The 72089-nt window shown below is 45.6% G+C and overlaps 1 protein-coding gene across 1 annotated transcript; it reads right to left on the bottom strand.

The window, feature by feature from the left end:
* Positions 1–21671: 21671 nt before the first annotated feature.
* EPHA8 (EPH receptor A8) lies at positions 21672–71702 on the bottom strand. Its single transcript, XM_072609233.1, has 17 exons — positions 71590–71702; positions 51235–51299; positions 47576–48239; positions 39759–39914; positions 38803–39138; positions 37929–38053; positions 37659–37821; positions 35605–35701; positions 33585–33652; positions 32476–32640; positions 31048–31233; positions 30545–30606; positions 29293–29502; positions 28650–28799; positions 27672–27862; positions 27132–27296; positions 21672–26088 (listed from the first exon to the last, which is right to left on the bottom strand). Exons 1-17 carry the CDS (start codon positions 71675–71677, stop codon positions 25974–25976), a joined length of 3006 nt encoding a protein of 1001 aa, XP_072465334.1. The 5' UTR covers positions 71678–71702; the 3' UTR covers positions 21672–25973.
* Positions 71703–72089: the final 387 nt, after the last annotated feature.

Genomic DNA, 72089 nt, shown 5'->3' with positions numbered 1-72089 from the left:
GTGTCAGAGATGGGACTTGAACACAGGTCTTCCTGACTCTGCACCTACTTTTCTATCTATTAGTCAATCAGTCAAAAAATATTTATTAAGTGCCCACTCTGTGCCAGGCACTGTACTAAGTGCTAAGGATGCAAAGAAAGGCAAAAGACAAGTCCCTGCTGTCAAGGAGCTCATGGTCTAATGAGGGAAAGAACATGCAAACACTTATGCAGAATCAGGCTATGGATACGATAAATTGGAGCTGATCATGGAGGGAAGGCCAGTGAACAGAGATTGGGAAGGGTTTCCTCTCCATCGGTAGATACTGGTGCATCATTATCCCCATTTTATAGATGAGGAAAATGAGATTCAGAGGTGTTAAGACACTTGCCCATGGTCACACAGTGACTCCGTATGTGTCTGGGGCTGGATCTGAGCCTGAACCATCTTCCTTCTCTACCACGCTGTCATGACATGCTGCCTCTCAGTGATAGCATGCGTTAATAACCATTTGCTCCTCACAACAGCTCTGTGATAGCTGAGAATGTAAGCGTGGTTACCCTCATCTTACAGGTGTGAAGATTAAAGCCCAGGCAGGGCAAGTGACCTGCTCACGTCCCTCACAACAACCCAGAGTGTGGTAGATGCCATAACGATCATTTATTCCCATTTAACAGATGAGGAAACTGACTCGTTAGAGTGCCCAAAGTGGCAGAGTTTGTATGTGCTGTAGCCAGAAGCCAATGTCATCTGACTCCAAAGTCAGTGCTCTTATGACACATGACCGATGTGGATTAATATAAACCTTGAGTGGATAAATTAAAAGATGGAATGACCATGATTGCTGGGTTAGATTCCTGGTTCTGATACTTACTCCCTGTGTTATCATAAGACATTAGCCTCTCTAGACCTCAGTTTTCTCATTTGTAAAATGAGGGGGTTGAATTATCTCACCTTTGAGGTACCTGTGTATCCAGAATGACCTATTGAATAATAGGGAGAAGTTTAGAAACTCGAAGAAAAATCTCAGAAGTTATTCCTTCAGAAACCAGTCTGATTCCCATCTCTTTTGGAAGGCAATCCCCCCTTCTGAACTTTTATTATTACACGGTAACCAGGAGGGAGAGGAGAGGCAAAGAGACAGTCTGTTTTCAGATCTTCCAACTCCTGGATCCTTGATTTGCAATTTACTACTTCTGGGTCCTTGGACAAAAATCATTTTCCCTCTCTTTGCCTCATTTTCCTTATCTATTAAATGAGGGGGCTGGACTAAAAGATTTGTAAAAATTCCCTTCAAGCTCTGACATTCTGCGTTCCAAGGGCCCTCTTAGGTCTAAGTCCTATGCTTCAATTCCAGATCTCTTTCTAGTCAGCTGAACTCTCAGAAGATAACACAAGATCACAGATCTAGACTTGGAAAGAACCTAAGAGTCCACTTAGTCCAATCTCCTTATTTTACAGATGAGAAAACTGAGGTCCAGGGAGGCTAACCTATTTGTCCAGGATAACACAGGTGGTAAGTGGCAGAGTCAGTATTCAAACTCATGTCCTCTGACTTCAGGTTAGACTAAACAGAAGAAGTGAGAGGCAAAGAGAAGAGACCTGGGAGACAGATACTCTGACAGCAATGGGCAGAGGTGGGGATATCAAGACCAGCAGCCCTTGGGCCACCCCCCGCCTTGCCAGCCCTGGCCCATGCTCCCTGAGTCTTCAGAGGGGCTGGCTGAGGCTTCCCTAAGAGCTGGGATGTCAGGGGCTGGGAGGAGCCTCGGGCCATTGTCTCTTCAGCGTGCCAACAATCGCCCAGAGAACACCCTCCGTGAGAAAAGGATAGCGTGTCAGGAGGTCCCCTGGGCTCCAGGATCATCTCCCGACACTCCCCCTCCCTCGCCTGCCCTCTGTGGCCTCACCGCAGGCCCAGTGAAACATATGCCAACAGCTGCTGGGCTTCTCTGGCACGCAGGGCTGGGGGCGGGGAGAAGGCTCAGGCTGACTCGGCTTTCGTGTCAGAGCAGGCTTGGGAAAGCTCTGGCCTTTGTGGCTGGTCCACTCGAGCGAACAGAGGAAGGGACATACATAATATGACATCAAGGCGGACCTGAAGTTCCCTCCTGGCCCCCACACTAGTCTGTATCTCCAGCTGCTGCAACCAAACCGGGCAGAACTCAGCTCTCTTCTCTCTGCCTCTGTTGGGGTGGTCTCTGTTCCCAGGGATGCCATGCTCTTTTAGGCCCCCATCATCTCTCACATGTACTTTTGTCAACTGTAACCTGGTTGGGGGGCCAAGAATTGTGCTATTTTTATTGCTGTATCCTACCAGGCTTTTCTTGTATACAGTAGGTATTTAACTGATGTTTTAAAATGAATTTTAACAGGCTCCTAATGGAACTTCTATCTTATGGTCTTTTTCCTCTGTAACATACCCTGTCCGTGTCACGTGGGCAATTTCCTACTGAATTCCTATAATTGTGTGACTTCCCTGGTCAAAGGCCTTCTGTGGTTTGCTTTGCACAAGGTAAAGTATAAATTTGAGAAGGCGGTTTAGTGTAGTGAGTGAAGCAAGTCTTCGATTTGGAGTCAGAGGATACCGTTATATGACCTTGGACAAAATCACTTCTCTTTGCTGGACCTTGGCCAGTTCATCTGTAAAAAAGAAGTGGTTGGACCCGGTAACTTCTCAAGTCCCTCTCAGATATAAATCCTAGGATTCTATCATGCTGGCATTCAAGGCCCTCTGTGGTCTGCACCTGACAAGCCACATGTCGATGAACTTCACCAACTCCCATCATCCTCCCTTTCTCCCAGTTCCACTCTGACCTGAATATTTTACCAGCCACCTTCTGAAGATGGGTTTTTTATCAGGGTATTTCCTTGCTCAAACCTCTTCCATGATTCCCCCCTTCCCACAGGAAAAAGTTGATAGGATCATGGGGACATAGAACTAACTCCCTTATCTCACAGAGAGGAAATTTGAGGTCCAAGATCACATTGGTAGTGAGTGGCAAAATCAGGACTTACACTTATGCCCCCCAACTCTCAATCAAGGTCTCTCTCTATTGCATGAAGTTCAAAATCTTCAATCTGATCTAAGGCATTCCATAGTTTGGCCTGGATCTATATCTCTCACCCCGTGTGCCATTGTTTCTCAGCACAAACTCCCTGCTCTATGCAGATTGATTTCCTCACTAGCTTAAGCACACCAGGATTATTCATGCCCTCAGACTGTCACTGACATTATCCCATGTCTCCCTCCACTCTAAGAAAAGTCCCTCACTGTGTGTATCTGGGTTGTGGGCAGGAGTGGGGAGTACCCTGGACTGGGAGCCAAGAAAGTTGAGTTTGAGCATCAGCTTGACCGCTTGCTAGCTGTATGATCCAGGACAAGACACATCCTTCTGGTGAGGCTTTGTTGATTCACCTGGAAAATGGGTGTAGTCATTTTTACATTGTTAACTTTCTCAGGGAAGTTATAAGGAAAATGCTTTGGAAGTAATAGCATGCCGTCATAAATGGGCTATTGTTGCTGCTCTTATCATAATCCCACTTTGAAACAATTTTCCAGGTTAAAATGACCAGAACTTACATCTGTAGTAGAGAGACAGTCAGGGTCTTTGGCACTCAGAAGACCAAGAAGGAACCTGGATCCTGAACTTATGACATCAGGAGAGCAGGGACAGCTGGAAAGGGAGAGGGATAACAGAGATAAAAGAGGATACTGTGATGCTGCACTGTGAATCAAGACTGAAATTATAGTTCTGGCTTTGCAATTGTTGGTGAAAAGAAATACAAGGGATCAACAACCACCCCAAACATGCCTTTTCTAATCATCAGAGCCATCCACAAGTAGAGTGAATAACTCCCAGAGGTGGTGGGTTCTCCTTAACTTTTCTTGTTGCTCAGTCATTTCCAACTCTTTGGGACCCTACTGGAGGTTTTCTTGGCAGAGATACTGGAGTGGTTTGCCATTTCCTTCTCCAGCTCATTTTACAGATAAGGAAACTGAGACCCAGGGTCACACAGCTAGGAAGTGTTTAAGGCTGGATTTGAACTCAGGAAGATGAGTCTTCCTGACTTCAGGCCTGGGAATCTATCCACTGCGCCCCCTAGTTGAGATCTTCAAGCTAAGGCAGGATTGCCAGTCCTTGGAGGTTAAAGTGAATGACATCTGAGGTTCATTCCACCTCTGGTTTTGAGCTAAAGTCATTTCCCCTCCTTGAGCCTTAGTTTCTTGACCTCTAAAATAAGGGCACTGAACTAGAGATCTCTATGGTTCTTTCCAGCTCTGTCATTCTATGTTCTAAAGTTCCTCTCCAGCTCCACTATTCTATGTTGCAAGGCCACTTTCAACTCTGACATTCTGTTTTCTAAGGTCACTTACAGCTCTAACATTCAACCGTGTATGATCTAAAAGTGCAAAGCTGAGGTTCTTGTTCCATTCCTCCAGAAGCTGGCCTTAGGGAATCCCAGGACATGAAACTATTGGGAGGAAGAAGAAAGAAGAGGGGCATCATCTGGGAAAAGTAGAGCTGGGAAGGAGTACAAAACAGCAAGGCCTTCTTGAGCTGAGATGGAAATGGGGGGTGGGGGGATGAGAAGGGATGTGAACAGCAGAGGCAATTCATCCAACAGCTTCCGTGACTGAACTCAGCTTCTGCAGGTGAGAGCCCTGAGGAGAGATCCCATCTCTCATGAAAGAAACATCAGCACTAATCGAATCAGAATCCATGCACTGGGCTGGGGCACCTCATCCATTTTTCATGTCTCCCTTAAACAAAATAAAACAAAAAAATGAGCAGAGGAGGAGGGGTAAGAGAAAAGGCAAAGAAAAGACAGGAGATGTAAGGGCAGGGCAGAGTAGAGAGAAAGGGGGAGATGAGAAAGGGAGACTGAACTGACAGAGCTCAAAGGCTGGGAGAGGACATCTGAGGAATTTCATGGTGGCAGATTGGATTTCAAGTCCAAACAGAGTTATAGGATCATAGAATGTTTGAGCTAGAAAGTCTTTAGAACACAAAATGTCAGATCTAGAAGGGACCTTAGAATATAAGTTGTTAGAATGGGAAGGAATGTTAGGACATAGAATATCAGAGCCAAGAGGGATCTTAGAATGTAGCATCAAAGGCATTTGAAAAAGAATCTAATTCATCTCCTTCATTTAAGAGATTATGAAACTGAGACCTACAGTGGGGGAAATGATTTGACCAAGGTCACACATTGTGTTCATGGTAAAGCCAGAAATAGAACCTGGGACTCCTGACTCTCCATTTGATGCTTACCTAGAACCACTTTGTCTCCCTCTCTTTTTTCCATAATTGACCTCATCCAATGAATCACAGAATTAGAAAACTGGAAGGTGTCTCAGCAACCATCATCTAATCCAAGCCATCCACAAAATGGATCACCTGATGTGTGATCATCCATCCTCTGCTTGAAGACCTTTGAAGCCAGTGTTAGGAAGTGTCTCCTTATAGCAAATCTAAACTGCTCTCTGCAACTTCTATCCGTTATTCCCAGTTCTTCCCCTTGGGACTACACTAAAGAAGTTTACTCCTTCTTCTCCTAGGCAACCCTTTCAAATACTTAAAGCAGCTATCAAATCCTAACCACCCACTTTTTCTAGGTTAAACATACTCTCTTTTTTCAACTGATCATCACATGATGTGAATTCCAGGATCTTCTTAAACTGTGATACCTAGAACTGAACATAATATTTCTCTGTATGCAGTCCAGCCAGAGCAGAAGTCAAAGGACTGATCACTTCACCTCCTTCTTTCTGGAATCTATGCCCCTCTGAGTACTGACCAAGATCACATTAGGGTTTGTTCTGTTTGGCTGCTACATCACACTACTGACTCATTTATACTTCCTTTCTGGTAACTTCACTGCCAACCAAGTTTCCCTATCCCTGACTTAAAATCATTTCTCAATCTCCCTCACCTTGCACATGCACCCTTTTTCTGCTCTGCCCTGCCTTGCCCCATCCCCATTTTATTTTACCATTCAGTGTTTGACTGGATCCTATCATCCACTACATTGGGTCAGGTCCCAGTCATTCTTCCTAATCCAGAGTAGCTGCTTGATGTTGTTGTCATTTATTCATTTCAGTTGTGTCTGACTCTTCATGACCCCATCTGAGGTTCTCTTGTCAAAGATACTGCAGTGGTTTGCCATTTTCTTTTCCAGCTCATTTTACATATAAGGAAAGTGTATAAGGAAAGGTAAACAGGGTTAAGTGACTTGCCTAGGGTTGCATAGCTAATAAGTGTCTGAGGCTGGATTTGAACTCAGGTCATCCTGACTCTAGGTCTGGCTCTCTATCCACTGAGTCACCTAGCTGCCCCAGTCAGCTGCTGAAGCACCATTAAATCAATCTTTCCTAAGGCCACAGTGACATTACTATATTAAACAGTAAGATCCTTTCTGGCTCTGATTTCTCATGAGTCCCAGGAGCTATGGCTCAGGGGACTTAAAGGAGGTCATGCTAAAAGTCTGAAGTCAGTTTAGTTATGGACAGGAGAAGGTCCACAGCATAAAAATAATAATTGAAATTTGCATGGCACTTTGAAGTTCTAAATTCTTTTACATACATAATCGCATTTGAACCTAATCATAACCCTGTGAGATAAATGATAATGCCATTATTAATGCCAATTTATGAATGAAGAAACTGAAGCTTGTAGCGTGTGATTTGCCCATGATCTCACTAGTAAATGGCAGGATTTGAATCCTTCTCTGACTCCAATTCTATTGTTCTATCCACTACACCAAATTTCTTCTTTCAGGCTCAAAGGAGTAGCAGGAGTCTCAGGTGGAGTTTTTTTTTTAAATTGTGGTCATTCATTCATTTTACTTTTAAATCACCTTCATTTTTCAATATATGTCTTCTTTTTGATCATCTAGCTAGCCGAGAGAGAGAGAGAGAGAGAGAGAGAGAGAGAGAGAGAGAGAGAGAGAGAGAGAGAGAGAGAAGCATTTCATTGAAACTAAGCAGCATATCAATCAAGTGTGATCATATGTGTAGTAGTCCCCTACCTTTGCAAAGAGAGGAGGGAGGTGAGCTGTTTTATTAAAGGTAGAATTTTGCAGGATAGTCTTCAAAGATTTCAATGGGCTTGGGCAGTGACACTTCAGTACCAAGGATAGCTCCTTCCATGCTCAGTCTCTGGTAGTCCAGGACAATTCCCTTGGAAACCCCTCATGGTTCCTTAGAGTTGAACTCTTGAATTCTGAGAAAGGATCTTGGTTGGTTAAAGGAATCTCAAATTTCTTTGAGATGGATGATTGTTTTCATAAGTAAATGAAACCTTAGTTGATAATCTCATGTCATATTCTCTGGCCTGTGCGGTGAAGTGAAAAGAACTGACTTTATAGTCAGGAGACAAGGGTTCAGGTTCTTGCTCTACCACTAATACACTTTGCATTTTTGGGGAAAGTTTCTTCTGCCTTTCTGTGACCAATTTCTTCTTCTGAAAAATTAGTGATGAACTAGATCATCTCCAAGGACTCCAGCTCTAATATTTTATGTTCTAAGGTCTCTCCCAGCTCTGAAATTCTGTTCTCATTTCCTTCCAGATATAACATTTTATTTTCTATGATTCCTCTCAGTTCTGACACCTTAGACTCTAAGAGTCCCTTTCAGTTCTAAAATTCTGTACTCTAAGGTCCTTCCCAGCTCTGACATTCTATGTCTTAGGTCACTTCCAGATAGAATATTTTATATTCTAAGGTCCCTTTCAGTTTTGACATGTTAAGCTCTAATTCTAAATCTAATGTTTCGAGTTCTAAAATTCCATTTCTTAAGGGCCCTTTTGGCTCTCATATTCTGTCTTCTAAGTTCCTTCCCAGCTCTAACATTCTATGTTCTAATGTTCTTTCCAGCTCTGGCTTTCTATGTACTTAGGTCCTTTTGAGCATTGACATTCTATGCTAGCTAACATCGCAAAACCACAACTCCATGGTATCAATCTATGGTTATTGTAGAAAGGATGAGAAACAAATGTGAAGAGCCTTTTATGAGGTGCTCCTGGCAATAGTTTCCCCCCCAACATGCACAGAATCACAGGGTTTTGTCAGGAGGGGCCTCAGTGTCTTCTAGTCCAATCCACATTCCTCCCAAAACTTACTCCCACATGGGTCATTAACCTTCTGTTTAAAGACCTCCAGTTAGGGGAGACACAACTTCTCAAGTCACTCCATTCCACTTATGGACCACTCCAATTGTTAGGCAGCTTTCACTGACATCAAACCTAAATCACCTTCTTTGAAGTTTCTAGGTATTGCTCTCAGCTCTGCCTGTGGGGCCAAATGGCAAAAGTATAGTCCCTCTCCCTCATGCCAGCCTTTCAGATATGTAGAGACAATTATCCTATCTTCCCAGAATATTCTGTTGTGGCCCAGCGTAACCACTCCCAGGTATCCTCCCTCATAGTTTTGGTTCTGGTGATTCTCATATGACATGGCCTCATTTTGGTGACTTTCCTCTGGATTCTCTTGAGTTTATCAATGTCCCTTCTAAGCAGTGGGACTGTGACACCAAGAACAGAGTACAATATTGAAGATGTGATCTCACTGGTATAGAGTACAGTTGAACTCTGACCCCCTTTTCTCTGATAACATCATCTTTCTTAGTGCATTAGATGCTTTGACTATCAGATCACACTGATGACTTATATTGAGCATGCATCTCCCTAAAATCTCCAGAGCTGGGAGGGGCCTCTGAATAGAAATCTGCAGAGATGGGATGGCAACTAGAATAAAGATTATCAGAGACAGAAGGGAAATTAGAATATAAAGTGTTAGAGCGAGAAAGGACATAGAACATAGACTGTGAGAGCTGAAAGGGAGGGGCCATAGAACACAGAACAACACTATTAGGAGGGAACTTAGAACAATGCATATTATACTCGGAAGGGATCTTAGAATAGAGAATATCAGAACTGGAAAGGCACTTAGACTATCAGAGATGAGAGGGAACTTAAAACATAGAATGTGACCTTGGTAGTGATCAGGTCCACGTCTTTCATTTTACTGGTAAGAAACTGTGGTAGGTGGTGTAGCGGTTAGTGCTGGACTTGGAATCAGGAAGACCTGAGTTCAAAACCTGCCTTGGATACTAGCTATGTTACCCTGGGGCAAGTCACTTAACCTCTGTTTCCCTCAGTTTCCTCTTCTGTAAAATGGGGATAATAATAGTACTTCTTTCACAGGGTTGTTGTGACGATCGAATGAGATAATATTTGTAAAATGCTTTGCACAGTTCCTGGCACATTTGTGCCATATAAACATTGTTATTATTATTATTTTCTCAAGGTCATGGTGAGTTTCCTGACCATCCCCTCACTCTCCCATTGGCCTCCTACCCCAAGTCCAGCCCTTTCATCTCCCCCTCTGGGTTCTGGCTGATTCAAAGCCAGAGGAGAGCCATTTTGTTTATTCTCTGTTTGAAGTTTGATGGGGCTTTTTTGGGGGTATTCAGAGAGGAATGTTTGTCTCTAATCTTCCCGCTCTAAATGCTCAGCACATTTCTCTGGACGCCAGAGGAGCTCCCCAATTTTCATCTTTTATTCATCATTTTCTGATGGCTCCAACACAGGAAAAAACATGGAAATTTAAACCCTTCGAGGTCTGAGAATTTCATGAGTGCAGCTGACCCTTTCCCCAGCCGCCTGGGATGGTAGAGAGAGAAAGTCATTCTAATGAGGAGCCAGGCCTTTTGATAATGAAGTTAGAGAAGCCGTCAGCTAAATGAGGCCCGTGTGGTTGGTCTTTGTAGCAGAAATGCAGGGGTGAGGGGGGCTCAAATTATAGAAGGGAATGATGTAGGTTAACAGGGAGGTGGGCTGCTCCTGATGCTGGGTGGGTCTCCACTGTGCCCTGGGGCACTCACTCATCTCCCCCTTCTTTCTAGCCCCCTGTAGTAACTGTCTAAATCCATCAGATTCTCATATTCAGGAACAGAATCAAAACACCCTTATAGTCATAGAATTAGAGGATGTTAGAGCCAGAAACAGAGAGTGTCAGGGCTGGGAGGACCTTAGAACACAGAACGTCAGACCTGGGAGAGCCTTAGAACCCAGAATGTCAGGGCTGTAAGAACCTTAGAACACAGAACGTCAGAGCTAGGAAGGCCCTTAGAACACAGAATGTCAGAGCTGGGAGGGTCCTCAGGACACAGAAAGTCAGAGCTAGGAGGGACCTTAGAACAGAGAATGTTAAAATTTAGAACGTGAGAAGATTTAGAATGGAAAAAACTTTATTGTCTGTTAAAGATGGACCTAATGTCAGCATTCTGTTCGTTCTGGGACAAAATGAGGCATTTGAAAATCATTGAGCAGTTGACAAAATGAGGTTTGCTTTACCCTAACAAAGCAAGAATATGCAACAAGAATATGATGGTACTGAGTTTCTCCGGGCAGGGCCCCACATGGAGTCTCTTTTAGTCAGCAGGGCAGAGCATGGTGATTTGTGTACTCTTCAGACAAACACCACATCTAAGGGTGTCCACGTGGGTGACTAGCAATCTGCATGAAGGGAGGCAGGGGTCAAGCAGGTCCTGGGGGTAGTGTTGCTGCCTTCTAAGAAAAACTAATTTCTGTTGTGGGAGAGCAAGGAGAGCCCTATTTCAATCAGAAAGTCGTTCTAGTCCCGGCCTATCATTTTACAGATGAAAAAACTGAGACCAAGGGAAGTGATTGGTCACAGGTTACACACCAAATTAATGGTAGAGGCCAGGCTAGAGCTGGATTTCTGACTCAAAGGTCAATCAAAGACCAGCCACATGAATCAGGCAGACTTCAACTTATAAATACCAAGTATAGAAAGGAGTCATTCACAAATATGATTGCCTCTAGATTCCCTTGATCCCCCACTCTACTACTGGGGATTTTGGGGAGAGTTTGAAAATGGAGACAGGGGAAGTAACTATAAAATGTAGGGTCAAGCTGGAGGACCTGCTCCCAAGGAGCATATTTATCGGTGGGAAGGTGTCTATCAGCTTAGCTACTAATCTCCCATAAATAATAACAATGCTAATAAGGAAACTTCTTGATTCCTATAATGTTTTAGGGTTTACAAAGCTCTTTCCTTTGGTGGTAGTGGTGTTCAGTTGTTTCAGTCATGTCTGACTCTTCATGACCCCATTTGGGGTTTCCTTGGCGAAGATACTTGGAGTAGTTTGCCATTTCCTTCTCTAACTCATTTTACAGATGAGGAAACTGAAGCAAACAGGGTTCAATGACTTGCCCAGGGTCACACAGCTAATAAGTGTATGAGGCCAGGCTTTTCTGACTCCAGGCCTGGGGCTCTATCCATTGCACCACCTAGCTGTCCCTTTTCTTTGATAGGATTTTAATAAAAAGAGTTTTCTGATCATCTGGATGTGCTTACAGGAAAGTTAGACTTTGTTTGGGACCTTTCCTATGGAAAGTTATGGCCATGCTCTTTGGTCCTTCTCAGAGGAAGGGTCTCAGTGGTTGGGGATATACTTGTTGAGTTGGATTCCTATGGGATAGACACCATAGGATGAGCCATCCCTTCATGCTGGGCTATAAAAGAGAGTTACCATTTTATTATTCTTTCCACCCTCTCCCCTTTTCTTTACTTTTTTTGGGGGGAGAATCATCTAGTCCAACACTTCATTTTATAATTCAAAAAACTGACATCCAGAGAGATTAAATAGATTGCCCAGGAATACACCTCTAGTAAGTAATTGACTAGAATTCAAACTCCCTTCTTCCTGACTCTATCTATACACCTCCCGGGAGCTGTTGATGGCAGCCTTGGGACAAAGCACATGCTCATTCATGATTCAGAAGGGAATCTCCTCAGACCAAGTGCCTAGGAGATGGCTGAAGCAAGCTGTAACAATGATGAAATGCCATGATGGGAGCATCTGTTCCCAGTCCAGAGGAGGCAGTGGTGAGATATCCATGCTATCCACCTGGGGGTAGCTATGGAAATGCAAACACAGACCAGGGTAGGGGGTAGTTCTTGATCCCTACCTTCTGAAGGATGTTGAGAGCTTCTTCTAAGGGTGCTTCAGCACCAGGAGTTCCAAAATTCAGCCTTCTATGAAAGAAGGAGGTCCCAAGAGGTCTTGGGCATCTCTTGGTCCCAGAATCCAACCTTCTAGGAAGAGAAGGTGGTAGTGGGATGTTCTGGGCCTTGGGGAGTTATCACTAGCAAAGTCCAAGTTTGAGTCCCTAGATCCAGCTTTTTATGGAGACAAGGGAAGTTCCTGGATAGAGCTTACCTCTTGGAGAGAGAAGAGAATGTAGCACATGAGATTCCAGAAAGTAGAAAGAGACAAGGAGCTAAAAGCCATGATCTAAAGGAGCAAAAGAGTTTTGACTCCGATGTGGGTCCAGTTACAAGAAGGCTATTGATCTAACAGATTCAGGTGTATTTTACTGCCTGGGGGAGGAGGGAGTCCATGACCTCAGGGGAGTACCATAGGGTTAGATCCTTTCCAAAGAATTAAAGCAGGACTCACCAGAATGTCAGAGATGCTGCCTGACCATCAACCTCAGATTTGCTTTCCTTCTGGGAGTGTCCACATTTCAGAGTGGAACCATAATCTGTGATGCTTCTAGGGACATTGTGGAGTAAAGGGAAGGATTCCCTGGAATTTCCAGGTATTCCCTCTCTAGCCACTTAGAGTATATTTCTCAACCAAAGGAAATGCCTTATACTTACAGCAGCCTGGTGATGTTCTAAGAATAACAATAGGGATAGGACTTGGACCTGTGATTTCACTGGCCCAGAGAACTTCCATGTGAGCAAACTTCCTCTCCCGATGCAAGTTGGCACCTTGTTGTCTTAGAGAGTTGCCAAGATCACTGAGAGGTTAGATGATTTTTCCAGAGTTACACAGCCAGTATTGGCTTCCTGGATCAGAGGTTGGCCCTCTATCCACTATGCCATATTTTTTCTCAGGAACGATAATAATAATAAGGGCATAAAATACTATATTAATGTGGATTATTGTTGACCCTAGGAGTACTACCCATATTTTACATGCAAGAGGCTCAGAGGAGTGAAGAATTTGCTTGTATTTATACAGTCAGTAAGTGTTGGAACCAGGATTTGAACCCAGATCTTCTGACTCGAAGCCATGTCTATATGAGTCACTATGTGAGTCACTCTATCTCTCCCCCTTGTGTGCCCTCCAATAGCATAAATATTTTCATTTAAGAATGTCAGCAGCCCAGAAATCCTAACCAGTAGGGAATCATTTGGGCCAATAGGCTCTGAAAGGGTTAAAAATAACCAATCACTCATTAGTATGAATTAGCTCGTTGCTTTCTTACTTATAGAATTTGGAGCTTAGAGGTCATCTAGTCCAGCTTTCCCCTTTAATGGATAAGGAAACTGAAGCTCTAAAGATGAATTCATTTGCCCAAAGTCCTACTAATATATAGCTGTTTTACTGTAAGTGCCAAATATGATAATAATGGGTAAAAATGCTCCAGAGGCTGAAAACATGTGAGATGCTCTTCCTCTTCCTCCTCCTTCTGCTCCTCCTCTTTTCCATGATCTCTGTAGCCTTTATGTCTAGAGATCAGCCATCCTTACTATTTTTCCCTTCTCATTCCTCAGACTGAACTTCCTGAGGCAGGAATTAAAATCTCCTTCTTGCCCCATAGGTTAGGATACTGAGCAGTAAATGACTATCTGAATTGGGCCCATCCTTCAAGGTCCATTTCATCTGGGAAGCATTTTCTAAATCGCTCACTGGTTACTTAGCACGCATAATAACAGGGCGATTTTCTTTTCATGTAAGTGGGTCTCCACAACTAAATTGTGAAGTCCCAGGATCATAGAAGGGCTTTTAGAATGGCCCAGAAGGGGAAAGTATAAAATAACAGGACTGAAAGGGACCTTGGAACACAGGGCCAGAACTAGGAGCTACCTTGGAATATAGAACGTCGAAACTGGGAAGGTTCTTAAAGATCATCCAGTCCGATTTTTTTGCTTCACATCTTCTATATCCAGGGGTATGCTGGTAAATGTTTAACAACTGGTTTTCCAAAAGGCACAATACACTTTTAAGTTTAATTTGTACTTCTTACATTTTCTCTACCACTTTCTTAAGTCTAGACAATCAACAAAATGCTAAATCAAACCTCAATTTGAAGCATTTGGTGATTTACAAGTTATTAATGCTCATTCTGAAAATTTTGCAATTGGTTCGAGAGCTGGTATAAGCTGGCTCCTGCATATCCCTATATATGCAGGTCTCAGAAGCGTCATCTGTTACTGGTAGGACTAGATGGTTTCTAAAATACCTTCCAACTACATCACTCTTTTCTTGATTATTCTATAGATTTGGAAATGTATGACTATGTTCTTAGAGTAACATTTTTGTATTATAAGGGTCCTCCCAGCTCCGACATTCTGTGCTCTAAATTCCCTCCCAGCTCTAACATTCTGTGTTCTAAGGGCCCTCCCAGCTCTTACATCCTGTGTTCTAAGGGCCATCTGAGCTCAAATATCCTATATAATGTATGAGTTGTAGCATGGCATTGAACTTAGAGTTAGGAGATCTGAGTTCAAATCCAAGCTCTGTTACTAGCTGTTTCACCCTAGGTAAATCACTTAAAATCTTTCTGCCTTAGTTTCCTCATCTGTAAAATGGTAATGGTAATATGTGGATTATCTCCTTCACAGGGTTTGCTATGAAAGCTTTTCAGACATTAAAGTACAATAGAAGTGTGAGTTGCTTTCTTATCTCCCAATGTCCTGGGTGGCCAGTGATTTAGTTGACCTCTGTGACTGACCTCATGGTTTGAGCTGCTACTGATGAGTGAGTCTGAGTTACTTAATTTATGTTTGCCTCAGTTTCTTTAATTGTAAAATAATGATAATAACCCCTACTTTACAGGGTTATTGTAAGGATCAAATGAAATAATTGTAAGGTGTTTAGAGTGTGGTCTAGTAGATACTATATAAATACTGGCTATTATTATTTCTATGTTTAGAATTGAAGCACAGTGAGGGATTAAGCTTGTGCATGGGAGTGGATCCATATAGAATTTTATTTTTTACAGAAATTGCAAATAAGCCACCTATTTTGGGTAGAGAAACATTTATATTAAGCAGAGTTTATAATAAACCCTTTTGGTAAGATATTAAGAATTAATAGTTTTCTTCCAAGTGTAGTCCCTTGTAACTTCATAATTTGCATACTGAAGGTTCAACAGATTTTTTTTCTCCTCTGTAATTTTTTAAATTTATTTTTGTCCTCAATTACACATAAACAAAAATTTTAAAGTTCATTTAAAAATTTTTGGGTTCAAAATTCTTTCCCTCCCTTCCTCTGTCCTTGAGAAAGCAAGCAAGTTGATATAGATTATACATGTGCAGTCATGCAAAACCTTTCCATATTAGCCATGTTCCAAAAGAAAATGCAGATTAACCAAAAGAATAATGAAGAAAGTTTTTTTTAAAAGTATACTTCAATCTGCCTTCAGACTTCATCAGTTAGTTTTTTCTCCGGAGATGGGTAGCATTTTCATTATACATCCTTCAGCATTGTATAGGATCATTGCATTGCTGAGAATAGCTAAGCCATTCACAATTGATGACACTGCTATTACTGTGTACCATGTTCTCTTGGTTCTTCTCACTTCACTCAGCATCAGTTCATGTAAGTCTTTCCAGGTTTTTCTGAAGCCTGCCTGCTCCTCGTTTCTCATAGAACAATAGTATCCCATTACATTCATATACCACAACTTGTTCAGTCATTCCCCAATTGATGGACATCCCCTCAATTTCCAATTCTTTGCTGACACAAAAGAGCTGCTATAATTATTTTTGAAGGTGTAGGTCTTTTTCCTTTTCCTTTGATCTCTTTTGTATTCAGTTCCAGTAATGGTATTGCTGGGTCAAAGGGTTTGCACAGTTTTATAGTCCTTTGACTAGTTCCAAATTGTTTTCCAGAATGGTTGGACCAGTTCACAACTCTACCAACAAGGCATTAGTGTCTCAGTTTTCCCACAACCCCTATAACATTGATCGTTTTCTTTTTCTGACATATGAGCCAATCTGATGGGTGTGAGGTGGTACCTCAGAGTTGTTGCCTTTTGCATTTCTCTAAACAACAGTGACTTAGAGCATTTTTTCATATGTCTATAGAAAAATTGGATTTCTTCTTCTGAAAATGTCTGTTCATATCCTTTGACCACTTATTAATTGGAGAATGACTCATATTTTTATAAATTTTATCCAGTTCTCTATATACCCTTCACAATTTTTAAACACAGCCTTACTGAGCAGATTTTCCTTATCCTCTTCAACATTCCTTCCTCCTCGTTCCCCTCCAAAATATGTCTAAAATATATAATAGATACACATATGTATATATTTTTCATCTATACAATATATACACACATGTGTATATATTATATGAGGTTTGTCAAGGTCATTCTCAGGCTAATTATTAATACCTCAACTGAGAAGGATCCCTAACCTGAGATACATTTCCTCCCAAGCTCACTGAATATATGGTTATCCTTAGGATAATTATGAGAAACTGCTCATTATAGACCTTATTTCCAGATCTCTTCATCCGAGGATGCTGAGAATTTTAATCTGGACCAGGGTTGTGTTGCTTGAAAGATCAGTCATGAATTCAGGAAAGACTCTTCATGAACTCAGTCACTCATACCTTGGTCACCTAGCACCCCCGATATTTTTTGAAAAGGTAAGCTTTCTTGATTTCAGAGGCAAAGTGTTTTCTTTATATAAGCAAGAAGAACCCAGCCTCAGCTTATATTACTACTAAAGATTTGCCCGTATCTCTCAAATGGATGCTGATACCTGTACTGATGTGTCTATGGTTAACATAGAACCAAATTCTATAAGCTTAAAGAAGTATAGCCCTCACCTGGAAATACCTGGGGTGACCTTTGAGAAAATATTTGTAAAAGTGCTTAGCATAGTGCCTGACACATAGTAGGTTCATAATAACTACTTATTCTCTCTCCCTCCTTTATCTCTTCCCTCTGTGTGTTATCTCTCTAGAACCTGGCCACCTGTACCATATCCTCCAGCTTAATAGCTACTCAGTAATTGATTATTGGAATCATTCTCATCTTTCAAGGTTCAGTTACACTGGAAAGTCTTCCTTGATGACTTACATTCTCAATCTCTAATCTTCCACAGACTCATTATCTGTAATGCTGTATTTGATAGAAAGAAGTTATCTTTTCATGTGGGTGGGGTCTTTCCCAACTAGATTTCAGTCTCTCTGAGTCATAGTATGTCACAGATAGAAGGGCATTTTGGACGGTATAAACATTTACATAGCACTTACTACATGCCAAACAAATACAAATATTATCTCATTTGATCCTTACAACAACCCTGGAAGGGAGGCGCTATTATTATCCCTATTATACAGATGAGGTAAGGGACTTGAAAAAATCGGACGCCTAGTAAGTGTCTGAGATCAGATTTGAACTCAGGTCTTCCTGACTCCAGACTCAGAGCTCTATCCCCTGAGCCACTAGCTGCCTTTGTGGGAGATAGAATGTTAGAACATAGAATATCAAGCCCCACCAAAACGTATATGATTTGTTTGTTGAATTTTGCCTTTTAGTGATGTAACATGTATCATATAATGTGCATTTAGAGGGGCATTTGCTGCTAAATATTGGGATATGAACAGGAGAGACTGATCACCTCTATAATTCTAGGAATTAGATCTTTGAACATAGATATCTAGAATAGCCATATTAGCCCAGAGCTGGGCAAATATCATAGTAAAGATTTGGTAATTGATTCAAAGCAATAGCCCTATTTTCTAGAGTGCTTTACAATTAACTAAATGCATTCATCACAACAGCTCTGTGAAGTACGTGGTACAAGTATCATGTGTCCCACTTTATAGAGGAGGAAACTGAAACTCAGGGAGCTCATTGAAACACAGAATTAAGAGTTGGATGTGGCTTGCCCAAGTTTGTACAACTGATTAATGACAGTCAAGACTCCAAGCCAGGTCCTTGGAACTACAAGGTTACAGAACTTGTATATAATAGCACTTGCATATAATATGACACTGATTATAGTATACACTCAAGTTTAATGGAAGCCACATTTGGGAAAAAAAAAGTCCGGTCAATATTCTGACATGTCTATCATGGTCTAGAAGAACGAATGTTGAACTTGGAATAGAAAGCCTGCATTCTAATCCTACCTCTGATATATGCTAGCTAGGTAACTATTTCCAGATTCTCAAGCCTTAGTTTCCCTTGCTTTAGGAGGCAGGATGGAAAGGTAGAAAGAGCCCTGACTCTAGAGTAAGGTTTCAATTCTGTCTCTGATGCAGTATGATCTAATCTCTAAGACCTTCCTACAGTCCCATTAGGAGCTAAATCCCATTTGGCTCTATCACTCCTGGTACTGAGAGCTACGGATTGCCATATTATTGTCATAAACTGACCAACTATAATTCTTGGTTGGTCAATATTTGAGGAATGAATGAATGGATATATGCTCAGGCCTCTCTAGCTTTGGTCCTAGTCTCTTGTTCAGAGGTGCAACTAGGCTAGATAAATCAGAGCTCTTATCCAAGTCAGAGAAATTTATGGCTCACCATCAGTTCAGGCCATGTGGTGAAATGGAAAGAGAGGTAACCAAAGGTCAGAACTTGACTCTGGTCCCAACCTTGCCAATTAGCAATCTTGGACAAGTCCCTTATTCTTTCTGGGCCTCAGTTTCCTTATCTGTAAAATGTAGATGATGATCCTTGAGCTACTTACCTCACCGAAGTGTTGTGAGAAATGTGCTGTATTGTACAAATGTGCCTCTCCAATGGTGGAATTTCTGGCAGTGTGATATGGTGAGTGAGATAGAAGAGGGACTTCATGAAGCCTCCCAGGAGGTTATCTATGCCACCAAGAGGAAAGGTAGATCTTAGGCACAAGGTCCCAAGATTATAAAGAAATGAACTTTCACCGATTAAGGAGGGATTGATTGTGTGATCCTAAATGTGGATTATAATGTGGCATAACGGAAAAAGTATTGGTCTCAAAGTTAAAAGACCTGTATGTACTGAATCTCAGTTTTCTCATCTGTAAAATGGGTATAATAACACCTGCATTACCTATTTCGCAGGGCTATTGTGAGGAAATTGCTTTGTAAAGCTTAGAATACTATAAGAAATGTTCTCCCTCTCTGTTTCCTTCTTCTCTCTCTCTGTCTCTCTGTCTCTTTGCCTCTCTCTCTCCCTCTCTGTCTCTCCTCCCCCTTCTCTCTCCTACACCCTTTTTTAAAGAGAATTTTTGGAGAACTCTTACTGTAGAAACAAACCCTTTGCACAGACTGGACAACTTAAATTATTTGTCCAGTGTACCATAACCAGGATATGGAGAAAGCAGGATTGTAACTCAGGTCTTCCTGGCCCCCAGCACAGCCTTTTGTTCCCTCTGCCAGACAGCTTCCCAGGGCTGGTGCTCTGTGGATATTAGTTGGCATTTTCTTCTAGCTGTTGGAGCTTGCTAATGGATAGAGCCAGGACCCCTCAGCCTCTCGCAGAAGAATGATGGGGTGGGCTGAAGAAAAGAGAGGGGTAATGAACCCCTCCCAGGCCAGAGAGAGGCCAGCCAATGCCAGCTGTACTTGATGCAATCAGGGGGCTCATTTCTCACAGAGGGAGAGGTTTGAGGTTCGTAAGTGGGTACCTCTCGTGTCCAAGCTAGTGTAGTGGTCCTGGTTAGGATCCATAACTCTGGGCTTGGTTGTTAGGCATTCCCTAATGCTTGGTAGTGCTTGGCACATAGTAGGAACTTAATAAAGATATGTTGACTGGCCAATTATTATTCTGCATACCCTAAGATTATCAGACTATTTTCCCTTCCTGTTAGCATGAAGGGACAGCAAGGAACAGTGGAAAGACTGATCTCAGGTCAGCCAATTCTGTTCTCTCTGGGACTTAATTCTCTCCCCTATGAAACTGGGATAAAAATGCTTTCTCTGCCTACCTCACAAGACCGTTGTGGGGGAAATACTAATAATTTCTCTGCATCCAAAGTTTTAAAAATGACCTCTCCTTTCTGTTAGTAGAAGGAGGCAGCCTGATGGAGTGACTGAATGGGGAGCCATTTTCCCTGGGATCCAGCCTGCCCTGAGCCCTGACTCTGCCTGTCACTGACTCTGAGATTTGGTGATTTGGGATGTCCCTTCTCTTCCCAGGCTCTCAGCTGCCTAGTCTGCTGAAGGTGGGGGCTGCCTTAGATGATGTCTGAGGCTCTTTCCAACCACAGAAGTCCTTTTCTCTATTATTCTATATACTTATAAATGTAAGACTATTTCTTCGTTTAACATCCTATGTTCTAAACGCACTCTCAGCTCTGATATTCTGTGTTCTAAGGACTCTCCCAGTTCTGACATTCTGTGTCCTAAAGCCCCTCTCAACTCTGACACCCTGTGTTCTAAGGGCCCTTCCAGTCCTGACATTCTGTGTTCTAAGAACTCACCCAGCCCTGACAAGTCTCTGTTTAAAAGTCTTTCCAACTCAAATATCCTATATTCTAATGTTCCTTCTGACTCTGATTTTACACACATTTCCTCTGTGTCTGACCTTGGACATACTCCCATCATCCTTCTGGATCTTGGTTTCCTCATCTATAAAACGAGGGGTCTGACCTCTAATAGGAATCCACAAGACATACAACTGTGATCTTATAAGATAGTTCAGTTACAGCAAAAACCCTTTCTGAGGAGTCTAAGGGGAAAAAACCAGGGCTGGGGCTTCCTCTGGTAGTCTGTAAGTATTACCTAGCCCCAAGAGCTGGACTGTGATCTCTCTAGGATCAGAGACAGGATGGAGCAGTGGGCAGAACACCAGATTTTGAGTTGAAGGAATCTTGGCTTTGCCACTTACTGCTAGTGTGACGGTGGGCAGGTCACTTCCACTCTCTGGGCCTCAGTCTCCCCAGCTGCAACCCCTGCAGAACCTTCCTCACAAGATTGTTTGTTTAGAATTAACTAGAATGATGGCTCTACAAATAGAGCCTTTGTAAACTTCAAAACACCATATAGATATCAGCTCTCCAAGGCCAAACGGCCAGAGTAGGGCAGTGGGAAGAACCACCAGATCTGGTGTCTGAGGACACCTACCTGTGGTATTTATTTAACAGGGGTTTGAAAACTGACTGGTATCCTGGGAGTTGTAATTCAGAGGCAAAAGAATGCTTTCTCAGTGTTGGACTTACTACCTGTGTGACCTTGGACAAGTAAATCCCCTTCCCTTCCCTGGTCCTCAGTTTCCTTATCTGTAAGAGCTAGGACCCATTTAACACTTTAAAGTTTCCAAAGCACTTTACAAATATTATTGGATTTGATCCTCACAATAATCCTAGGAGGGAGGTTATGTTACTATCACGATTCGACAATGAAGGAAACTGAGAGAGATAGGTTAAGTGACTTGTCCAGGGGTCACACTGCTCATGTCTGAGGCTCAATTTGAACTCAAGTTTTTTTCTGGTTCCATACTTAGTGCTCTATCCACTTTACCACCTGGATGCCTCTAAAATCCATGAAATCACAGTCAGACTAAATGACCCCCCAGCCCACCAACTATATGAGTCAGCCTGGGAGGGCTTAGCAGTGTTCTCACAGGAATGATGGGCTGGCTACATCCTCGGCTCCCACCAAGCTGTTCCCTTACAGAGGCCACAAAGAGAGAGGAATATGAGCACAAGATGAAGAATTTATTACTCTCCTGGGCAAGTTGTCGACTCAGAGTGAAGAACACAGTGAGGGCTTTGGTGCCCATGGGTATCCTCCTGTCTCCAGGATGGAAGTGGGAGCCACACTTGATCCAAATCAGTCCTTCTGACCAAGTGTCTTGAGGGATCCCTGTGCCCTGGGTGGACTGAGAAGCCCGGGAATATGTGTGTGTAAGTGTGTGTGTGTATGTGTGTGTGAGCAGGCCAGGGCCCAGCCTGATGTTGTGCTGTGTCCAGCCCCAGTCCCCAACTTCCATAGGAAGGAAGGACAAATTGGCTGAGAGAGAGAGAGAGAGAGAGAGAGAGAGAGAGAGAGAGAGAGAGAGAGAGAGAGAGAGAGAGAGAGAGAGAGAGAGAGAAGAGAACTTGGTGGCCTCAGGGGTACATTGGGCCAGAATTATTGCAGGAACAGAAGGGGCTCAGGGCTTTGGAGGTGCCCCGTGCTGGTGTGTCCTTGGGACAACTGTGCAGATTGGGGGGTGATGGGGAAGGAACTAGAGGGGGATGGAGGCCTGGCCCTGCCCCTCATCCCATTCTCCATTGCAGGCTGAGGTGGGGCAGGGGCTGAGGGGAGCCTGCCCCTGACAGCTCCCCCAGCTGCCCAAGACAGGGGCCCCAGCTGGGTCTGGCCTTCTTTTGGAAGATCCATACTCACACGTGGTGACTTTTTCTGTGCTTTGAAGACCATGTTTGCATTGTAAGGAAGTCAGGAAAAATTCTCAAACACAAGTAGAAAAAAATATTTACATGCCCTGGGGTTGGAAGGAGTGAGAGGTTAAAGGGGGTACAGGGCAAGATTCTGAGAAAGGAGGGGGTCTTTACCGGCCTCCTCATTGCTCCCCTAGAGTCAGAAGCTTTCAGTGCGAGATGGTGGTTGGGACAAAGAGCATCGGAGTGGAAGACAGCAAATTCAAGCCTAGTCCCCTTCTGCTACTTGATGACCCCTTGAAAAATGAAGGGTTTGGTCTAGGGGGTTTTCAAAGGTCCGTTCAGCTCTGACATTATGTTTTAAAGTCTTTTCCATTTCCAACATTCTACACTGCAAGAACCCTTCCAGCTTTGACATTCTATGTTCTAAGGACTCTCTCTCAGATGACATTCTGTGTTCTAATCCCAGCTCTGACATCCTGTGTCCTCAGGGCCCTCCCAGCTCTGACATCCTGGGTTCTAAGAGCCCTCCCAGCTCTGACATCCTGGGTTCTAAGAGCCCTCCCAGCTCTGACATCCTGGGTTCTAAGAGCCCTCCCAGCTCTGACATCCTGGGTTCTAAGAGCGCTCCCAGCTCTGACATCCTGGGTTCTAAGGGTCCTTCCAGCTCTGACATCCGGGGTTCTAGAGACCCTTTGGGTTCTGACAGTCTAAATAATTTCAACTCTTCCTAAGTTCTTCTCTCTTTAAAGATCCTTCCCCTCCTCATTTTATGCTTCTGTGGCCCTTGACCCAAAAGAAGGGCCAGCTGATGTGAAGAGTCTGTGGCCAGAGGAGTGTCTGGAGGTCTAAGGCTCCTCAACAGAGGCTGGGTAGGAATTGTTGTCTTCCATGACCAAAGCTTGGCCTAACTCTGCTCAGTGTGTGTTGGGGGTGGGGAGGGAGGTGGGCAGAGGGGAGTGGTTGGGCATTGGGGGCCCCATGGGGGCAGTAGGGGCCTGGCAGCCAAAGGTTACATTGCACCCCCCTCCCTGGCCAGTAGGGCAGTGGAGGATATTTAGGATTGGGGGAGCCCCTAGGCAGCTGTAGTAAATATTTTCATGAAAAAGAATTTGTGATATTGATAACCCTGTTATCCCATTGGAGCAGCAAAAGGACTGAAAACGTCCCCAGGACTGGGGTGAAGATTGGGTAGATGGGGAGGGAGGAGAAGGGGAGAAGGGGCTCCAGACTTTGGAGATGGAAGACGTGCAGACACTTTGGCTGATAGGGGAGAGTCGGCCATGAGGACAGAAGAAGAGCACAGACCCCCAAACCTGAGGTTGGATCTGTGGTGGTCCTCACTCGTCCCTGGAGGGGTGATGGGGTCTTGGTGCTGGTGAATTTGAAAACAAGACAAGTTTCTCCTGGAGTGCCCGAGTGTGTGTGTGTGTGTGTGTGTGTGTGTGTGCCTGTGTGTGTGTGTGTGTGTGTGTTGGGGGGGCAGGACATTGATCACAGAACTGAGGTACCCATTGGGTGCTCTAGGACCTATGAACCCCAAGTAAATGTGTGGAAGTGAGTAAATGTGGGGAGAAAGGGGATAAGGGGAAGGCTCCAAACCCTGTCACCTCACCACAGCCTCATAAGAGGGTACCTTCACATCAACACACACACACACACACAGACACGCACATACAGCTTCACATAGGCAGGACATCAAGATACACTCATGGAAACACACAAATCCACCGTCTTGGGGTCATGTACCTTCCCATGAAATGGGGATATGTGCATTCACAAACACCCTCTCAGGCACACACACACATCTTCACAGAAATGTGTTGTTATCAGGCATATAAGCACGCACCTATGTACACATTCATACCAGGAACACAGGCAAGCAACTTCAACACAGGACACGTGGGAGTGCGAACACACACATATACACACACACGCACGCCTGGCAATGAATCTGGATATGAACATCTATCAAATCATAAGGTGGACCTCAGAGGTCATCCAGCACAACCTCTGCCTTGACAGAGGTCCCCATTTCAGCCCACTGGAGCTGTTATCCAAATTCTGATTCAAGACCTCTGTGGAGTGGCATTGAGACAGCCACACTCTCTCAGTTGGTTCTAATAATCCATTATTATGACATGATGTCCCAAGGCAGGCCCCTGTGCTTTGAGATCATTTTAATCATAGAATTATAAAATAAATCTCAGCTTTGCACCTAACCCATTCCCTTCACAGGAGGACCTTACGGACCCCCTAGTCCAACCCTACTCATTTTAAATAAGGGGAAACTGAGGTCCAGTGAAGGTGAGTGACTTGTCTAAAGTTGGGCCCTCACAAGCAGCCCAAGAAAGGTTCACTGTTGTGCTACTCAGATAAGAGGTCAGAGAGTTAGAAGAAGCCTGGAAACTTGGAAGTCAGTTAGTCCAACACCTTTTTTCTTTCATTTTTGGGGGTAGGTGAGGCAATCAGGGTTAAGTGACTTGCCCAAGGTCACACAGCTAGCGTCAAGTATCTGAGGCCAGATTTGGACTCAGGTCTTTCTGACCCCAAGGTCAGTGTTCTATTCACTTCACCATGTATCTCCTTTTTTTCAATGAGGAAACTGATGTCCAGGGAGGGCAGTGACTTATCCAAGGTCATACAGGCAGTAACCATTAGGCATGTTTTCCCCTGCCATCAGGCCTCCACTTGCCTCTCTGTAGCTCCTAATTGCTGCCCCTGGTTTGGCCCTTAGGACCAAACAGAACTAATTGAATTACTATTCCAGACGACAGCCCTCTAAATACTTGAAGATTGTTTCTCATGTCCCCCACCCTGAGTCTTATCCCCTCCAAACTAACTGTGCTCAGTTCCTTCAACCCATTTTTCCCTGACACAATCTCAAAGTCTTTCTCCACCTTGGCTGCCCATCTTGGGCAAACCTCTAGCTAATCAGTATTTTTTCCAAAACAGGGCACCCCAGATAGAGGTTGATCAGTTCATAATACCTTTGAACACACACACACACACACATACACACACACGTGTCCTTAGAACACACCATCACTCAACCCTGTGATACACACATCCTTTCACACACTGATGCACATGCACACTAATGTGCAGGGCAAGGGGACAGTGTCTTTGGCTGACACCAGGAGTTGAGGCCCAGTTGAGGCCCACCAGCCTTTGGGGATGAGTTCCCAGGACCCTGTGAGAACCTTGGTGAAGACTCTGTCTGCCCCCACCCTACCCCATCCCATGAGCCCTGGATGGTGAGCACACACATCGAGGACAGGTGAGTGGCTTTCAGGAGGCTGAGGGCAGTGACATGTCCATCCTGAGAGCCAGGTAGCTTCCAGCCAAGGCCTCACTTGGCTCCCAATCCCAAGCAGAGCCACCCTCTGCCCCCATGACCCAGCCCAAGGGTCAAAAGGAAACATGGGGAGAAAGGGATAGGGGGATGGGGAGGGTGGCCTCCACCTCCCTTCTGTCCTGGGCTGGGCCCTAGGCCTTCTTTTCATGGAGCCAGCTCCAGTTTGCCCATTGACCTTGAGCCCTTGCAGACCCCCTTTCCTTCCTGGGTAGGCCTGGCTTTAGGCTCCCTCTTAGTCCCCACAAGCCAACAGCAAGTCAGAGGGGCCTCCGAGGCCCATTGGGGCTGGTCAGTTGGGAGCGCATGGCCTGGATACTGCTGACAATCTTCTTCTGGTGTCCTGTGAGGGTGATCCCCAGACCACGAACATCCCTGACAAGGCAAAATAATTCCAGTCAAGGTCATGGACCTTCTCTTCCAAGTCAAGAGAATATGGATGGGGAGCCATGAGCCCTTTACCAGGAAAAAGGAGTATTTCTTCAGCAGCCGAAATGGACTACATTGAGACAGCCACACTCTCTCAGTTGGTTCTAATAATCCATTATTATGACATGATGTCCCACGACCATTCTCTTCCAGTGTCTACCTTCCCCTTCCCCTTCCCCTTCCCCACCTCCCTCCAGCTCAAAAGATCAGTGATTCTTAACTTTTCTCTGTGTCACAGACCTTCCTTTTGGTGGTCATTCTGACAAAGTCTATGCACTTCTCAGAATAATGTTTTCAAATGCGTAAAATAATGCATAGAATTATGAAGCAAACAAATATTGAAACAGTTGTCAAAATATATTATAAAAAATCAAACAAATTCAGAGATCTCAGGTTAAGAACCCCTGACTTAGAACTAGGAGGAATCTTAGAAATCCCTGACTCCACCTGTCTTATTTTACGAATAAGAAAACCTAAGTGAAAAACGTCTTGTTCCATGATCCAGTGGCCCTGATCACCTCCAGTCCATCTCTCTCCTTGCATCTTTACCCGCTGTTCCCTCAAGCCTGAAATTCTCATCCTCCTTCTCTGTCCCACCTAAGTCCTCTGACTTCCTCTAAGTTCCAGCTAAAACCCTACTTTCTACAGGAAGCCTTCCCCATCTCCCTCCATTCTAGCACCTTCCCTCTGAGAATATCTCCAGGGCACCCTGCTTGTATGTCATTATTTGCATGTTGTTTCCCCGCTCCTGGAGGGCGGACCATCTTTTGTCATTTTTTGTAGCTTCAGTACTTGGCATGGGGCCAGCACATGGTAGGCATTTAATAATGACTTCCTGACTTGGCATAACTAGTCAGTTGTACAAAGGAGGGACTGATTTAAACCAAGACTTCCTGACTCTTGGGTTTGGCTTTTTTCCCCCACCATATCATCCTGCCTCCTTCCATATCCCTGCCCCTTGGGCTGGGCCCACCCTGGTTTATACTCACTGGACATTCATGCGCAGCACCATGCCTAAAGATGAGTAGCCGCCTGCTGCAAAGTGTTCCCGGTACCGACCCATCCTGATGGAGTCCAGCCAGTCCCCCACGGTGACGCCACCACCCCCACCTCGAAGGTCAAAGCAGCTCCGAGCAAAGGCTGGGGGTGGGCACCTGAGGACAGAGGAATGCCTGGTGAGTAGTGCAGGGCAGGACTTGCATTATCTGAGAATCAGTTCTTGGGGGAGTTTGACCTGGGTGGGGCCCAAAGTCGCAGGCTTCCCTATTCCCTGGCTGAAGTCAGTCTCTGGCTCCTCTGCTCAGCAGTGACCCAAGGGGATTCCAGACTGGGCTTATGGTGACGAGAGGTGGAAGGATCTCAGAGAATCTTAAGAGAACCCAGTTCCTTTATTTTACAGAAAAGGGACTTGAGAGCTCACAGAGGGGAAGAGATAACAGGTGAGCTGGGATTTGAACCCAGGTCTTTGGACTCTAAATCCAGGACTCTTGCCACCACACCACATGGCATCAACGGGGCAGGGATGGTACCTGTTCACTGTGGCAGTGACCCTGAGAGTCTCGGGATTGCGGATGAGTGAGTCAAGGATGCTGACAATCTGGGGGAAACGTGGCCTCTGGCTCCGCTCCTTCTGCCAACAGTCCTGCATGAGCTGGTGGAGGGCTGTGGGACAGCCCATGGGGGCTGGCAGGCGGTACCCTTCCTCCACTGAGCTAATGACCTGGGGGGCAGGGGAGGCACTGGGATGCTGCTTCGTCCTGGTATCATTCCCTTCCCATCCTACTTACTTCCTCCAGCCCCTGAGCAGCCTTTCTCTTCCCCTCCTGCCTGCCCTCTATCTCTGGCCTGGCTGCCTCTTTTACCAGCTCTCCTTCTTCCTGCCTCCCTACCTCACCTCACCTCAAAAGGCCTCTTTTGTCCTGACTTCCCACCAGGCTTCCTACCCTCGAGAACTTCTCATCCACCAAACTTCCTTTCCAGGCTCTCCTTAGCTTCTCTCTGGCCCTCAGCTGGCCTCTCTGCTACTTTACCTCTCCCCAGCCAACTCCCTCCCTCCATAGCTTCTCTATCCAACATCTTCCCCTCACTAGAGAATATCTAGGTCAACCCTACTCATTTTATTTTTCATTTTCAGAGGCAATTGAGGGTTAAGTGACTTGCTCAGGGCAAATGCGTTCTGAGTGATTTGATTTGGACTCTAGCTGGGGATCTGGCTGGTGCACTGGTCGCTAAACTGGACTTGGGAATGAGAGGACCTCACTTGGAATTTTTACTCTGTTTCTTATCCCCTGTGTGTTCTTGGGCAAGTCATTTAGCTTCTGGGTCTCAGTTTCCTCCTCTGGAAAATGAGCAGGTTGGATAAAAAAAATTACATTTAAAATTCCTTCCTGCTATGTCTTGTGAATTCATGCTGTTTCCATGATCCACACTTCACCCTCAATCCTCTTTCCCCTGGCTCCTTGACCTTCCACATTCATCTTCATTCCTTTCCCAGGCTGGATACTTACATCACGGTTCGTCATGTTCCAGTATGGCCGCTCCCCATAGGCCAGCACCTCCCACATCACCACCCCAAAACTCCACACATCACTGGCAGAGGAGAACTTGCGGAAGGCAATGGCTTCAGGGGCCGTCCAGCGGATAGGAATCTTGCCACCCTAAGACAGGAAGAGGACAGAGATGGGTTAGTAGTGGAAGGCTCCCTCACACTGACCAAACCTAAGCTGTGCACCCAAGGAATGGGAGAGAAGATGTGGGAGAGTGGCTGAGGCTGGTTAGGGGCCAGTGGGAGGTCAGAGCCTGTCTAAGCTGGTAAGCATTAACAGTTCATCCAGTCCAGAGGAGGAAACTGAGGCCCACAGAGGGATAATGACTTGTCCAAGGTCCTGCAGTCAGTAAATGGAAGACTTTGAACCTAGATCTTTTCATTCTAAGGCCAGGGTTCTTTCCACTACACCATGTGGAGTCACTAAAGGATGCCAAGGGCACGGTTAGAAGAGGACCCTCAGAGCACTCCCGAAGCTGTGATTGTTCTACTATCGGAGTTGGAGGGGAGTAACACAGAAAGGAGTTAAGGCCACCAATCTGGAAGTTGCTCCAAGCTTAGGGGAGGAGAAAGCCCCGTGCAACCGAGGGGCACTGGCCACCCACCGTAGTGGTGTAGGCAGCATCAGGGTCGTCCTCCAGGACACGAGACAGGCCAAAGTCAGACACCTTGCACACCAGCTGGCTGTTGACCAGGACATTGCGGGCAGCCAGATCTCGATGGACGTAGCCTAGGTCAGAGAGGTAGCGCATGCCAGCGCCCACTCCTCGCAGCATACCCACCAACTGCACGATGGTGAACTGCCCATCATGGGTCTGAGGGGAAGAGAGAGGCCTGGCAGCCTTAGGCTGGCTTTAGCCAAGGGCTGCCACTGCCTGACCCAGGGCACCAGCTAATTTGGTCCTTCCTCCCACCTTCCCACCTTCCTTCCCTCCCCCCTCCCCTTCTCCTTTTTCCTCCTTCTATCTCACCATCCCTCCCACCTTCTCTTCTCTTCCTCCCCTTTCTTTCCCTCCCTCTTTTCCTCCCTCCTTCCTTTCCTTGCTCCCTCCCTTCTTTCCTTTGTCCTTTTCTTTTCAGCTTCTGGACAAAGCCTCTGAACATTGCCTGTGTACATATTTCTCAGCCTAGGCAAGAGGACAGAGATCCCACGGGGAAAGGAGGAGTTTCTCCTAATGCGGGTAGATGGGAGCTAGCCTGATCAGCCTGCCTCTACGACTCCCACCCATCCCCTGCCCTTTGGAATTAGAGGATCCCACAATCAGTGCGGGAAGGGAGCCCCAAATGGACAGAGAAGAAGCCACTGACTGTTGGGGCAGAGTGGGATGCTAAGCTACAGAACCTGGGAGCTGGAGAAGACAGCCTCACTCCCTTCTTAAGCAGATGAGGAGGAATGATCTGCCTAAGGCCACACCCACAGTCTATAATCTGTAGAAACATTCGCAAATCCAGGTCTTCCAGGTTCCATGCCAATGGTTTTTCCACTACATCACATTAATTCCTACTGTCTCATCACCAAATCCAAAATGAAAAACTGAAAGGCACATGAGTGATTGGTCTAACCCATTCATTTTACAGATAGGGAAACAGTCACAGAGAGGGGATATGGCTTGCTCAGGCTAAGGCTAGCGAGTTAGGACAAGAACCCAGGCAGGTGTGCTGATTCCCAGTCACTACTGCCCTGGCTTGTCTTCCTCCTAGGTCTAGCTAGATCAGAGGACCCGGTCAGAGGGTACCACTGGTTATGGGGATATCCATATCTCCTCCAAGCTTCTGAAGAGTTCTACTTTTCCCCAGGTCTCTGAGCAGGCAAGGGGGCCAATGGATGGAGGTAGGGAATGGGGGATAGTCACATACCCTCAAGAAAGAATCCAGGGAGCCGTTTTCCATGTATTCAGTCACAATCATTGCCAGGCGGCCTGGGCAGGGGAGACAGAGAGGGACAGCTCTCTTGGGGGGGTCCTACCTCCCCATCATGCTCATTCCAGGTTCTCCCACATTCCACAAGTCCTTTGGGGTTCCTAACCATGGCTGAGGCTCTGAAGAAGTCAAAAGCTCCAGGCAGAAAATATCCAAGGAAAGTCAACCTTAAGGCCCTCTTCTCAGAGCTGACTTCCAACTGTGTGGATGGAAGCTATTTGGTATTCAATACAGGGAGGCCCATAGAGTCAACAAAGAGCCCAGCCAAAATAGGGCAGCTCAGTGAACCTCGGCTGGGCCAAGACACTGAGCCTTCTCTTAGCCTTTTGAATTATTTTCCCTTAAGTAGTTAGGAGGGGAAGAAGTTTCTCTTGGGGGGGGTGGTGATGTAGACCCAAGGAGGGTGAGGATGGGTATTTGGGGATTCCCAAGGTACTCACCTCGGGTGACAACACCCTCAAGATGGATGATGTTGGGGTGGTCAAACTGTCCCATGATGGATGCCTCACTGAGGAAGTCTCGCCGTTGGCGCTCTGAGGACCCTGCCTTCAGGGCTTTGATAGCTACTGGCACCTCTCGCTGCCCTGGCATCCGCAGACGTCCATAGCATACCTCTCCAGACTCACCTGAGGGTGCCAGGGAGGCAGTGAGCTCTTCATCAGCCTCCTCCCTTGGCCTCTGCTGTTCCTCAATCTCTATTAATGTCCCTCAGCCCCTACTGTATAGGAAAGCTTACTTCACTGAGAAGTGAGGGGTACAGGACAGAAAGATGGTGATTCCACTGGGGAGCTCTGCATTGACTACAAGTTGGTTTGTTTATTGTTGAGTCATTTCAGTTGTGTTCAAATATTTGTGACCCTACTTCTTGGCAAAGATACTGGAGTGTTTTGCTATTTCCTTCTCTAGCTCATTTTACAGATGATGAAACTGAGGCAAACAGGGTTAAGTGACTTGCCCAGGGTCACTCAGCTAGGAGGTAAAGCTGGATTTGAACTCAGGAAGATGAGTCTTTCTGACTCCAAGCCCAGCGTTCTATTCATTGCACCACCGAGGCTGGTGGATAGTAAATGGTGGTGGATCATGGAGATTGGCCTTGGTTTAGAGAAACCTGAGCTTGCTAAAGCAATGGAAGTGTAGATAATGAATGATCTGTAGTCTAGTGTGGGAAGGGCAATGCTTAATGGGAAGAAGTTAAGAGTCTGGAAGACAACGTCTTAGCCTTGGGTTCCCTGTCCATGGTTATGGCAATTAGGAGGAGTTGGCAGGGCCATGCCTGGTGCTACTAATGAGTCCATATAGGCATGGGTCTATAGGCTAGCAGACTGAGAATGGGAAGGCACATTAGAGATCATCTAATCTAACCTCATTTTACAGATGAGGAAACTGAGGTGTAGAGGGATTAAAGTGACTTGTACCTGGCCACACGTTTAGTAAGTATCAGGTTGGATTTAAACCCAGATCCCCTGTCTTTTGAGCACAGGCTCTTTCCACCATGCGTATGGTATGTGCCAAGAAGAGAGAAAGCAAACCATGGTGACTGAAATTTCAGACCCCCTAACCTTGCCGTTCTCCACTGGATTAGAGGAGTATTGCATTTTAGATTTGCCAAGGACCTTAGTCCAACTTCATTATTTTTTACAAATGAAGAAACAGAGACCCAGACTGAGGCCTGACAAAGTCATATGGGTGGTAAATGGCAGAGGCAGTAAGCCAATGCACCATTTCCAAGCTACGCTGGCCAGCCCTGAAAGGCTCACTTGAATCACGGCTGCTGTGCTCACGAGGGAAAGGTACATATGCTCACATCCCTTCACCCTCCCCAGTCAGAACCCCCATATACCCCAGCCCTGCTCCCCTCAGGTTCTCACCAGAACCAATGATCTTCTCAATATGGATCCTGGAAGCCTCAATCTCACGACTGAAGCTACGCCGGGCTCGCCCAGGTTCTTCATAGGTGTGAGGGTCTGAATAGAACTGGGGTTCAGGGATCTTCCCAGGGGGATGGTGCAGGGGAAGGAAGACTGGGGGAGGGGCTAGAGAAAGGGAGGAGGAAGATGCCTCTTAGTACCATTCTAGGAGGATCCATTCTTTGATGGGGCCCTCCATAGCCTCCCCTTTCCCTAATGGGACTGGACCCCTTCCTGCAATTCTCCGCTGGAGGGACCTCCTGACACAGAAGGGCTATGGGATCTGGGGAGTGTCTCTGTGGAGTCAGGCAATCTACCAAGGGCCATAGATTCTCCAGAGTTGACCCCAGAGGTCATCTGGTGTAACCCATAGATGAACAGGAATTCTCTCTACAACATTTGACATGGAAACCTCCAGTAACATAAAGCTCACTACCTGAAAGCCATTTCACCTTTTGACAGCTCTCATCATTAGAAAGTTAATTATTTCCCATTTATATTAGGCCAGTATCTGCATCTATGTAATTTCCACACACCACCCCTAGTTCTGTCCTCTGGCCCCAAGGCAAATAGGTCTGATTCCTTTTTCCCATGGCATCCCTTCAAATGCTAAATGAGCTCTCATGCCTCTCATCCATTTTCTCTTATCCAAATGACACAAGGCCTCCTGGCAGTGTTTGGGGCTTAGCCTATAGTCTCTTGGGGTCTCTGGAGAGTCCTGAGGTTCCTAGGGGGTCCTGAGGGTCCTCTTTAGGGCTTTGTTTTCTCTTTATAAAATTCAAAGAGCTGGCCTCTAACATCTTGGGGTCTATATCAGATCATGGACATCTCTGCAGGATCTGGTGTTCTACCTACAGCACTCAAAAGACACAGAAGAAGCTTTGGGGTGGGGGCAGGAAGGTCCTTGATTTTGGAAGTTTCTCTAGAGGACTCAGCTTCCTTGCTCTGATGCCCTCCTCCAGGATCAGCTGGGGAGGGGGGATTGGGACCTCAGCCCTCCTTCCCCTTCCCCTCATCCCTCCTTCCCCTTCCCCTCATCCCTATCTCTGAGGCCCCTTATACTTACTTACCCTGCCCGTTCTGATAGTGCATTTTCTCCTCATCAGAGTCCTGGAAAGCCTTGCTGTAGCCACAGTGCCTGGGAGAAAAGGGACTCGTTGTTCCTTAGTCAACCTTGGCCTCCTAGTTCCTAGTTCCTTCCATCCCTTCCTCTGTCTTCCAGTGGCCTCCCCACCCCACCAATGCCATTGTCCCAGATGAAAATCTAGGATGTCTGCCACAAGTGATCCCACAGCCTCACTCCCATCTGGGATGGGATTCTAGACTTAGACGTGGGATTGTCTTTTGGTAGGCTTCTTTGCTGCTCCTATCACCTGTGCACTGGCTACCAGCATTTGCTTCCTCCAAATCTCTTCTTTCAAACACAGAACTCCCCTCCAATTTTCTTAGGAGGTTCTTTGAAATCTCTCTCTCTCTTCTTCCCTAGTTTTTCTAGATCTTAGGTAAAGCAAAAATTCTCTACTGAGACCTCCAAATCTTGAAGAATATAATTTTTTCCATGACTGCCACATGTTCTCTCCTCTCCATTGAACCTACAGTCCCCTTGCCTGACCAGGCCTCATTGAGGTTTCTGCTCCAGGTCTCCTCTGACTAACCCTGACTCTTGCTAAGTGTGATGGAGTAGAAGATGTCCTGGACTGGGGGGTCAGGAGACCTGGGGTGTAGTCCTGACTCTGCCCCTATCAAGTTCTAGGATCTTGAGATGGTCCCCTCTTTTCTTGAGCTCTTTCATTCCCCACCTGTTGAATTAAGAAGTTGAACTAAATGGTCTCTTAAGTTGAGTGACATTCTGTGGTCCCTTCCACCTTCAACATTTAACGTTCTAATATTATGCACTAAGATCCATTTCATTTTATTTTAAGGTCTAGCGTTGTTCCAATATTCTATGGTCTAACATTCTATGTTCTAATGTGAACAACGTTCTAACGTGTTCCAAGATTCCTCCCAGCCCCAACATTCTATGTTCTAATAATACATCCTATGACCCATTTCAGTTGATATTCTTTTCTGTGGTCCATCACGGCTCTGAAATTCCATGTTCTCCTATGTTATGTTCTAAAATTCTTCCCAGCTCTGACATTAAATGTTCTAACAATTTTTCTCAAATTCATTTTAGCGTACATTCTTTTCTAAGTCCATTTTATGTTCTAAGGCTCTTTTCATTTCTGACATTCTATGTCCAAAAGCCCTCTCAACTATGACTTCTGTGCCATAAGGGCACATGGCTCTGAAATTCGAGTTCTAAGTTCCTTTTGAGCACTAACATTTTTGTCCTAAGAATCCTCCCAGAACTGACATTCTGTGTTCTAAGGATCCTTTGAGTTCTGACATTCAGGGTTCTAAGGACCTTCCCAGCTCTGACATCCTGTGTTCTAAGGGTTCTCCCAGCTCTGACATCCTGTGTTCTAAGTGCCCCCCTAGCTCTGACGTTCTATGTTCTGATGTCTCTCCCTGCTCTAAAATTCTAGAATTTGAGCTAGGTGAAACAGTGGATAGAGTACTGGACCTGGAGTCAGGAAGGCCTGATCAGGTTCAAATCCAGTCTGAGACAACTACTTGATGTAGGACCCTGGGCAAGTCACTTAACCTCTGTGGTCCTCAGTTTTGTCACCTGTAAAATGGAAACAATGGCAGCACTATCTCCCAGGGCTGTTGTGACAATCAAATCAGATAAGATTTTATAAACTGCTTCCAAATCTTAAAGCTGTATCTAAAGGCTAGCTATTATCATCACTATCTAAATATGAAGCCCCATCCCTTAAGCATTGTTTTACCAACGTCTGCCTCTAACGCCAGGGCTGTATTTTCAGGCTGAGCTTGGAAAATGAGGGGGTAGGAACAGAAACAGAAAGGGAGGAGGGCAGATGGGAACAGAGGAAGCTGTAGACTACAAAACAAATATACAGACAATCTTCACAGACACGGACAGTAGAGCCCTGGGTCCATGAAGGCCTGGTGTGAGGCCTGGTATGTAGAGGAGAGGATGGCAGTAACGAGAGGGGGCAGGAGAGCATCAGAGGCCCCACCTACCTCTTCTTGCAGATGAGCAGTAACAAAAGGATGACCAGACCGGTGATGAGCGTCAAGCAGATCCACACGATGGTTCTGGTGTCATAGCGGAGCCCTGCTATGGGACGCAGGAGGCACCATCAGCTAACCCAGCTGACATGGGCAGAGACAAAGGAGGGAGAGAAAATTCCCTCTGCCTCGCCTGTGCCCGCATGTGCAACTCAGATTTGAACATCTCATGAAAATCAATCAGGAATCAATCAATAAACAGTGATTAAGATCCTACTGGAGACCAGGCACTGTGCTGAGCACAGAGGATACAAGAAGAGGCAAAAAGTCACTGCCCTGAAGGCTCTTGCAATTTATCTCCCCAGTGTCTTGTTAGAAGCCTCTCTCAATTCAAATTTTGAGCTTATGTTCTTTCTATAATGAAAATGGCCAACATTTCTAGAGCACTTTAAGGTTTTCAAGGCACTTCACAATCCTTAAAGTAACCCTGAGAGGTCAGCCTGTTCTTATTCTCATTTTACAGATGAGGAAACTGAGGCAAATCAGGGTTAAGTGACATTCCCTGGGTCACACAGTTAGTAAGTAGCTGATTCAGGATCTGAAGCCAGTTTTGCTGACTCCGAGTCCAGAGCTCTATCACTTGGCCACCTAGATGCATACCTGTATTTCATACTTATCCCTGTATGTGAAGAATGTGCGCTAAGGGAGAGCAACTGGATTTCATTTGTCCTTTCATTCCTAAAGCCTAGCACAGCTCCTCGTATGCAGCTTAATAAATGTTTACTGAATTAATGGAGGAATTCAGTTCCTTATCCAGAGCCCACTGACATGGGTGGGAAGTGAGAATGGCACCACGGCATAGGGCAGAGTGGACTAGGAGGTGGTGACCTGGGTTCTAGGCCTGGCTTGGCATGACCCCTTTCCCCGCCGGGCTTCAGGGGAGCCAGAAATCCCTGCCCTCATTCCTTCCTGGCATTGCTGTGAGGAGGTGGTTAAAGAAGCCTGACCAGGATCTTGCCTGTACCTCTCACTGACTCTTCTCAGGCCAGACTTCTGGAATGAAGTCTTGTATTTCCATGCAGGGCACATCTCTCTGCCTTAGCGTCCTCTAAAATGAGCAGCTTATGCTGGACAGTCTCTAATGTCCTTTCCTCATCTAATATGCTATGCTTTAGCAAGCAATAGTCTGAGGGCCTCCCCAGCTTTGACATTCTGTGTTCTAAGGGCTTCCTAGCTCTGACATCCTGTGTTCTAAGGGCCTCCTAGCTCTGACATTCCGTGTTCTAAGGGCTTCTTAGCTCTGACATTCTGTGTTCTAAGGGCCTCCTAGCTCTGATATTCCGTGTTCTAAGGCCCTCCTAGCTCTGACATTCTGTATTCTAAGATCCCTCCCAGCTCTGACATTGTATGTTCTAAGGCTCCTCCCAGCTCTGACATCCTGTGTTCTGTGGTCCCACTTGTTGTGAGATTCTATGTTCTGAAGTACTTCCCTGCTCTAACATTCTATGTTCAGAGGTCCCTCCCAGCTTTAAGGTTCTAGGTTCTAACATCCCTCCCACCTGTGACATTCTATGCTTTCTGGTCCTTTCTAGCTCTAACATTCTCTGTTTTTATTTTATGTTCTAAGACTCCTCCCAGCTGTAACTGTCCATCTGGCATAATGGATAGAGGGCAAGACTCAAATTCAGGAAGTCATAAGTTCAAATCCTGCCTCAGATACTTAATATCTGACACACCCTGGGCAAGTCATTTAACTTCTCTTAGGCTCAGTTTCCTCATCTTTAAATTGATATAATGTCATCAATCTTGTACAGCTGTTGTATATCAAATACATGTAGACTATATAGGTAAAGCTTCATATTATAAGTTAGCAATTGTCATTTGCATTTTATGCTCTGGGTTTCCTTCTACTGCAAACATTCTGTGGTCCCTTCTTGTTACACCATGGCCCTTTAAGTCTGAAGTTTTATGTTTTAAGGACCCTTCTCAGGGCATATGACTGTGTCTCAGAGACTCTTCTGCCCTTCCAGGGCCTCTCTGCTCCATGCCTCCCACCTTACACTCACTTGGTTTTCCAGTCTCTACTTCCATGGCTGGACTAAAGCGGCCACAGCCTGCTGAAGTGCGGGCCCGCACCTGGAACACGTAGTGGGTACCAGGCTTCAGCCCAGATACAGTTGCCCTGGTGGTTGTGGCCTTGAGGGTGGAGTAACTTTGCATCTCCTTGTCCTGGGAGGTTGGAGGGAGAAAGGAGCTCAGGAGACTGGCCTTGTCAGCTCCCTCCATGCCTGCACCTGCCACCCTCGGTCCCTCTCCCCCAGCCCTGTTGTCTTCACCTTCTCATAGTATTTAATTTCGTACTCCAAGATGATCCCATTAGGCTGGGCTGGTTCTTGCCAGAGCAATGTGACACTGGTCTGCCCGGCTCGCTCCTGGCGGATGGATACCACTTGGGATGGGGCTAGAAGGGCCAAAGCCATGGGGCGTTAGAAAGGTATCATGAAGTCACTTGCCTTTCCCTCCCCTTTCTGGAGTCCTGCCTTTGCAAACACTTCCTTCCCATCTCCAACCCAATGAGTTGTAATCCTAGCTCTGAAGTATGAAGTTGGGTCAGTCATCATGTCTCAATGTTCTTACCTGTGGGTCTGTAGGGGATGGAATGGAAAGTCTTGAAGATCCTAGCTTATAATCTAAGGTCTTCTTACAGGTCTAATGTTCTGTTACAAGGCTTCTCCCAGAGCTGACATTCTATGTTCTAAGATCCCTCCCAGCTCGGATGTTCTATGTTCTAAGGGCCCTCCCAGCTCTGATATCCTGTTCTAAGCTTCCTCCCAACTCTGACATTCTGTGTTCTAAGTCTCTCCCAGCTCTGACATTCTGTGTTCTAAGTCTCTCCCAGTTCTGACATTCTGTGTTCTAAGTCTCTCCCAGTTCTGACATTCTGTGTCCTAAGGGACCATCCAACCTTTATAATTATAATTTAAGGTCTCTTCTAAGTCCATGACTATGTTTCTTGGTCACTGCTATTTCAATTCTCTTACCTTTCCTCTTGTTAAACCAGGATGTGCTTGTCCAGACCAAGTGACCAAATACCCCAAGGCCACCCACCAAGCTGCCATCTCAGAGGACTCCTTTGTTGTTTACTTGGTATCAAGCCCATACTCTGAGCTCTCAAACTCCCCAGGCATGGGGCCCCTATGCTCCTCCTACCTGCCTGGTTTGTGGTGATGTTGACGGAGGCGACTCGTCGGGGCTCCAGACTGAGGTCAGACACACCATTGACGGCCTCGATCCAGAAGGTGTAGTTCATGTGGGCGAGCAAGTTGGCTACCGTCAGCACTGTCTGCACCAGGTTCATCTGCTGGGGCACAAAGCGGGTGCCACTGCCGCAGGTCTCGCAGTGGCCCTGGTCCCAGGAGCAGCGGCGGCAGATGGCGTTGTAAGTGACGTCATTGCGGCCTCCCTTGTCCAGGGGAGGGTCCCACTCCAGGGTCACAGAGGTCCCATTCACACTGGAGATCAGGTTCACAGGGGCAGAGGGAGGCCCTAGGGAGTAGAGAGACCCAGCCCCAGGCCACAGCTATAGTTCCGGTTGTGGCTTGGTTTATATGGTGGATTTGGGTACGCTCATCTGGCTCTGTCTCAGACTTCTCCAGCCCCTAGAGAGCTCACTGGGGCCATGGACTGTGTCTCCCTAGCAGACTAGAGAATCTAAGTGCTGAGACTACCCCTTATCCCTAAGGTCTAACCAAGTTTCCTTCTCTTTCTCTGCCCAAGGTAGAGCAGTATAGCCAATGTTTACGTTCTGTGAAACCGTCATTACAGGTCACTGTAACTCGGCCTGTGGACTAAGCGAGAAGGTCCCAGAGACCTGGCCCACACCCACCAGGCTTTGTCATATTTTACTTATTTCTATCACATTTACTCACTAGACTATAAGGAACATGAGGGAAAAAGACCATCTATTATCCAAACTTCATACCTCCCTCTCATGAACATAACGGTACTTAGCATATATTGGATGAAATTTAACTCCAAGTCTGAAGGTTGAATGACCAATGGATCTGAAAGGTTGGTTATTGAGGCTGGTGAATAGGAGGAGAGAGGTCTTGGGTGCCCTGGATAGACTGGCCTCACCTTCCACCCCAAGTGGAAGGAGTACTCACGAGTACAGGCTGCAGATGGAGGGTCGAGGGATGCTCGGTAATAGCTGAGGTCACAGTGGCAGGTCTGGGCTGCAGATGTAGAAGCATGGCTGTGTAAGGGGCACCTAGCACACAGCTGGTCCCCGGGAGCTGACTTGTAAGTCCCCAGTTCACAGGCTGCAGAGGGAGAAAGAGATGATGACAAGGTAAACAGTCTTGTCCTAAGCAACAAAAAAGCCTTCTTGGCTAATGGACATTCAGAGCGATCTTACCAGAAGGAGCAACTCGTGTTGATACTATCTAAATGGGAATCTTCTTCTCCCAAGAGTTCACAGTATTAAAAAATGGAATATTAGAGTTATAAGCGACATTGGAGCACAGAATGTTCAGAGCTGGGGGTTGGGAGAAAGACATTTGAATGTAGTGTTAGATATGAAAGTGTCCTCAGAACACAGAATGTCAAAACTGAAAATGGTGTTAAAACACAGACTATTATACACTGAGGTACATGAAGGATGGAATATTAGTGAACCAAAAGGAAGAATGCATATGATGAATACAGAGAAGTATGAGAAGACTTATATGAACGAAGGCAAAGTGAAGTCAGCAGAACCAGGAAAACAATAGTTATAAACAAAGGATCAGTGAGCATTTATTAAGTGCCTATGAAATAGTTGGCACCAGGGATACAACTACAAAGAATGTAACAATCCCTAGTCTTAAGGAGCTTATGTATTCAACAAAATCAAAACAGAACTTTATATAATTATGGCAATCAAGTTTGACCTGGAAGAAGAGCTATGAGAATATCCCTCTGCTTTTTTTTTTTTTTTTCAAAGAGGAAAAGACTATATATACTGTTGGACGTAACTGATGTGTTGATGGGTTGGACCAAACTGTTTTTTTGTGTTTTTATTTTTTATTTTCTGTTATAGGGGATGGCTCTCAAGATGGGGGGTAAGATTATATTTGGAAACAAAGATGATGTAAAAACAAACAAAAAATCAATAAACATATTTTTAAAAAAAGAACACAGAATATGTTAGAGTTGGGCAAGATCTTAGAACACAGAATATTTGAGCTAGAATTCAATTTGATTAAATAAATTAAACAATTGTGTGCTCTATGTGGGTAATATGAAGACAAGAAATTAATATAGCCCCTGTTCTCAGTGTCCTCACATTCATTCTACTAAGTGGATCCCAGGAGGTAATCTAGTCGCATTTCACAGAATAGGAAACAGAGGTTCATGAGGTGAAATACTAAGGCACATGGGTCATTTATAGGCTTGGACCCCAGCCTGTTGCCACTTCTCTTGAGGAGGCCTCTAGATTCTGTAGTACATCTATTATCAAACAATCCCTCCACTGGGCAGGGACCTGGTTTAAATTCTGGCCTGCCACTGACAATTTGGGTCATCACCACTGAGTCATGTTCCCTTTTTGGGTCTTACCAAGGGTGTTATATCAGATAATTTCCCACTTCTCTTTCAGTTCTAAATATCACAACTCACCAACCCTCCACTCGTTTTCATAAAGAGAAGAACCAGGAACATGGTGGCAGCCCCCTCCATGAGTAGAGGGTATGAGTTCTCAGCTGCGGAAGCAGGAAAGTCCCAAAATCTGTACGATGAAGTCCTGAAATTACTCCCCTGACTTCCCCAAGAAGACATACAGAGAAAATCCCAGACCCACTGGCCATTCATAGAACTGTTTAGAACCCCCAGATGAGTTCAGAACATCACTATTAAGCAGTGGACCACTGTAGTGTAAAACACATCAGAGAATGAGGCAGAAGCCCTAGGTTTGAGCTTTTGCTGGCCCATTCTACTGTCTATGTGATCTTGGGTAAACAACTTTCTCAGCCTCAGTTTTATCATCTATAAAATGGGCATAATCATATATCCGTGCTGCTTATTTCAGAGGGTCATTAGGAGGAAAACCTTAAACATGCTACAGAAATTTGTTTCATTATTTTAATTATTACTCTTGACCTGGAGGGGCTTTCTCATGTTTGAGACTGGCCTGGAGCCAGAAGAGAGGTCAGTTCCACTTAATATATATTTGTAAATTCCCTATACTGTATGGAGGATTGTACTAGGCTCTGGGGGAGGTATAAAGTAGAGAGGAGTTCCTGCCCTCATGAACCTTACAGCCTAGTAGAGGGTGAAAGCTCTTACTTAGCAGCCTCAGTCTTTCAGTTTAGTAGTCCTTGAGAAGAAGGTCTTGGCCTTATACTCTGGGTGCATCGTCACAGAACAGTACAATCCCAGGATGGGAAAAGCCCTCAGAGATCACCCAGTCCAAGCTTCCCTTCACTAGGGTCCTCTCTCTGCAATATCCCAGGTAAGTGGCCATCCAGCTTTGCAGGAAATCCTCCTGAGGAAAAGGGCCTCCCCAGTTCTTGAGGCAGCCCATAGTCCTTTGGTTTAGAGTTTATCCTACCCTCAAGTCAAAACCTGCCTCTGTGTACCTTCTGTCCTCTATAATGGTTCTGCCTTTTGCAGACAAGGCAAGGCTATTTGTTCTTTTACAAGAGAGCCCTACAAATACTTGGGGCAGTGCAGTAGATAAAAGTGCTGGGCCTGGAAAGTCAGCAAGACCGGAGTTCAAATCCAACCTCAGACACTTACTAGCGGTGTGATCCTAGGCAAATCATTTCACTCTGCTTGCCTCAGCATTCTCCTCTGTAAAATGAGCTGCAGAAGGAAATAGCAGACGACTCCAGTGTCTTTGCCAAGAAAACATCAAATGGGGTCACAAAGACATGGATGTGCCCCAAATGACTGGACAATAACCTTCAAACAGCTGTGGACAATCTCGTGTCCACCTGCTAAGTCTTCTCTGCCACGGGCTTAACATCCACAGCTTCTTCCCATCATCCTTGCATGTCACGGATCCAAGGTCTTTCAAGGCCCTGGCCACCCTCCTGTGGACACTAAGGCTTATCACTGTCCTTCCTAAGCGCTGCTGCCCTGACCTGTTCACAATTCTCCAGATGTTGTCTGGCCAGGGAAGAGGGCAGTGAGCTGCTCCCCCCTTAGTCCTTCAAGTGGACGACAGTCAAATGAGGTTTTCTTGGCTGCCAAGTCACACTGTTGGCTCATACAGAATTGATGGTCCACCCAAAGGCCTAGATCTTTTTCAGACAAAATTTCACGTCTTTACATCTCTCTCCCCCCAAACAGACCTATTCAGTACATAGCTACCAGATAATTAATACCCTGTCTTTATCATCCTCTGATTCATATTTGAGATCTTTTCTCCCCAATCAGATTATAAGCTCCTTGATAACAGGTAAGGAGGAAGCTGAGGCCCTGGTAAGGAAAGTTACTTGTCCAAGGTCACACAGCTAATTGATAGCAGAGCCAGTACTAGGTTCCAGGTCTTGAGGCAGTTCAGCACAGTGGGAAGGGCACTGGATTTAGTCAGGCACATGACTTTGGGTAAGTCCCTCTCTCTGGGTCTCAGTTTCCTCATCTGTCAAATGAGGGAGTTGAGCACTCAATCTATGCTCCCATGATCCTGATATCTAATCTAATGTCAGAAGGGTCCTTTTATCATCCCAGGGATGTTGAGTCCAGAGCCAGAATGTTGCCTCCATGGCATCCTCCTCATTCTTTTTTAGAATCATAAAATTTTAGTAGGATCTTAATGACAGAGGTTGATTTATCCCCTCAAATTCATGCTTGGTGAAGGATTTGGACTGGATGACTTTAAAAGTCCCTCCCACCAAGACTCTATGACATTCTCTAAGGTCACTCCCAGATTGGACATTCCATGTCCCAAGACCCCTCCCAACTCTGGCCTCCTGTGTTCTAAGGCCTCTCCCAGCTCAGACATTCCATGTTCTAAGGGCCCTCCCAGCTCAGACATTCCATGTTCTAAGGGCCCTCCCAGCTCTGACATTCTATGTCCCTGGGCCTCTCCCAGATCAAATATTTTATCACTCATTCAAAAGTTGGTATTTTTATATGCCTGTCATGGAAACCTAGAAATTTCCCCTTTTGAATCCCAATAGTAAGGGATTATAATGTGCTCAGCTGATGCCCATATGGTTATAACATGTCAGGGCCAGATTAATCTGAGCAATGAAAATAAAATAATCTTTAATAACAATACTAATCGCCAGCCCTGGGGGATGTGAGAGATCTGGATGCTGAGGTCGGGGACTAATCGACAGAGACAGATGGTGTTGCTCTGGGCCAATGCCAGGCTGGCCTCGTCTGAGGAAGGGATGGGCTGGGGAATACATGTGGGCCTCGGGGCCTTCTGGCAGAGGGCCAGCTGGGGGGCTCTGCCCAGCAGAGTGCACCACCACCCCCACCCACCTGGCACAGAGCCATTTCCCGTTCTCCCCCTGTCCCCAGACCTGCTGGTCACACCAGCAGCTGCTTAGAGACCAACCCCCCTCTGTTCTCCTATTCAAACAGCTTTAGATTTGACAAATAAGGTGTCCGGCTATGGACGGCCAAAGGAAATTAATTCTAAATCAGATTTTAAACACAGTCAGGAAGGCCAAAGAACTCGTCTTCCTTTCCCTCTCCCCCCTCCCATCCCGCTCAGAAATGAGCCTTTGATATTTATAGAAAGATGATTAGGGCCATGGAGGGTGATTTATATCTTCCGTCCGGGTGACAGGAGGGAAGGGAAGCTGGGCTCCAGGTTTGGGGACACTACTTGCTTACCTGGCACTTCTCCTAGCATTCTTCCCATTCTAAAGTAGAGGGGGGAGGGGGGAGGGGCAGGGAGGAGGGCATGTCACTTGATCCCAGGATCAGCAGACTGGGAGGCAGAAGATCCAGGTGAGCCCCACCTGTGCTGTGTGACTTTGGCCAGATCACCTAAGATTTCTGGGCCTCAGGCCCCTCCATTGTAGAATGAGGAGGCTAGATTAAAGAGAGGCTGCATCCAGCTCAGCGTCTGTGTTCTTACTGGTTTGATTCACATCCTTGGGCGGTCCGCGGAAAGCCTCTAGATGTGGCTGACCACAAGGCAGTCTCCAAGGTGACAGTTAAAAGTTCTACCTGTACTTGCCACATCACTTAAATGAATGGGTTCAGAGACACTAACCTTGGAAGGTGAGGTAGCCCAAGCCAGAGCCCAAGGAAAAGCCTGAGACCAAGAGAAGAAAGGGGCACGAGCATGGTCATACCAGAAGTGAGTGGCACAGCTGGACTCAGGGCTCTAGGTCTTTCTTTTTGCCGTCCTTCAGGGAGGCTGACCAGCTCAGAAACAGGCGGCTTGGGAAGTGAGCCGTCAGCACGAGCCTAGGGGTACGGGAGGGGGCCTCCTGATGGTGACCCAATGGGGCCTGGCTGCTCCCTCCCCAGTTCCCTCTCCCCGCTTTCTTTCTGTGCCTCTGCTCTAGGGGAAGGGTGGAGGGCGGCTGAAGGAGGCTTCCTCCAGGGGACTTGGGAAATGGAGCAGGTTTCTGGCTGCTCAAACAGCGATAAGGGGCCTGGCGGGCTGTGCAGCTAACTTTCCCTGGGAGGCTCTGCTTCTCACAGCTCTGTTTGTTCAGAACGAAGTTACTAAGGGGGGTGGGCAGGGCAGAGAGGAGGGAGGCGACAAGACTGGGCAGGGAAAGGTACCAGACAAGGGCAATGGCTAGCTCCAGAAAAAGGAAGGCTGGAGAAAGACTTCAGAGGCCATTTAGTTCATTGCCTCCCCTTACTGAGGAGAGAGACAGAGATAGAGACACAGAGATAGACAGAGAGCCAGAGACAGAAGGATAGAGAGACAGAGACAGAAAAGGAGAGGGAGAGACAGAGAGACAGAGGGACAGAGAAAGACAGAAGAGAGACAGAGGGACAGAGGTAGATTAATACGTAGACATGGGTGGACAGATAGATAAATAGATATAGACAGACAGCAAGACAGAGATTAGAGAGATAGATAACAGACATAGGTCGATAAACAGATAAATACAGATATACAAAGGTAGACATACAGACATAAGTTGATAAACAGCTGGGCAGACAGACAGATAGACAAATGATAGACAGGTAGATAGAGGGGGGAGAGGAGGAGGAAAAGGAGGAGGAAGAAAAGACCACCCAAGATAGCTTCATGCAGAACCTGTAGTGAGGGGGGACGGGATGTAGAAGATGACCCAGCAATGGAGACCAAGGAGTGGTCAGACTTGTAGGAGGAGAACCAGGAGAAAGCAATTTCGTGGAAAACCAAAAAGGACTGAATATCTACAGGGAGTGGTTTTGGAACACCTTCAAATGCTACAGAGAGATCAAGGATGAGCACTGAGCAGAAGCCACTGGACTAAGCAATTCTGAAATCTGGGGTAACTTTTCTCCCTGCCTTCAGATTTCCATCACTGTTATATGGCTCCTCCTCCTTCTCTCCACTGGACTATGAGCTCCTTCACAGTAAGGTCTGTATAGAATACACCTTTGTATTCCCAGGGTCTAGCACAGGGCTTTGCCCAAAGTAGGCATTAATTAGATGCTGGTTGAATCAAAACGAATTGAATTGAAGCCTATGGCATTTTGATCTGGGGCAGGTTGAGATCACCAGATCTAATGGGATCAACTGGGGACTCAGGATATATGGAATCCCACAGGTACCTGGGTTTATTCCTTGATAGGGGTAATTCCATTGTACTCATCCATGCGGGGCTTCCTGTCTGTGTATCTCCCCCTGTCCAGCCCACGGAGTTGCATGGTTTTACTCTATGTAGATACTTCTAGTACGTTCTCTTCAGATGTATCACAGGTACATTCACACACACGCACACACACACACACACACACACACACACACACACTTACTTCCCCTCCACTCCCCCAGCTGTTAGCTACTGGTCGGCCACTGCACTTTCATCATCTCTTTAGAGTCCTTAGTGGTGTAGGGACCTTGGCCTGTTCTGTTGCCCCTCCCCCAGTCAACTCAAATTTCTCAAGTGATGGGAGGAGGGCTGTCTGCCATCTGATTACCAAAAATCGATACTGTCCCAGATGGAAAATTTAGGCATCCTGTAGAATGTAAGTTCCTTGAGAACAGCGACTGGTCCAGTGGTGTCTTTGTATCTGTCATGCCTATTACAGGATCTTGTGCATGGAATTTAGTGCTGACTTTGCTGAATGGGGGTTGGGTGAGTCAGAGCAGCTGCCATAGACCCTGCCTTCAGGTGCCCAGCTCTCTGATTTCTTTCCCAAGGCTACTGTTGGGCAAGGGCCGTGTATACCTTAGGATAAGACTGCCTTTCTCTACAAGGTGTCTTTGTATTTGATTTGTGCATGTCTTTATGAGAGACATTACGGAGTGGGTGATGGTGCAAAAACAGAGTGGGTGGAGAGCCACCCTCAGAGCCAAGAAGACCTCAATTCAAACCCTACCTCTAACACCTACTGGTCATGTGACTCTGGGCAAATAACTCACGCTCCCTGACACTATAAACTGTCCACTTGCCTTAGTGGAAAGAGTTTTCTCACTTCGGAGTTCCCTAAACCAATGAAATCACAGGCATGTGCTATACGTCTTGCATATACGTTTATGTGGTCTCCCGCGTTGAGATGTAAGCTTCTTGAGGGCAGGGACAGTTTCATGTTTAGTTTTGTATCCCCAGTACCTAGCAAGGGGCTGGCACACAGTAGGTACTTAATACATTCTTGAGGATTAATTATTTGGAAAGTGTACTGGGTCTGGAATCAGAAGGATCAGTTTTCAATCGCAGCTCTTTCAATTCTTGTGTGACCCTTGGACCAATGTCTTCCTTTCTCTGACCTCAGTTCTCTCTTCTATAAAACGAGAATTAAACTAGAATCTAAGATCTCTCTCAGCTTGACCGTGACCTACCATAGAACAGTGAAGCGCACTCACCTACACAGGCATCTTGGAGCTCCTCATAACCAGCGCTGCACACACACTTCCCGATGGGCACCAGCCATTCCCCCTCGGCGCTGCAGTACATCTTAGGCGTGTCCCGCTCCTCCGAGTGCCCGACGCACTCCCCTCGAACCTCCACCAGGGAGGAAGAGTCGGCCCCCGTCACCGCCTCCGAGAAAGCAGCCAGGTTGCGCACCATGGCCGGGCATTTCTTGTAGTAGATGCGCAGGGAGAGGATGGCGATGCAAGCTCCAATGTCCTGGAAGGCCAGGTAGAAGCCTCTCTTGCTCAGCGGCCCCACGCCGCGCACCTCCGTGTTGAGCTTGAGACGCCGGACACCCAAGTCCGCACCGGTGAAGCTCTCGTCTGCGGCAATGGTGTCGATTTTCACAAACTGACTCTCCTGAGTGCTGGTGCCCAGGTCTCGGTCAGATTCCAGGTAGTAAAGGTTGAAGGTCTCCTTGCAGGTCCCCAGCACCCCTGGCATGCTGTTACAATCTCTTAGGGTGAACTTGATCTCGGCATATACCCGGCGGGCTCCATCCCGCGGTACCCAGCTTGTCCGAAGCCAGTTATTCTGGTTGGGGATCATGACGTTGCACACCTGGTATGTGTGGATGGGGCTAAAGAATTCATCCACTTCATTGATAGAATCCCACTGCAGGGAGAGGACCGAAGATGGATTGATTAGGGACCAACTCAAGGGGAGACGTGGGGGAATGTTCAGTCTGCCAGCCAGAACTTGGGGGCACTCACTTTGTTTAGGCTTTGTACAAACAGACGGCAATTCAACACAACAGGTATTGACTACACCACTTTGTGTGTCTAGTTTTGGACTAAATGCTGGGAGGGGCACAAAGATAAAAAACTTGTCCCTGCCCTCAAGTAGTTGATAGGTGAGTAGGGGAAAGGAGAGCTGGGGAGGTAACCAAATAATTGTAAGAATGTGGCAGATGCTACAAAAAAGTGTAAGATGATCTTTTAGGTTCTTTTCTTTACCACTTATGTGTTCTGTTCTAAGCACCCTCCTCCCACCAGCTCTGACATCCTGGGTTCTAAGGGCCCTCCTCACTCTGACATCCTGTGTTCTAAGGCCCTCCCAGCTCTACTATTCTCTCTTCAGCTCCCATTCTCTAGGGCTCCCTAACCCTCTAACTTGAGGTTTTTACAGAGAAGCCTTTTTTGAATTTCCAGGTTGCAGGAACTGAGGCTGCTTCACCAATGAAACTCTTTCAGGATCCTGAATTTGTCATTCCTGGCCCATGAATGGAATTGAAATGATGCCCAGATGAACAGTTAGCACGACTAGGGTGGTACAGGCAGGGTTGCTGCAAACATCAACCCTGTCTTTTCCTGTCCCTGAGTGTGATGGGCAACATCAATGGTTGGGGGGGGGGGGTCAGATTGGGAGCCACAGTCCTTACACCTAACCCAGGGAGGTTTGCCCCCAAGCCAGGCTGATGGGCTATGGACCACCTGCTGCACTATGGTCCCTGCATTCCCAGGCAGAGATGTTTCTGGGGGATAGCAGGACCTGGTCACAGTGTTGGCATTGGTTGGGCAGACTGATGCATGCCTCGGTGCTGACAGAACTGATTAATTTTTCTGGGTCTGTGGCAGGAGGCAGACAGGAAACAGCTGGCATGTTATTTGGTACTCAATTAACTGTGACAATGGTTTTAACCCCAGAGGTACCAGGGAGAGTCCCAAAGACAGACTCACGGAACTTCTGAGTCAAGAGGGACTTTAGAATGTTCAGCGTTAGAACTTGAGGGGATCTTCGAGACAAGGGAACATCAGTGGCCTTAAAACGGAAGACTTGCATTCAAATCCTGCCTCACTAGCTGTGTGACCTTGGGTAAGCTCATTAACTTCTCTGTTCCTCAGATTCCTCATCGGTAAAATGGGGATGATAATATCACCTACTTCATAGGTTTGTTGTGAGGACTAAATGAGGTAATATTTGCAAGAGGCTTAGCAAACCTTCAAGCACTATATGGATTCTAGCAATTATCATCATTGCTGGAAAGGGAAGGATCCTTAGAGCACACAGAATGTCAGAGCTGAGAGGGTCCTTAGAACACAGGATGCCAGAGCTGGGAGGGACCTTAGAACACAAGATGTCAGGGCTGAGAGGGGCCTTAGAACACAGAATATAAGAGCTGGGAGGACCCTTAGAACGCAGGATGCCAGAGCTGGGAGGGACCTTAGAACACAAGATGTCAGGGCTGAGAGGGGCCTTAGAACACAGAATATCAGAGCTGAGAGGGCCCTTAGAACACAGGATGCCAGAGCTGGGAGGGACCTTAGAACACAGGATGTCAGAGCTGGGAGGGGCCTTAGAACACAGAATATCGGAGATGGAAGGGCCCTTAGAACCCAGGATGTCAGAGCGGGGAGGGCCCTTAGAACATAGGATGTCAGAGCTGGGAGGGCCCTTAGAACCCAGGATGTCAGAGCGGGGAGGGCCCTTAGAACACAGGATGCCAGAGCTGGGAGGGCCCTTAGAACACAGGATGTCAGGGCTGGGAGGGCCCTTAGAACACAGGATGTCAGAGTGGGGAGGGATCTTTGGGATCATCTAGATGTGTGCTCTCCCACTGCTGTCTGTCAGGTCTATGTCTCATCTCCCCTCATAGACAGCTTCAGGGTAAAAACTTGATCTCATCTTTGTATTTCCCTCAGTAGCCAGCCCAGGTTCCTTGAACACAAATCTTGAATAAATATTTACTGAAATGTGGAGAAGGCACTCTCGGAAGCTTTTGAAATAATCCAGGTGAGAGCTAATGAGGGCCTGCACTGGGTTAGTGCTTGGGAAAGGAGGGAGATGGAAAAAGAAAGCTTTGGGGGAGGTGGGAGCCCCAGGGCCTGGTGATCCTGTAGGCTGAGGAGGAGGAAGGGAGTGTCAGGGAGAAGAATCAAAGGGGATTCCATTTTTCAGTCTGGGTGACTAAGAATGTCAATACTTTTAATAGAAACTGGCCAGTCAGGAAAAGCAGCTAATTTGTGGGCTAAAATCTCTTAGAGCTTGGATCACACTGCCTTTGGGACATTGGAAGGACAGCTAGGTGGCACTGTCCTGGCAAGCAGCAAGTGGACCTGAGGCTGAAGCTTCAGCCCTAAAAATACAGACATGGGAACCAAACCCATAGAGCTAGGACACGAAGCCTCAGGGGTGACTGATAATGCCCAAGGACATGTGGAGGACAAAACGGGCTACAAAACAGGATGGAATAATGGGGAGTGCTCTGAGGGACTGAGTTCAAATCTTGGTTCTGCTATACTGAACCCAGGTAGGCCTATGGGATCCCTTCATTTTCCAGGCAAGGAAACTGAGGGAGGGAAATACCTTGCCCCAAATCCCACAGAGTGAGAAAGCAACATCACTGAGGCTACAACCCAGACCTTACTGACCTTGAGATCATGTCTTTATCCAATACTGTGATGATTTTTTTTGTTATCATCATCATTAGTGTGATGTTGGTGGTAAGAAGTAGGCTACAACCCTGTTTCCTAACTACAGCCCTCCTTCATGTAGGAGTGCCAGCTGCTTATGACTTCCTGGGGACCAAAATGACAGGGAGGGCCTGTCCCCTGCCCATCCCCTACCCACTTACCCAACTATGAGCCAGTAACCAGTCCTCATCACTCACCCCATGTGCTGGGTACGTGAGCCAGCCCCAGTCCCCGTGAATGGTCGACGTATCCAGCAAGTTCACTGCAAAACAGGAAAGAAGAGCCCTTCAAACCCCATCCAATTTCCCAGAGTCCTAATTATGGTCATCATTGCACCATGTCACCATCTTTGGCCTTTTTCTTGTCTTTGTCTCATTCTCTTAGTCCAAATCCATTGACTTTTACACCATATTTTTATCCTCATAGTCATGACCTGAACTTGGACCTCTTACCTGGGCTGCTGAAATAGTCTCTTTCCTGGTCTTCCTGCCTCCAGCTTCTTCTCTCTAATCCCCATCCTCCACCCATTTGCTACAAGAATCTCCCTTCACAACAGCTATAACCACATTACTCCCCTGCTCCCAAAGCCTAGGTGGCTCCCTATCACCATTAGGATAACACACAAACTTCTGAGTCTGAATCAGGCACTTTTGAATCAGAGCTCCAACCTGTCTTTCCAGTTTAACTTCCCCTTCACTCTATCCTATAATTTATCCATACAGTCAAGCTTGTGTCCAGTCTTCTTCCATCTCAACCCATTCCCAAAGGCTGTCTTTCATACCTGGACTATACTGTTGCCTCATTTTTCCTTCCCAACTTGGGTGCCCCCTCTAATGTGGGCCAAGCCTCCCCTGAGCAATCAGTCAGCAATCATTTTGTTGAGTGCCTACCAGGTTGTAGGTATTGGGCATCAGAGCTGGGCATCAGAGATCCAAAGACAAAAATAGCCCCTCCCCTCAAGAAGCTCACATTCTGTGATTTTCCCTAACAGATGTGAGTTTGCTCTCCTCAAATTTTCTTGGAGCACTTAGGATCTCTCCTCTACCTCGATCACACTCCACACTCTGCTGTATTATCATACATGTATCCTCTCAGTAGGCTCTAAGCCCACTGAGGGCAGGAACTACTTCATTGGTTGTCCTTGGGTCTTCAACCAGTAACATAGTGTCTAGCATACCATGGTTACTTAATTAATGGTTATTGAATTGAATTAAGTTGAATTGAATTGTAATGCCCTTTTCCCATGGTTGCCTGTGTAGATGCTACCTGTTTTTATTTTTCTTTTCTTTTCCCCCCACTTAATAGAATGTTATTTTTGATAATGATATATAAAGTTTTCAACATTCACTTTTATAAGATTTTGAGTTCCAATTTTTCTCTTCCTCTCTCCCTTCCCCCCTTCCTAAGACAGCAAGCAATCTGATATGACTTATAAATGTACAATCATATTAAACATTACTTCCACATTAGTCATGTTATGAAAGAAGGATCAGGGCAAAAGGGAAAAACCATGAGAAAGAAGAAACAAAAAAAAGTGAAAATAGTATATTTTAATCAGCATTCAGACTCCAAAGTTTTTTCTCTGGATGTGGGTAGCATTTTCCATCATGAGTCTTGTGGAATTGTCTTAGATTGTTGTATTGCTGAGAAAGGCTAAGTCTATCAAACATGGTCATTGCACAATATTATTGTTACTTCGTATAATGTTCTCCTGGCTCTCCTCAATTCACTAAGCATCAGTTCATGTAAATCCTTCCAGGTTTTTCTTAAATCCACCAGTTCATCACTTCTTATACTGTAATAGAATTCTATTACCTTCATATACCATAACTTGTTCAGTCATTCCCCAATTGATGGGCATCCCCTCAGTTTCCAGTTCTTTGCCACCACAAAAAGAGTTCCTATAAATATTTTTGTACATGAGGATCCTTTTCCCTTTTCTATGATCTTTTTGAGATAAAACCTAGAAGTGGTATTGCTGGATCAAAGAGTATGCACAGTTTGATTGCCCTTTGAGCATAGTTCCAAATTGCTCTCCAGAATGGTTCACAGCTCCACCAACAATATATGGATTCCAATTCTCCCACGTCTTCTCCATTTATCATTTTCCTTTTCTGTCATATTAGTCAATCTTATAGGTGGGAGGTAGTATCTCAAAGTTGTATTAATCTGCATATCTCTAATTGATAGTGATTTAGAGCATTTTTTCATGATTATAGATAGCTTTCATTTCTTCCTTTGAACACTGCCTGTTCATATCTTTGACCATTTATCAACCGAGAAATGATTTGATTCTTATAAATTTGACTAAATTTTCTGTATATTTTAGAAATGAGGCCTCTTTCAGAAACATTAACTGCAAAAATTGCTTCCCAGTTTTCTGCTTTCCTTTTAATCTTGGTTGCATTGGCTTTGTTTGTGCAAAACCTTTTTAATGTAATCAAAATAACCTGTTCTGCAAATCATAATGTTCTCTATCTCTTGTTTGGTCATAATGTCTTCTCTTCTCCATAGTTCTGACAGGTAAACTATTACTTGTTCTCCTAATATGCTTATGATATCACCCTTTATGTCTAAATTGTGTACCCATTTTGACCGTATCTTGGTATATGGTATGAGATGTTGGTCTATGCCTAGTTTCTGCCATACTATTTTCCCAGCACTTTTTGTCAGATAGTGAGTTCTTATCTCAGAAGCTGGAGTCTTTGGGTTTAATCAAACAGTAGGTTACTATAGTCATTGACTACTCGGTCTTGTGTACCTAACCTATTCCATTGATTCACCACTCTATTTCTTAGCCAGTACCAAATAATTTTGATGATTGCTACTTTATAATATAGTTTTAGATATGGTATGGCTACTTCATCTTCCTTTGCAGTTTTTTCATTGATTCTCTTGAAATTCTGAACCTTTTGTTCTTCCAGGTGAATTATTATTTTTTCTAGCTCTATAAAATAAATTTTTGGTAGTTTGATTGATATGGCACTGAATAAGTAAACTAATTTAGGTAGAATTGCCAATTTTATCATATTAGCTCAGCCCACCCATAAGCAATTGATATTTTTCCAATTCTTTAGATTTGACTTTATTTATGTGAAAAGTGTTTTGTAATTTTGTTAATATAATTCCTGGATTTGTCTTCACAGGTAGATTCCCAAATATTTTATATCATCTAGTTATTTTAAATGGATTTTTTCTTTCTATCTCTTGCTGCTGAGCTTTATTAGTATTATATATAAATGCCAATGATTTATGTGAGTTTATTTTATGTACTACAACTTTGTTAAAGTTGTTAATTATTTCAAGTACTTTTTTAGTTGATTCTCTAGGCTTCTCTAAGTATATCATCATATCATTTGCAAAGAATGATAGTTTTGTTTCCTTGTTGCCTATTCTAATTCCTTCAATTTCTTTTTCTTCTCTTAAGCTAACATTTCTAGTACAATACTGAATAGTAATGGTGATAATGGACATTCTTGTTTCAGTCCTGATCTTACTAGGAAAGCTTCCAGCTTATCCCCGTTACAGATTATGTCTGCTGATAGTTTTAGATAGATGCTACTTATTATTTTAAGGAAAACTCCATTTATTACTATGCTCTTTAGTGTTTTTTAATAGGAATGGGTGCTGTATTTTATCATAAGCTTTTTTTGCATCTAATGAGATAATCATATGATTTCTGTTAGTTTTGTTTTTGATGTGGTCAATTATGCTGATGATTTTCCTAATACTGAACCAGGCCTACATTCCTGGTATAAATCCCACCTGGTCATAGTGTATTGCCACCTATTTTTCAAGGCCTTGCTCAAATTCTACCTGCTCCAGACGGCCTTCCCTTCTCATGTCATTTCCAACCTCTGCACCCTTTCAACACTATTTACACCACTCCTTTGCCCCTTATTACATGTTGCCCTCTACTCCAGTTATCTGGGCACGTCTTTTCTCTTCCCTAAGATGCCAAGAGCTCCTTTCAGACAATGCCTGTGTTTTATTCTTCCTTCCACCTTCCTGGAAATCCTGCCATATTGTTCTCCAAATTTCCAGGTCACAGCCTTTCTTTTGCTTTACTCCTTTCATCTCCATCATGAAGACTTCCACATTTCCTCAGGCATTCTGGGAAGATCCCTGGCATTGGCTATGCTTTGTACTTAGCAGGCACTCAAGAAATATTTGTTGAATTAATGAATTAATATACTGGGCACCCACTGAAGACAAAGGACCAGATTAATAATACAAATGAGTGACATTTATGTAGAAATTTGTGGTTTACAAAGGGGGTACACCTCCAGAGAGAGAACTGATGAACTCCTAGCACAGACTGAAACATTTTTTCATTTTCTTTATTTTTCTTGCTTTTTTGGCATCATGTCTAATGTGGAAATATGCTTTAGGTGACTTCATATGTATGATGGATATCATATATTTTGCCTTCTTGGTGGGTAGAGGATGTGGAGGGAGGGAGTGAATTTGGAAGTGAATATAAATTTTAAAAAATTTATTTTTAGTTTTCAACATTCACTTTCATAAGATTTTGAGTTCCAAATTTTCTCCCCATCTCTCCCCTCTCTCACCCTAAGATGGCATATAATTTGATATAGGCTCTACATATACACTCATATTGAACCTATTTTCACATTAGTCATGTTGTAAAGAAGAATTAGAACCAATGGGATGGACCATGAGAAAGAAGAAATAAATAAAAGAAAAAAGAGAGAGAGCAAATTTTTCTGGATATGGATAGCATTTTCCATCATGAGTCCTTTGGAGTTGTCTTGGATCCTTTCATTGCTAAGAAGATCTAGGTCTATCAAAGTCAATTATCACACATCGTAGCTGCTACTATACAATGTTCTCCTGGTTTTGCTCCCCTCACTCAGCATCAATTCATTCAAGTCTGAAAATAAAATTCTTTTAAAAAATTGAAATATAGCTTATGAAAGGTAGAAAATTCCCTCTTCCAATGCAGGTAGGCACCTTCTCTGCCACTTAAAGTCTTAGAGATGCCTAGAGAAGTAAGAGTTTAAGTGACATGTCTAAGATCACACAAGAAGCATGTGTCTAAGGCAGAACCTGAACACAGGTCTAGATGATTTCAGGGTTTCAACTCTAGCTACCACACCATACTAACTTTCACAGTTTGTAAAGTGAAGTAAAATATAATATCCCTGAGATCAGAGGTCATCACTTTGTTTTTGAACCCCCAGGGTCTGACACAATGCCTGGCACATGTTATTCAGTTGTCTGAATCTTCTTGATGCCATTTAGGGCTTTCTTGGCAAAGACAATGGAGTGGCCTGCCATTTTCTTCTCCAGGTAAGCTTTACAGATGAGGAAACTGAGGCAAACTGGGTTAACTGATTTGCCCAGGTCACACAGCTGGTGTCTGGTGTCAGATTTGAACTTAGAAAGATGTATTCCTGACTCCTGGACCTGGCGATCTATGCACTATGGTGCCACCTTGCTGCCCTGTCTGGTACATTGAATGCCTTTAACATGTAGATAGATGATAGATAGACAGACAGAAAGGTAGATAGACTGATAGATGATAGATAGATAGATAGATAGATAGATAGATAGATAGATAGATAGATAGATAGATAGAAAGGTAAATCAATATATGGACAGATAGATCAATAGTTGATAGATAGAAAGGTAGATTGATGGATGGATAGATATATTGTTGGTAGAAAGATAGAAAAACAGATGTGTATATTTCAGAAAACTGAGTTTCATCCATTAGGAAGATAGATTTAGGGCTGGGAGTAACCTTAGAGGTCATCAGGTCAATCCCCTCATCATACATGTAATAGGGGACTGGCCTATGAGACCCCATTCCTTTGCCACATGGACAGCATGCTCCTAAGGAAGTGGTTCTCATTGGTCAGTTCTCCATTACATACTCATGAAGAAACAAAAGTGAGTAAAAGTGATACACCTAATGTCATACAGTCAGCGAGTAGCAGACAGGGAATTTTAACCCAGGTGCTCTGAATCCAAACACTGCATTTTTTCCATGTTTCCTCTCATTATTATCCTTATAAGATGCAGCTGGGCAGTACAGCAGATTAGTGCACAGGACTTGGAATCTGGGAGACCTGAGTTCAAACCTGACCTCAGACAGTTACTAGCCAGGGGACCCTGGGCCAGTCACTTAATCACTGCCTACCTCAGTTTCTCCATCTGTAAAATGGTATAATGATAACATCTGCCTCCCAGGGTTGTTGTGAGAATCATATGAGGTGATGTTGTAAAGTGTTTTGCAAAACAAAACACTATGTAAATGCTAGCGATTGTGATTATCTAATTTGGGGACTCAGAGCAACCCTGTGAAACTGGTCATGAAAGATTAGAATGGTTAGATCATGATACACTCAGTGACATCCCATTTTACAGACGAGGACACTAAGGTACAATACGACAGCATGGGGCAGTGGTATAACCACAAGGAGTCCAAGAGCCTGGGTTTGAATTCCAACTCTGCCCTTGTTAGCTGCATGGCCTTGAGCGGGTCACTTCTCCTTGGGCCTCAGTTTCTTTGTTTGTAAAATGAAAGGACTCTAACACTCTTTCCAGCTCTGATATTCTATGAATCTGTAGGAGGCTAGGAGACTTGGCCCTAGCTCACCCAGCTAGAACTGCTGCAAATGAGGCTAGAACCCGGGTCTTACATTTTGGTGTAATACTCTAGGATTTTTTTCCCCACTGATTTTGTGGAGGGTGAATTAGAAGATATTACAAAGAAGTTGTTTTTGTAGCAATACTCAATCCCCTGGAGTCTGGGGGAGTTGATTCCATATGTCTGGGAGAGCGTTTCTATGTGTCTAGGTCTAGCGAGAGAAAGGTGGGCCGCAGCGTGGTCTTCTCCCATCCTACATGGCTCAGGAGGAGGGCAGGGCTGCTGGGTTGTGATTTATGTAGGGTTTTATTTAGTTCACTCACTTTCTGGCTGCTAACCTTTTCCCAGATCAGCCCCCTATTACCCGTCACCTGATGGCTCTCCTCAGTCTCCTCTCTCTCTCAACTAGAGACAGAGTGGCAAGGAGCAGAGGACTTGATTCGGGGAACGAGGAGACCTGCATTCTAGTTCCAGATCGACCAATTAATTAATTGTGTGATCCCTTTTCTAGACCACTGTTTCCTCATCTGGAAAATGAGGAAGTTGGATGAGATGACTTCTGAAGTCCCTTCTAGCTCTGACATTTGATATTCTGAGATTCCTCTCTGATCTACTATTCTACATTCAGAGGGCCCTTCAAATTCTGATGTTCTAATTATCCTCTCAGCTCTGACAATCTATGTTCTAAGGGCCCTCCCAGCTCTGACATCCTGTGTTCTAAGGGCCCTCCCAGCTCTGACAGTCTATGTTCTAAGGGCTCTCTCAAATCTAACGTTCTATGTTGTTCTGTCCCCTTACCTCTATGATTTTAACCCCACCCTTCCTTTCTTTTTGCCTGGAATCCCTCTAGAAAGACCATCTGTCGGTCTGCTTCTCTTTAGAGGCATAGCATCCTCCTTTGTACCTCTGTTCCTCAGTTAGGCTCACCTCCATGTGCCTCCTTCCCTTGAATCTGACCAGGCTGATGCTTCTACCAGACAAGGACCCCAACAAACCATTCTCTGTCCACCTTTGCCCAGTACCTTTCAAATGGCAGAGGCATTAGCACTGGGATTTTCTCGGAAGTCTGCCTCTAGGTGTGTAAAATGGGCAGGGACACTCTGGGCATTTGCATGTCATTAGCATGTGCCCACGTGGAGGGCACCAGTCATTCTTGGGAAATTTTTCAGTTCAGGGGTTATTGCATCAGGCAGGTTTTCCCTCCGCTACTGATCCCTTTACTCCTGCCTCACCATCCATTCAGAGGGCCCCAGAAGCTCCAGCTTGGGGGTGGGGGCTGGACAGGCAGGATCAGGAAAGGAGGAGGAAGAGACAGGAGAGAAGAGACCTCAAGGTAGAGGACGCTGAAGAAAATCCACCTTTAGGTTTGTCTTCTCTCTCCCTCTTCCCCAGCAGGCCTCCTGAAGGAGGCAGAGAGAGAAGCTCACTCCTCCTCCTCCCTCTCCACCAGTGTGGGAAAAACTGGGTCAGCCAGTGGGTTAGCAATCTCTCTTCTCTGGCTAGCCTGATGGGTGGGGGAGGAAGAAAGGGGGGGCCAGCAGGTCGCATTGCAGTGTCCCCCCCACACACCAGGGGCTAGGCCCTAGTTGGAAGGAGAGAGAAAAGGGATGTTACTATCTTCACCATACTTTCCTGGGGCTCTTGGGTCAAGAGTCATCAGGAGGGAAAGACCTGTTCTTTTTCCTCTGCCTCTACCTCCCTTCCAATGCTGCTTAACCTACAGAGTAGAACCCAGCACTGCTGTTTTCTCTTGTCTCCACTGGTTATAATGCATGTACTGTTAGAGCTGGTAAGAAGCTTGTCACAGGAGAGCTGGGAGGGTCCTTTAGGTCACAGAATGTAAGAGCTGAGGGGGCCCTTGGGACATAGAATGTCAGGGCTGGGAAGAACTTTAGTACAATGTCTGAATTGAGAGGACCCTTAGAACCCAGGATGTCAGTTAGGAGGCCCTTAAAACACAGAATGTCAGAACTAGGAGGGCCCTTAGAACACAGGGTGTCAGAGCTGGGAGGGCCCTTAGAACACAGAATGTCAGGGGCTGGGAGGAACTTTAGTACAATATCTGAATTGAAAGGACCCTTAGAACCCAGTATGTCAGTTAGGAGGCTTTAAAACACAGAATGTCAGAACTGGGTGGGACTTTACAACAGAATTTCAGATATATTCAAATATCCTGAAACATAGAACATTAGAGCTGGCAGGGAATTTAGTGAGTCTCTAATCCAAACATTTTGTTTTACAGATGAGGACACTAAGAAAATGCCTTACTCAGGCTCACACACTGAAGAGCTGTTAGCTATGTAATGAGTGGAAAGACGACTGGGTACAACGTAAATGGAAGGTAAAAACAAACAAATGGACCTGAATGCTGTTAGTCTTATTTAGTCTTGGATAAGAGATGAGAAAATGAAGCTCCCTCCTTTCTTTGCTGAGGTGAAGGCCTATGGATGCAGAACACTGCATTTGCCATCAGATTCAGTTACTGTGTTGGTTAGTTTGGCTTTTGCTTTAATTCTATGTTGCAAGGGATGGCTATCTGAGGAGGAAATGGGGGATGAATATATTTGGAAATAAAGACAATGTAAAAATAGAAGATATTCATTTTTTTTAAAAGAACTAGGATTGCAGTCAAAGAATTTGGGTTTTAATGCCAGCTATGTTACTAACTAGCCATGTGGCCCTAAGTCTGGGAATCTCTCAGTGTCTTGCTTTTCTCATCTGTAAAATGGAAGGATTGGATCAGATCAGTGGTTTTTAACATGTAGTCTTTGGACCCTTTGGATCTGTGGATAAATTTCAGGGATTTGATATACTTGTATGGTGGAAAATTACATCTTTATTTCAACATAGTTTCCTTTGCAGTCCTATGAATTTTATACAGTTAAAAACATTATTGTGAGGAGAGGTCCAAACTGGACTTCCAGAGGGATCCATGATGATGCTAAAAAGGTTAAGAATCTCTGGTTGGTTTGAATTCCAAGAAGAATTCCAGGTCATTTCCCTCTTTGAAGGTAAGCACCCTGAGGACAGAGATTATCTTGTATTTGGATGTGTATCCTCAGTGCTTGGCAAACAGTAAGGGCTTAATAGATGCTTTGGCACTTGGAAAATAGTGTTTAATATTTTGGTGCTTAGTAAATAGTAAGTGTTTAATAAGTATTTTGGTGCTTGACAAATAGCAAGTGCTTAATAAATACTTTTCATTCTTCATTTTTCATTCCTTCCCTCATTCCAGCTCTCAATTCTGTCACCCCATGAATGAACGAATGGGAAAACTGGGACAAATAAGACCCTGGAATTATTATGGGATTTTTAGATTGTCTATTGTATCAAATGTAAACCTTTCAAGACCCTTCATAAACTTGGCCCTAGCATCTCTTCAACGGCATAATGAGAATCCCCATATCATTTTTAGAATTAATTTTTATGGATCTATTGTTATGCCACCTACATTTCCCAATGTTTCTACCTTCTCTCCCCCTCCAGAGGACCTTCCCAGGAGCGAACTAATCATGGAAATTAAACTTCTAACAAAAATGCCAAAGGGGAGGGAGGTGGGGCAGCACCAGGTTGGCACACCTAACCAAGATGTGGAGAAAGTCGGACATTGCGTGCAGTGTTCCCCACACCCAGCCCCTCCCTTCTGCACAGAGGGAAGCAGTCCCTTCTCGGGTCTCTTCTTTGGGATAGTTTCTATTTCTATAAGACTTGGCCATTTATAAAGTACTTTCTTCATGATAAACCTGTTGAAGGTAAGGTGTACAAATGTTATATCCATTATTTTACTCAAGAAGAAACTGGGGCATGGAGAAATGAATTGATTTATCTAGCTTCAGAGAGCTAAAGTATCATTTTATATAATGATACATATAATTCCAATACTACTACTACCACTAAAAAACCAAATGAGTTAACCATATACATAAAGCATTCTGACAGCTTTAAAACACTGTATCAATGCTAGCTGTTATACAATTATTATAACTATCTAATGATTATATTATTACATAATATATTGTATATTATCATAGAAATGCTAGCTATTAGACAGTTATTATAATTACATAATGATATTATATAACATATTGTATATTGTACAATAATGTTACATATAATGAAATATTATAAAATAACATTGTATATTACTATATATTATAATGTATTGCCCTATTAGCCTTAAAATGGTATATGATATATATTATTTATACAATGCTTTAAGGCTGGCAAAGTACTTTACCTCTTATCCCACCTGATCCTCATAACTTCCCCGTAAGACAGGTATTATTGCTATTACCCTCTTTTTAGAAGAGAAATCTGAGGCTGGAGAAGGTTAAGTGATTTGCCCAGAATTAAACATCTAAGGAAGTATACAGGGCAGGATTTGAACTCAGGATCTCTCCATTCTAAGTTCAGCTGCCTTCTATACAATAATGGGTACCAGAATCAGAGACTGAGAGCTAGAAGGGGCCTCAGAAGCTATACAGTCCAAATTACCCATTTTACAGGTAAGAAAACTGAGGTCCATGGTAGTTTTATAGCTGGCACTGGAGGGTAGTAATAGTCACCCTCAGAGGTGATATGTGAAACCAAGTTTGATTCTAGAGCAACTGCTCTTTTTAGGATATAGAAACTGCCCGTGACTCCTGTCTGGTTGGTTTCCCCATTATTCTCCTCTCCAACCTCTTCACCTTTGCTCAAGCTGGGGCCTCCACAGATAATGCCCTCCTTCATCCTTTCCATCTAGTTAATTGTTCCAAATCCTTCTCCTGTAAAGACCTGGCTCAAGTTCCACTAATTACTCCAGTCTATGATAGCAATATCTCCCACTTGCTCTGAGTATTGTGCCAACTCACCTAGGCTGGGAGTCCTTTAAGAAAGGGAATATGTATTCTTCAGAGCTGGACACATTGGAGATGCTTGCCAAAAACAAAAAAACAAAAAACCTCCTACTGATCTGAACACAGGCTGTCCCTACCGCTACCCAGCCAGGCAATCTGTACAAAGCTGTGACTGAATCCTACAAGTGTGGTCTGATTAGCTATTGTCTGCCTGGCCCAAGTATGGATGTGGGGGATGGGGGAACATCTGATCTAGATTTAAGCCTGGAAGGAACCTTACAGGCCACCTAGTCCAGCCTCCTTATTTTACAGATTAGGCAAATGATGGGTTGGAAAAATGAGTGACTTGACCAAGGTCACACCGCCAGTAGAAGGCAAATATGGAATTTGAAAACCCAAATCCTGCATTCCTTGGGGAGACTGAAGATCCGATGGGATCCACCATCTTCTTTTTTTCCCCACCAAGAAAATAGGGTCGTGATTTTCTTACAAGTGCCACAAGTCATAAATCATGGATTTAGAGATGGAAAAGATCTTCAGGGCTACCTAGTCCGACTCCCTCATTTTACAGAGGGAGAAAGTGAGGACCAGAGAGGTTACTCAGGTAGATCCTCCCCTTCCAAACCACTCTGTACATGCCCTTTTTGTATACAGTTGTTTCAGTGTTGTTTCTGTCATTAGGCTGGAGCTGCTTGAGAACGGAATTGTCTTTTGCCCCTCTTTGTATCCCCAGGGCTTAGCACAGTGCCTGGCACATAGTAGGTGCTGACTAACTAGAATAACTCTGTACCAAAAGTGTAACCTTGACCCCAACTATCCAACTATCAAGATATACAGTTATTTTGTGTAATTATTTTTCAGTCTTTCTCTTTATATATAGCATATATACATATATGCATACACACATATATTCATTTGCTCTCCTCTTTTCAGAAATTTTATCTTAGGGATAGGGCCTATGTTTGGGAACAGCCTATATTCAGACCAATATGGAGCTCCCCTCCCAATGCTCCTCCTTTTTCCTTCTCTTCATTCTGTCCCCCTCCTTTCTCCTTTCTCTCTCCTCTCCTCCCCTCTTCTCTTCTCTTCTCTTCTCATCCCTTCCATCTCCCCTCCTTTAATTGACCTTCTCTCTAGTGGCCTTTCTTAGCTCTCCCCTCCCCTCTCCTGGTTTTGCTTCCTCTCTCCTCTTCAATTCCATCTTTCTCACCACCCACGATTCTGCTTTTCTCCCTTCCCTGCTGGCCTGCTTTCTCTCCTCCACACTCCCCTCCCTTTTCTTCCCCTTCTCTGTCCTCTTCCTTCCCTTGTCTTTCTCTCCCCTGCTCTCTCCTTCCACTTCCCTCCCTCCTCCCCTCCCCTTGAATACTAAGCACCACTTGGATGACAGAATCAGAATCCAAAAAGATTTCAACAGGCTAGAAGGACAATCTGAATCTAATAAGATGAAATTTAATAGGGATAAATGTGAAGCTGTACACGTGGGTTTTAAAAAGAATCAGCCACACGTGTAAGGGGTGGGGTATGGTTCGAGGGGCTTTAGACAAGAAATACTATGACAAAGATCTACCAGCCTTAGTGAACTGCAAGTTGAATGTGGGTCAACTGAATGACCTTAAAACAAACAAAAACAAATGAAAAATGAATTCCACAATGAGATAGGAGACAGCCTTGCTGTTTTTATGCCTGGGCAAGCCACCACTGGAGCACTGTGTCCAGATCTGAGCAGCCCATTTTATGAAGGACATCGATAAGCTGGACCCCTCGTAAGAGACTTAGAGATCATGCCTCACAAGAACTGGTCTAGGGAGTCAGGGATGTTTAACCTGGATAAAAAACAACTTATCAGGGAACATGATAGCTGACTTCAAGTATCTGAAGGGCTGTCATGAGGGAGAGGGATTAGCCATGCTCTGCTTGGCCCTAGAGGGTAGCACTAGAAGGGAGAGGTGACAGAGGGAGAGGCTGATTCCAGTCAGAGTAGGATAAGCCTGGCTAGCAATTAGAGCTGTCCAACAGTGACGTGGGCCAGCTCAGCAGGTAGTGAGGTCCCTATCATTAGGAGTCTTCAAGCAGAAGATGGGTGTCCACTTGTCCTGATGATAAAGATAGGATTCCTATTTAGATATGGTATGGATTAGATTGGTCTCTGTCATCCCTTCCAATTCTGAGATTCTGCAAATAGAGTTGGTTAGGATGGACCTGAGGGGGTAGATTGCCAGAGTCAGAGGGGCTCTTGAGAGAGAGAATGTCATATTTGGGAGGGATCTTAGAGCATTGACTATCAGAGCTGATTGGGCCCTTAGAACAGAAACTCAGACCTGGGAGAGCCCTTAAAACACAGAATGTCAGAGCTCAGAGGGCGCTTACAAAACAGAATGTCAGCCATAGGAGGGCCCTTAGAACACAATGTGCCAAATATGGGAGAGACTTTAAAATATAGGATGTCAGAGTGACATTAGAACATGGAATGTCAGAACTGGTAGGGCGCTTAGAACACAGAATGTGAGAACCAGGAGGGATCTTTGAGTATCAGATATAGAATTGGAAGAGATTTCAGAACCAAGAATGTTAAGAGTTGACTGGGATCTTAGAACACTGAATTTTGGAGCTGGAAGGGCCCTTAGAAATCATCTCTTGCAAGGCCCTTATTTGATAGAGAAGGGCACTTAAAGAAACCATTCTGTTCTCATAACTGGCCACTCTGACTAAATGTGCCCCTGAATCTCCCTCCTTCTTCTTTTCTTTCTCTAAACTGAATACTAAGCGCTCTGTCCTGCCATGAACCTTATCCCATATAAAAGGTGAAGATGCGGGTGCCCTCTCCCCTCTCCAAAGGCACCCTCTCCCTGATTCTGGAGCTCCTCATCCCGACCAGAGCCTCAGTCTGCTCCCACAGTCCCTTGCTCACCCCCCACACTGGAATCTCTCTGGAGGGGCAGCTAGTCTAAGTGGAAGGGTGTTGAACTCATAATCATAAGAGATCTGAGTTTGAATTCTCTTTTTGACCCTTGTTAGCTGGGTGACTAAAGGACAAGTCCCTTTGAATCCATTTCCTGTAAAACCAAGGTACAAATGTTCAGAAGACTACTGCAAGATAGAGCACATCAAAGGCTTCCTAAACTCTTACAATCGGAAGCTATTATTACTGAATGAGAGGCAGCTAGCTGGCTGGCCTTGAACTTGGGGATTCCTGGCTTCAAGTTCTGTCTGGGACACATGCTCTGACATCTAGCTGGGTGACCCCAAGCAAGCCATCTCAGGCAATTCTCTAAGACTTCAAATTTACCAAGGAATTGCTGATAAGCATTAGTGGAGGGACTTTCCACACCAAGACTTTTCCACACAGATAGAATCATAAGTCTGTACTCCACTCCTTCAAAAAAATACTCCTAGGTACAAATATGGAAAACTCAGTGTATTTTTAATCAGTTCCTGATGCCCAGGCTAACAGAGCCCTGGATAATCCCAAATAATAATATAATCCTAAAGTACTTTCTATCTGATTTTGAAATACATTGCCTTCCCCTGCACCTCTCCACCCCCACCAGCACAGTTTGCTTCTTCCATTTTGGGAAGGCCAATATTCAGATTGGTTTATATTCCCTGGTTTAGACAACAGCCCCTTCATATCCACTAAGCTCCCTCCAGATGTGACTTCTCACTGCCCTTTCCCACCACATATCTTTGCACTCACTGGTTACAGCTCCTGGCATGCCCTCTCTCAACCTCTGACCTTTAATATACTATCCATCCATCAAGTCCTGGTTTAAATGCCACCTACCCCAGGAAGCCATCCCACAGCCAAGAAGCTGCAGTGTCTCAGGATCCAAAGACCTGGTTTTGAGTCCCATATCCACCCACTTCCCAGTTGTATGGCTGGTAAATCCCTTCATTTCTCTCACCCTCAGTTTCCTCATCTGTACAATGGGGATGATAATCCTTGTACCATACTGGTCACAGGATGTGGGGGTTAGAATTGCATTGTATACTTTAAAACACAAGAGAATCATGAGCTAGGTATCCCCTTAGCCAGAGGTGGGCCTTCTCTTATTTGATTTCTTAGCACCTTATAATTCTCTTATGAAGCTATCAATCTAATTTGCATTGTATACTGTATATTGTCTTACTCCCCCTTAATAGACCTTAAATGCCTTATCTAACTCATTAGCATAATGAGTTACATTTTAGGGGATCTAGATATTTTATTTCATAGGTGAAAGAAATTCCCAGTATGGAAAAAACCCTTCATGCATAGTGATTAGCACCTCATCCTTAACTTGAAGCTTTAAAGAGTTATCAGGAGCACCCAGAGGTTAGGTGACTTGACCAGTGTAGCCACCATGTGTCCCAGGGAGGATTTGAACACAGGTCTTGGTTTCAAGGCTGGGCCTCTATCCCCTAAGCCACATCACCCCTCACTTTAAGGAGAGTAAAAGTCCCTACAACATGGTTGTTGAATTAATGTGTGAATGACAACAATGAGACAGCAAGGGATCCATGCCTTGGGTGGCCAGGGGATAGATGCCAACACAGGAGAAGTGGATCAGGAGGAGGAGCCCCTAAAGTAGAGAATCCCCATGGAGGTCAATGAGAAGTGACTATTAGCCCATCTTCTTTCTTTACAGAATTACTTAATTCTTTATGAGGTTACATTGTGATCTGGTGGTCTATGTCTGTTGGGGGGAAGTAACTGCAGAAAATTTGCCATGCCAATGGCTTTATGATGCCACAGGGAGAACAGCATGCAAGTAAGAACTCCTGCTGGAGCCCGTGGAACATTCTTGGAAATCCACTTAGTCCAAGCTCAGTCAGGGAAGCCCCGGCCTAAGTCATTGGGAGTGGCACTGAGGACTGAGATCCTTTTTGTCTGGACTCCAGGGGCATCTATTCTCAGTGCCTCCCCTATTCCCAACAGCCTTGGCCATATTGGTTCAAGTCAGTTCAATTCGATAAGCATTTATCATCTGGAAAGGAAAATGGCATAAATAGCTGGTCTTGGAATCAGCAAGACCTAGGTCCAAATTCTCATTTCTAACACATACTGGTTGTGCGACCCTGGGAAAATCACCTGGTGGCCACCACAGAACTCTTTGATTCTCTAAGTTATCAAAAGGGGATCAATCTGCACTGGTAAAGAGCATTTTTTCATTGGGGGTTTCCATATATCAATATAATTACAGATACAGCATACAAATAAAAAGTTTTTATTAGAAGCCTATGTAAGTGACTTTATTCAGCACCTGTATTATGCTGGGGATCCAAAGGGGAGAAAAAAAGGCCCCTGCCCTCGGGAAACTTACATTTTCCATACACTCCATCTCAAATTTTGTCTGGAATATTTAGGAGTCAATCAGCCCAGAGGGTGTAGTCAGAAAAAAAAAATGATGACGTTAAACAATGGAGACTGACCCTCCAGCCCCTCCCCTCCCTAGCGACAAGTACAACGACCCTGAGCAACAAAAACCCTCTTCTTTGGACTATTCTCAGGACAATGTTCTTATCATTCAGGACAATGGACTATGTCCAAAGAAGATGGCCCCTGTCCCTCTAGACAACTGTCCTTTCCTTCAGGACAATCTTTTAAAAATGACTCCTCTCAAGGACAATGTTTATTCCTCGGGATGATGGACCCCACTGGACAATGACCTCTCTCCGATGGACAATAATCATCCCTCTGGAAATGCCCCTTATTCTACAATAATAACTGTTCCTCAGACCAATAACCCTTCTCCTCCACTCGATGACTCAGATCATGTCCCTGCACCACCACCACCACTACCACCCCCAGCCTTCTGGAATCACCTCTTGGGATGTGGCTCTGAGCTTGGTCCCCAGTTTTGTATGAGATGTTGTCTCCAAGGATGAAAGAGCGTGATGCCCCGACTCCCATTGTACCCACACCCAATACTTAGACTCTAGCAACGCTAATCTGTCTCTACAGCAGCCAGAAGCAATGTTCTCTCCCCCCACCCCCATGCTCCACCCTCATGGCTGAAAAGAGCCCCCTTAGAAAACCAAATCTACAGCTCCCCAAATTCTTGCCCACTCCCTTCCACCCTGTCCATCTCCTCCTCATTCATGCTCTACACCCCACCCCCATTTCTCTTAATAATCACTGGATGGTAAAATTCAGAGCCAAAAGGGACCTTAGAAATCACCCAGCCCCCTCCCCTTACTTTTACCAAGGAAGAAAATTTGTTCCAGAGAAGGAACAGGACTCGATTAAACTAAGGTCAAGCAGGTAAGTTAAGCATCAGAGTCCAGGATTTAAGCTCAGGTCCTCCACCCTTGGTCTGATAGTCCTGTTGGCCCAGACATTGCTATTCCCCTCAGAAGCAGCCTCCCACAACAACCTGGTTTCTCTCTGGGCAACATCTTTGTCCTCTGTGGTGGCTACTGACTCTTCCTGACCTGCAAGCCCTCTACACAGACACCTGTGTCCAGGCCCTGGTCTCAGGTATCAGTGAAAAGGCACATGTGTTAGCTTAGATGAGCTCAAAATTGGGTACTCTTAGGGGATGTGGGTAATGGAGGGAGCTGGCAAAGGCTATCTGCTTGGGAGTTCACCCTGGCTCAGTCAGATTCCCACTTTGGACTCAGAATATTAGCAGATAGGACTCCAGGCCAAGGGGTGGCACCCTGCCAAACTCCAGACTGACAAAGTGTCTGCTGGAATCTCAAGTCCTGGAATCTCAGAGAGGATAGGGATCTCAGGAGGGCATCTAGCACTGCCTGTGATTGATCAGGAATCTTTCCTCAAGCACACCCAGCTAACCAGCCTCCACTTGAAGGCCACCAGTGACTGGGAGCTCATGATCTCCTGAAACTGCCAGAGGTCATGTGGTTTAGTGGCAAGAGCCTTAGATTTAGGGTCAGAGGGTCTGGATTTGAATCCTGACTTTGCACTTACTACCTCCATGACCTCTAAGTGACTGGACATTTCTGGGCCTTATGTTCCCATGCTACAAAATTAGTGGAGTGGGATTGGTGTCTCCTAGCTCTAAATTCCACAGTCCTGGATTGCTGATTGTTAACAATTTTTTCCTCATTTGGAGCCCAAATCTGATTCCATTCAATTAGGCCAAACAAAAGCCTCACTCCAACTTATCCTCTTTAATTTATAGCTCCTTAATTGTCATCTCCTCCAGCAAGCTTTCTTGATTTTACTTCCATTACTACTACCCTCTATTATTGGGATCTGGGTGCAGGTAAGAACCTTTCAGACCCTAAAGGCAGGCCAGGTGTCATTTTTTTGTCTATGTACCTCAGACATGCCAGGCATTTAAAAAATATACGTTGAATTTATTTAAATGCTATCCCTCTTGCAGAAGACAGACCACCACATACCTGAAGATAACAGGTCCCCCTCCACCCCACTCTAGATTCTTCTAGGTCAATCAAACCCATTTCCTTTGACTGATACCCTGCTGAGTCTGGTTTGGTTCTACCTTAGCCATCCTCCTGGTACACTGCAGTTTGTCGGGGTCCTCCTTAAAATGCAGAGCTCAGTACTGGATGCAGTCCACCTGATGGGTTCTGAGGAAGGGAAACAAGCCTTCTCTCCTTGTGGACAGTGTGCCGCTGTCCAAGTCAGCACTGGATCAGGGAGTCCTGAGGACCAGGGGGTATGGATATCAGAAGCAGGAGGCTCCTGGGCAGGTTGGGATGGGAAGAATGACGCTAAGGTTCCCTCCACTCCCTATCACCACCATCCTGTTACAAAGAAAACTCCAGGAACCCCTAGAGGAGAGCAGGGAAGCTGGCTGTGGTAGTGACTCAGTGGGGAGCAGAGTCCCAAGGCATGGGGGAAACAAATTAGGGGTCAAGAATGGCTTGCTGGAGGTAGAGAGTGGAGAACGGAGCCCTGTAAGTAGCCTCTCCAATGAAGCTCAGCTGCCAGAAGCCAAATCAAGGACCCCTAACTGCTCAGTCTCTCAGGGGCTGATTTTCAAGCGCTATTTAATAGTCCATCTGCCCTACTCTTACCAGAAGTCAATTACAACGGCTTTCCACCCTCTCTCCCATTTGATATAGAGGAAATTTGGAGCCCGGGCACCTGGGTTTTAATCCTAGCTCTTTGCCTTCCACCCTGTGTGACCTTGGGCAAGTCACTCGGCCTCTCTGGCTAGCCTGTTATCTCGGGTGTAAAATCACGGAGGCTGTGGTTGAATTCTGGAAGGTCTCTCACCTACGGTGGTCTCTTTTTCCACCTGTTCTCTTTGTGACCTCTCCGTGCTCGTCTCTCATCGCCGTCCCCCACCCCCACCCCCACTGTTCCCGGGCCTTGTCTCTTCTCGCTTTTCTAAGTCCTCTCACTTTTCGCTCCCATCTCTGCCCCCCTTTCTTTGTCCCCTCGATAGCTCTTTCCTTATCCTCTTCTCTGCCTCTCTTCTTGGCTCTCTGCTTGCCAGCTTCATCACTTCTGGCTTCTTCTCCCCTCTTCCGATCCCTCTAGACTCTTTTTAACTCTCCCCCACCCTTCTGCCCTCTCTCTCTCCGTTCTAGATGAGGACACTGTCCCTCCCTCCCACAGTTTTTCCCTGGGTCCCACGTTACCCTTTGCCCAGTGGCTCCCTCCTCCACCTCTCTGCCCCTTCTCCCTGACTCCCTCTTCTCCTGTCTCTTTGCCGGTGCCCCTCTGCCCGTCCCAGTTTGCCCACTTCCTTTTCCTGCCCTACCCCGAACCCGTCTCCAGCGTGTGCGTGCCCAAGACGCGGAGCAGCAGCCCGCTCGCAGCTTGAAACGGAGCGATAAGCGATGCCAGGAGCCCGAGTCGGAGCCCGAACACGAGGCGGAGCCTGAGCTGGGGCGGGCCCCGCCACAGGGCCGCTGCGTGCTGGGCTCCGGGGTTCGGGGCTCCGGCTGCCCCCTCCCCCAGGCACTCCCGCGGGGCAGGGACAGAGGGCGGGGTGTGCGCTCGCTTATCCAGCTGGGAAGCTGCCCCCCGCACCCGGGCTGGCTTAGGTCTGGGGGAGAGTGGTCCCCGGGGCAAGTGAACTTCGGGCGCCAGAAGATCCGCAAGCCCCGCCCCCACCTGCCCCCCCCAGACCCCTCCCCGGGTGCTCCCGTCGCCCCCCCGCGTGCCCCTGGCTTACCTTCGCTGCGGGCCGCCGACATGCAGGTGGCGGCCACGGCTGTGACCACCCAGAGCGAAGAGGGCAGGCCGGCGCGGGCCGGGGCCATGGTCCCGGGGCCAGGGCTGGGGCCGGGGGCCAGGGGCCGAGGCCGGGGCCGGGGCCGGGGCCGGGGGCGGGGGCTGGCAGCCCGCCGCGGCTCTCAGCGCCTTCCCGGCTCCTCCGCCACAGCCCCGCGCACGCCCCGCCGCTGCCCGCACATCGGCGCGCACAGCTACACTCGCACTCACACACGCACACAGCACCCCCCGCCCCACGCGCGCACAGACACACACACACACACACACACACAGACACACACACACACCGGCGCGCGCGCGCACACACACATACACACACACACCCCGACACACACCCCGACACACACACGCGAGTGCTGCCTGCACCCGGGAAGGAGCCGGGCCGTCACCGAGCCGAGCCAATCAGAAATGAGGGATTTGACTAGAGCCACCTCACAACAC

This window comes from Notamacropus eugenii, chromosome 5, assembly GCF_028372415.1.
Source record: "Notamacropus eugenii isolate mMacEug1 chromosome 5, mMacEug1.pri_v2, whole genome shotgun sequence".
In the NCBI taxonomy this organism is placed as follows: domain Eukaryota; kingdom Metazoa; phylum Chordata; class Mammalia; order Diprotodontia; family Macropodidae; genus Notamacropus; species Notamacropus eugenii.
The sequence above is the reverse complement of the archived record's forward strand: the minus strand, read 5'-3'. Positions and strand labels throughout refer to the sequence as shown.

Bases quoted from the DNA above. Each gene is read 5' to 3' on its own strand.
- EPHA8 (XM_072609233.1), bottom strand. From the start codon at position 71,677: ATGGCCCCGGCCCGCGCCGGCCTGCCCTCTTCGCTCTGGGTGGTCACA. The intron at 39,915-47,575 runs GTGAGTGCGCTT...CTCCCTCTGCAG, and splicing joins GCTCCAAGATGCCTGTGTAG to CCTGTGAACTGGGGACTTAC. The intron at 38,054-38,802 runs GTAGGAGGAGCA...TGGCCCTTCTAG, and splicing joins CATCACCACAAACCAGGCAG to CCCCATCCCAAGTGGTATCC.